The 68,764-nt window shown below is 43.5% G+C and overlaps 9 protein-coding genes across 19 annotated transcripts in view; 4 read left to right on the top strand and 5 right to left on the bottom strand.

Moving 5' to 3' along the window:
* The window catches only part of LOC131879904 (zinc finger protein 687a-like), a 3,287-nt gene extending 1,191 nt beyond the window's left edge, over window positions 1–2,096 (bottom strand). Inside the window, exon 1 of the mRNA XM_059226398.1 lies at window positions 1–2,096. This exon is cut by the window's left edge and continues 1,191 nt beyond it. Within this exon, the coding sequence (XP_059082381.1) occupies window positions 1–1,985 (1,985 nt within the window). The 5' untranslated portion in view covers window positions 1,986–2,096.
* Window positions 2,097–2,421: 325 nt separating this feature from the next.
* On the top strand, window positions 2,422–4,586 carry LOC131886444 (uncharacterized). Its single transcript, XM_059234822.1, has 3 exons — window positions 2,422–2,482; window positions 2,557–2,708; window positions 3,921–4,586. The coding sequence occupies exons 1-3, from the start codon at window positions 2,422–2,424 to the stop codon at window positions 4,584–4,586; spliced, it is 879 nt and encodes a 292-aa protein (XP_059090805.1).
* LOC131879924 (uncharacterized) lies at window positions 3,745–9,350 on the top strand. Of its 3 annotated transcripts, none has more exons than XM_059226428.1 (5): window positions 3,745–3,791; window positions 3,921–5,387; window positions 7,880–8,026; window positions 8,280–8,485; window positions 8,646–9,350. In XM_059226428.1, the coding sequence occupies exons 2-5, from the start codon at window positions 5,175–5,177 to the stop codon at window positions 9,232–9,234; spliced, it is 1,155 nt and encodes a 384-aa protein (XP_059082411.1). In that variant the 5' UTR covers window positions 3,745–3,791; window positions 3,921–5,174; the 3' UTR covers window positions 9,235–9,350. The 3 variants fall into 3 exon arrangements, with proteins under 3 accessions (XP_059082411.1, XP_059082403.1, XP_059082412.1); XM_059226420.1 differs by having other exon boundaries at window positions 7,880–8,053; XM_059226429.1 differs by lacking the exon at window positions 7,880–8,026.
* A 12,890-nt stretch (window positions 9,351–22,240) lies between these two features.
* LOC131883238 (uncharacterized) lies at window positions 22,241–42,587 on the bottom strand. 2 transcript variants are annotated; one of them, XM_059230668.1, is made up of 11 exons: window positions 41,995–42,587; window positions 36,910–37,201; window positions 33,081–33,430; window positions 32,484–32,546; window positions 30,686–31,008; window positions 30,388–30,606; window positions 27,987–28,274; window positions 26,754–27,079; window positions 25,070–25,702; window positions 24,486–24,925; window positions 22,241–22,967 (listed from the first exon to the last, which is right to left on the bottom strand). In XM_059230668.1, the coding sequence occupies exons 1-11, from the start codon at window positions 42,004–42,006 to the stop codon at window positions 22,356–22,358; spliced, it is 3,558 nt and encodes a 1,185-aa protein (XP_059086651.1). In that variant the 5' UTR covers window positions 42,007–42,587; the 3' UTR covers window positions 22,241–22,355. The 2 variants fall into 2 exon arrangements, with proteins under 2 accessions (XP_059086651.1, XP_059086659.1); XM_059230676.1 differs by having other exon boundaries at window positions 42,250–42,587.
* A 1,526-nt stretch (window positions 42,588–44,113) lies between these two features.
* Window positions 44,114–45,985, bottom strand: LOC131879355 (Y+L amino acid transporter 2-like). Its single transcript, XM_059225658.1, has one exon. It carries the CDS (start codon window positions 45,870–45,872, stop codon window positions 44,349–44,351), a length of 1,524 nt encoding a protein of 507 aa, XP_059081641.1. The 5' UTR covers window positions 45,873–45,985; the 3' UTR covers window positions 44,114–44,348.
* Window positions 45,986–47,779: 1,794 nt separating this feature from the next.
* LOC131877387 (uncharacterized) lies at window positions 47,780–50,759 on the bottom strand. 2 transcript variants are annotated; one of them, XM_059223046.1, is made up of 7 exons: window positions 50,055–50,759; window positions 49,147–49,396; window positions 48,672–49,082; window positions 48,509–48,611; window positions 48,248–48,452; window positions 48,110–48,183; window positions 47,780–48,042 (listed from the first exon to the last, which is right to left on the bottom strand). In XM_059223046.1, the coding sequence occupies exons 1-7, from the start codon at window positions 50,623–50,625 to the stop codon at window positions 47,884–47,886; spliced, it is 1,773 nt and encodes a 590-aa protein (XP_059079029.1). In that variant the 5' UTR covers window positions 50,626–50,759; the 3' UTR covers window positions 47,780–47,883. The 2 variants fall into 2 exon arrangements, with proteins under 2 accessions (XP_059079029.1, XP_059079020.1); XM_059223037.1 differs by having other exon boundaries at window positions 48,110–48,452.
* Window positions 50,760–50,845: 86 nt separating this feature from the next.
* On the bottom strand, window positions 50,846–52,347 carry LOC131877416 (pyrroline-5-carboxylate reductase 1, mitochondrial-like). Its single transcript, XM_059223076.1, has 3 exons — window positions 51,683–52,347; window positions 51,396–51,603; window positions 50,846–51,315 (listed from the first exon to the last, which is right to left on the bottom strand). The coding sequence occupies exons 1-3, from the start codon at window positions 52,031–52,033 to the stop codon at window positions 51,062–51,064; spliced, it is 813 nt and encodes a 270-aa protein (XP_059079059.1). The 5' UTR covers window positions 52,034–52,347; the 3' UTR covers window positions 50,846–51,061.
* Window positions 52,348–52,739: 392 nt separating this feature from the next.
* LOC131877405 (uncharacterized) lies at window positions 52,740–58,344 on the top strand. 2 transcript variants are annotated; one of them, XM_059223055.1, is made up of 5 exons: window positions 52,740–53,088; window positions 53,167–53,212; window positions 53,804–54,075; window positions 54,674–55,215; window positions 57,116–58,344. In XM_059223055.1, the coding sequence occupies exons 3-5, from the start codon at window positions 53,814–53,816 to the stop codon at window positions 57,935–57,937; spliced, it is 1,626 nt and encodes a 541-aa protein (XP_059079038.1). In that variant the 5' UTR covers window positions 52,740–53,088; window positions 53,167–53,212; window positions 53,804–53,813; the 3' UTR covers window positions 57,938–58,344. The 2 variants fall into 2 exon arrangements, with proteins under 2 accessions (XP_059079038.1, XP_059079047.1); XM_059223064.1 differs by lacking the exons at window positions 52,740–53,088; window positions 53,167–53,212 and adding an exon at window positions 53,405–53,667.
* A 4,429-nt stretch (window positions 58,345–62,773) lies between these two features.
* Window positions 62,774–68,764, top strand: part of LOC131881992 (uncharacterized) — a 17,278-nt gene continuing 11,287 nt past the window's right edge. For 3 of the 6 annotated variants that reach the window (XM_059229044.1, XM_059229036.1, XM_059229005.1), the window contains exon 1: window positions 64,935–65,815. The gene's annotated coding sequence lies outside the window, so the exon portion shown is untranslated. Of the gene's footprint in view, window positions 62,848–64,934; window positions 65,816–68,764 lie in introns of those variants that run through there. The other 3 variants (XM_059229021.1, XM_059229028.1, XM_059229013.1) reach the window with 3 other exon arrangements.

The following is a 68,764-nucleotide window of genomic DNA, read 5'->3' as shown; positions in this document are numbered from 1 at the left end:
AATTTGGAACGACACCAGTTTTCGTTCTCTTTGAACTGTTGCATCTGACACCATTGAGCGTTGTGCTCATCTAAGGCTGGGCCGTCTTCAAAGAATTCGCAGCAGGAAGGGCACTGGAACACAAAATCCTTGAACCAATCTCGGCTCAAGGTCTCCATTTTTCGTTCAAGAGCGTCGATGGACATGAAAATGTTGTTTTTCCGCAAGAAATTGGCTTTGTAAAGGATCGAGAAATCCGCTTGATGATTTGTACTGGCCCCATGAACTTCATCTCGATGTTTGTAAATGGCATCTTTCGAATCAAATGCTTTGGAGCAACTGGTGCACTTGTAATACAGCTTGATATGATGATCAATCACGTGTCCTACGAGATTTTGGGCCTTGATCAAGGCCTCAGAGGGTCCAACGCCCTTTTGGACGCAGAGCTTGCACTCAAAAGTCCACACTTTGTATTCATGAAGACAAGATTTTTGCACATGGTGTTGAAAGGTGTTCCACGTTTGAAAATCAGTTCCACACTCTGGACAAGAATACGGTTTCTCACGGCGATGAATCCGCTCGTGAGCGGAAAGTGAGCATTGGTTGGGTAACACTTGAGAACATTCTCCACATTCTTTGAAGAAATTGACGTTTCCCAGCAGAAAATGAGCTTGAAGTTGGTTCTTTTCGATGGACAGTCTGCACTCTGAACACTGATCCATGTTCGGGTCGTTCCGGAAGGTCTCTCTATAGACATTGTCCAACTCTGATGAGCAATTATCGTCAAAAAAACCCACTTGTAGCTCTTTCGATCCCAATGGGACAATATTCACGCCTTCAGAGGCCACCACAGACACGCCATCATTCTCCAAATGACTCATCACGTGCATCTTCAAATGACAATGATTATTGAAAGACAGCCTCTTTTGACACAACTGACAATTGAAACTGATGCCAATGCTCTTTCTGTAGACATGCTGGAAGAACGTGTGAGGAAGTAGGAATCTGTCTTTGCAACCAGGGCAACAGAGCTGCTCCACATCCTTGGCACTCAAAGTGGCAATGAGTCGTTGTGACGTTCCCTTTGGAACACACGGAATATAAGTAGGCAATGGACTCTTGAACAATTGCTCATGGATTTGGCGCTCTTGTGTGGATTGAGGGAATTTGATCACTTTCCGCCAGTTTTGAATGGGCTTCACTTGCACCCCACGCTTCTTTTGGAAATCCACATTCTGCAATGGTTTTGCCACCTTTTTAGACTTTGACTGTCGATTGCCCGTTTTCTTTAATTTCAATGGTTTCTTCTTCTCTGGTTGAGTATCTTTAATAAATTGGGCGATCACCTCTACATTCTCGTTGTTCAATTTTGATGGACCTGTGTCATGGTCGGGTATGATGCTGGCTACTTCCTTACAAAGACCGGTTCGTTCCAGGTCAGAGGCTTGACTGTGTTTTGTAACAAGTTCATTTTGATTTTGTTCATTCCTCACTTTTGCTTTTGTCACATCACCCAGTTCTACGGGAACATGCGATGATTCAGATTGACACTCCATTTCTTGCTCTGGGACCGATTCTTTAGCCATGGGAACATCCTGATCTCCAAATGTCTCTTCTGGGGTGTCGCTTGGACCGGCATCTAACTTCCAATCCTCACTCATATCGTGCTCAGTGGCTCTTGGATCGATATCTAATATCAAGGGCTGCTCAATCTTGTTCTCAAGCGTGGGTCTAAATTCGGAGTCTTGGGCTGGTAATTCATCGGTCCCATTGTCCTCATCCTCCAGAGAGGCGATGACATTGGCCACCACTTTGCTCTGGATTTGGTCGTCATCCTCTGGTTCGCCCGATTTGCGCTCTGGATCCATCTTAGAAGGACGGGACACGTCATCCAAGGTATGGATCAATTTCATCAATTCAGGGAACGTCTTCTCAGGTTGTTGGAGATTGGGAGTCTTGGGCGGCGTGATTTTTCCCAAGTCATCACCCTCCCTGGTCGGTTCCATTTCTTGAGCCAGCTAGAAGGGGATCACCACAGAGACTTGGACGGGCATTTCAAGATCCGAAGGAGTCCGATTTGCAATTTGCCAATCTTGACTTGATCACACAGAGAGAAAGTCTGCACTCCGCATCCTTTGAAAGCCATGAGAAAACAAACTTAAAGCCATTAAGGGAAATATTGTCTCATGATCCAGTGCTAAATAGATGACAATCACGTAAAATGGCAATGAAGAACGTATCTAGGTAGGAAGGAAGGCGGAAACAAATATGATTTGAAGTCAAGCTTATTTCTCATGGTGTACATGTTTTGTGAAAAGTGAAGTCTACGTCGCACAGAACAGAGAGGAGAACACATTTCAGGTTATAACCTTTAATCCATTCATAATGTGGGTAAGAATGTGCTGACCAGTGTTCCCTGGCCTGTTCATATCAAATCTGACCATGTCTTCGGGAGGAGCCCATCATAATAACTCTGGGGGAGGATCATCGCATGCCAACTCAGGTACATGTTGAATATTAAGTCATCTGAATGGACATCCTCTAACATACAGTATTATACAACTGTGGATGTTTTAGGACATTCCGGATGCCATGGCGGACCCATTGAAAAATTGCCTTCGCTGTTTATCGAGAGACCCAAGATGCCTAGAGCCACGTGGGACGCCCTGCGGAATCATATCTTGAGAGAAAGACAGAGGAAGAAACAGGAACAAGACAAAACCCAAGAGGTAAAGTGAGAACATTTCCGGTTAACGCTATGGCAACTCAATTGAGCTAAATCAAATTTCAAGTAAAAAACGAAGTTGAATTCTTTTCAAAATTCAAAAAAAAAAGTTACAACCTGCGATGGAGTATGATTTGATGATTGGGCAGGAATATGATTATTAGGTCTCGGGGAAAAAGTTAAAACCTGAAGAAAACAAAAATGGGGGGAACTTTCTTGGCCTTTTCGACCGGCAAAAAAAAATTGAGCTTAATTTCCACTTGTTTTCTATTTCAAGGCCATTTTTCCACTTTCTCGACTCTTTTTCGACCGTTGTTTTCTCACTATTTCTCCCATTTTACGACATAGTTTTGGCCTTTTACTAACATTTGGGTCCTTATCTGCTACCTTCCTAACTTGCTCCTTGTTTTTGGACCTTTATATATACTTCTCTGCAGCATGATCAGATGAAAGATTAAATCCTCGGCCAGAACACTTCAGCATTTTTTTTTTTGGTTTGGGTTTTCTCTGGCTTTACTAATCGCTGCAAAGAATGTAATCCCCGACATAATCAAAACAAAAGATTATGACTTGTCCAGTTGCGATCACTTGAACTCTTTACATTATTAGGTCTACGAACGAATTGAAATATATCAAATTCAAATCCCATTTTTCGGTTTGTGAAAGTCTGTAAAAATAAAAGCCTGCAGTTTAGCTAGAACTGCTGTCATGGGTTTGTGAACAAAAGCACCCTCAGCACCAAAACAATAGGTTCCAAAAATGTAAAACAATAAATGTGTTTGGCATGACATCACCATCAATTGAAAACGTGCCCTAATGCCGAACATTGCAAGAAAAAATTCTTGCGAACTCTTGTGGGTTGATAGCCTAGTAAATACAGTTGGGTGCCTAGATTTTGTAACAGATAAAAATACAGCAAAGAGTCTAAAACGGCCTCTTCTCCGTTGTAATAATTCTTTTTGCATTATTGCAACTTGTTTTTGCATATTTCCACTTTTTTTGCACACTTTAACAAGTTTTTTTTTCAAGTTTTGACAATTTGAAAAACAAAGAGGAGAAACTCCAGCTGTTCCACGCGCTGAAAAAGGTATTAGTAATTTTAATTGATCTTTATGCAATCGCCTTATGGGGTTGCCTTGGGATTATGGGTCTAAAGCTGAACCATTTACCATCCTGCTTCAAAGTAGTTTAACTACACCAACATTTCTTCCGTTAGGTCCTCTATGAGGATGATCGACGTCGTATCAAAGACGTAAGCCAACCTCAGATGTATCTCCAACCAAGCGCGAGGCCCAGTCCCAACCAGCAATACATGAAACCCCATCCTCACATGCTTCTCGCGCAAGGAACGCCTTCGTCACAACAACAGCAAGTGTCGAATTATCAGAAACGAGCTCGTTCACCCTCTCCACCTCGAGCTGGAATCTCATCGGCCTATTACCGCACCCCTATTACTGTGGCCACTCAGGGAGGACCTGCCAAATTCAATTCAGCCGTGGCCTCGGCGATGTATGGCAATCATGCCAATTTTCAAATGTATCCCAGTATTTCCAGGGAGGAGGCTGATCGAAACAAGCACCCTTATCTATCTCAGACCACGGCATCGCGGGTCAGTTACACCAATGTGGTGCCCAGAAATGCGCCGATGAACTTGGGGGTATCTCACGGTGTGGCACCCCAATCGGCCGATAATTTCCGCGGTTCAATCATGGCCGGTTATCCTCGCTCGACAGCGTTGAGGTACCCTAATGCTTCAACCACTACTTCGGTGGGAGTGCTGCATGGCGTGCCAAGATTGGCCAATGTTCCCCCGCAAACAGGACCGCCTCAAGGTGGGCCACCTCCTCAGGGCATGCCAAGACTATACCAGCGAGAAGTGTGAAGATTTGAGTTATGTCACAATGGACTTAATCAGTTAATGTTTGAATGTAATATGAATACGTTCATGCCGTTTTTGAAGACACATGAGCTGTGCGAGATCACTTTTGAATGTCATATTTTACCCCAAGTGAAATGATTTTTTTTAGTGAGCTGTTAAGGTCGTCGAGTGTTTATTGTGGCGCCCCAATAAGAGATGACGCCCTTATTCATACCATATTTTTAGTGCTATGTTCCATTGTTCACCTATCCCGCGTTGAGCGTCCCGCCTTGTATACATCTCAATACAACATGGTAAATTTTAAATTGCCGCTCTTTTCACGTTGCCAGTATTCGCCATCCCGATTGGTCGATGGGGCGCAATGGCCTCGCTCATTGGTGGGCTTTCCTTTGTTGGATTGTTTGCTTCGCCCCCTTCTTTCTTTCTCTCTTCATTCCTTTGGGTTGGGTATTAGATGCGGATTTGTGGGGGTAGCTGTTGTAGAACTAGTAGTAGAGGATGGCATGAATGAACCTGTGAGGAACCTACAGAAGGATCCCCCAGAATAGTGCATGTCTTGTTCGGACGAGGAATTTCTTGGGTGCCTTGAACATGTCTTCAGGTGGGGTCAGCCACTCCAATACGGGGACTAGTTCCTCCCATGGGCCCTCGGGGCATCCGATAGCCCTGGGGGGACCCACGGAAAAGGTGCCGTCCTTGTTCATTGAACGCCCCAAGATGCCTAGGGCCACTTGGGAAGCCTTGAGAGCACATGTGATCAAAGAAAGACAGAAAAAGAAGCAAATGCTGGACAAAACGCAAGAGGTGAGAGCATTGAACACCTTGAATCGTGCAAATGTAGTTTATTACAGACCACCAGACCTTTTATCAGCTAGATGGGGCTTCATGCATTTACCTCTCAGCCTTGAAATATACTAGCCAATTAAAATCTCAGTACTAAGTGGTCCTTTTACCTTGATCCATTTTACAGGGCTAGTCAAGTAAACGCGTTCATGGACAACTGACGTTATTCCATGGAGTAAAATCAAAGACAACATGCCCAGCCAAACCGCACTGTGCATGCATTGGATTTTGACATTTTTTTCCATTTTATCCATTTTACATGCTTGTCTGGCCAATTAGCATTGTGGTGTTGAGCCAATTTTTGATAGTGGGTTCACTGCTTAACACCAACCATGCCCATTTAGTAGGGTTTTGTAATAAAACTCGCTCAAAATCAATCGATTATTGAAAATTCAATGGGCGAATGGTGCGAGTTGACTGTGATGTTTGTCTTAGTTCTCTCTCCCCAAAATGCCNTGAAAATTCAATGGGCGAATGGTGCGAGTTGACTGTGATGTTTGTCTTAGTTCTCTCTCCCCAAAATGCCCAAAATCAGGGTGCCGGATCACATTTATCCTTGAATTTCCTTTACTTGACATCCCCTATTTGTACCTACTAAAACTGGTAAGCCTTTTCCAAAAAGTTCAACTTTCCAGTGTCTTGGCCCCTTTTTTGGCCTCATTTTGTATCTAACCTTGTTAATGCTCACACAGAGTGGCCAGGTAGCATTTTTTGATGCTAATTTTTGAAAATTGAGCATTATTTCATAGCAGCTAGCATTGGATTTTGTTGTTAGTGTTGGTCAGTTTTTTAGCAGTAAACTAGCATTATTTGCATGGTCCAAGCATTATGAAATCTTGGCTGCATTTTCCTAGCATCATTTCACTGAAAAAAGCCCAAAAGGGAAAAAAAGCAAAATAAAAAATTACAAAAACGAACCAAAATTGACGGTGATAGCAATGTTTTATTCATTGGATCTAGAGGGCTTGTCAGAGAAAAGTCACTCCAACCAAGCCACTTGAGGCTTTGCTTTGAACACATTTTGGTAGTCGGGCAGCAGGGTGTCGGGCTGATCGGTTTCTCTTGCGTTACTCAGTTTTAACCAAAGCAAGCAAACGAGAAATCAACTAACTGGCTGCTTGAATTCGGAACTTGATTTTCAGAATCACGTAACTAAATGTGTTAAAAGCCGGTCCCCATCGCACACACCAGGCAGCCGCGAGGGAGCCAAAAAAATCTCAGAAATCTCGTGAGTGTCGTTTCTCTGACTAGCCCTCTAATTGGATCCATTCGCCATTCCATGAAATTGATATATTGTAGCCACAAAGTGATTATCATTGAAATGTTTATTACATCAGCAAGCAAAAGGATTTATTATAGTTGCTTCTTCATTTAAAGGGCGATTTAGCCAAATCTCCGTATATACCCAGACTTTTGGCATATCGAAAGATTGTTTACTACTGTGGATTGGCTAACACAAATTAAGAAATTCATTGAAAGGGTCAATGCGTGTATAAAGACCAAGTCGCAATCTTTAAGTAAAAGTATTCCGCTCACACATTTGCGGTAAATACTGATGGGATCAAATAAATAATCACCGGAGGTTGCAACTAAGGCTACCAATCTACACTTTCAGTGGCATATGGCATTACTGGGTGAATATCGGAAACCTGTTAGTCATAAAAAGTAACCTTGGTTTTTCTTCTATCGAACCGGGGTTACCTTTTTGGTCAAACCCAACCTTTTAGGATACGTTGGAAACGGCGGTGCTTTGAGTTTCCGAGCTTTCAGGCGATCCTGATTTTGAAAATTTATTTGATCCCGTCACTAGTGATAGGTTAAAGCTAGGACTATCTTATTTTCTATCTAAATCATGATTGTATTTATCGAAATCTATGAATGCCTGAAGAGTGCATCCTTGATCTATCCCCAGTAAATTTTCTTTGGCGGCCTCTTCATCACTGAGCCCTTTATTGTCAACCTTACATACCAACATGGCAAGGTAGCATCTATATTAGGGCTTTGTATGGGATCTGACTCTCTGGTTCGGATCAAATTTGCATCGGATTGAGCGAAAACATACGGATCTAATTTCAAGAATTCAGTTCGGGTTACAGTGCGAGACCCTGTCAAACATCCGTTGCAAAGCTCTAGTTTTTCTCTTAAAGCAAAAAATGTTACTTATCAAACGTATCGGACGAAGGTTCTGATACATTGTTATATATTTTGATTGATTACCTTGCAAATTGGTGGGCGTTAACCAATCGTGATCCACTAGGTTTGCGGCAACTCAAGTCAAATACCAGCAAGAACTCATTTGCTTACTGTTCTTGTTTTGGATCCATTTTTCATGATTCATTTGAAAACCATCTAGAAAAGCTAGATCCCTGTCAGGAATATGATTTGGCAGTGGAATTGAGCGGCGATCCTGGTAAATCGGATCAGAACGTGATGATATTTTAAATACATTTCAGGTGGAGCGTCAGAAGATCCAAAGGGAGACCAAGAAGAAACAAGAGGCCAAAACTTTAGTGGACACTCGAAATGAGATCAGTTCACTAGAGATAAAGTTGGCTCAACTCAAAGAAGAGAAACATCAACTTTTTCACACCCTGAAAAAGGTCATAGCCGGAACTAATGCGGATGCTGTAATTGCTTTTATTTGAGTTATTCTAGTATTAATTGCTTCTCCTACAGTACTAGACTAGTCTCCTCATTGCCATTTCTTCCAATGCTTTCCCATCACTTGATGGCTCACCTAACTACAATCCTGGTTTGACATTTGCATGCCTATCATATTTCATTTTATTTGTTTCAAGCTAATCTTCACTCTTATAAGGGGTGATCAAAATGTAAATTTCATCTCCATTTTAGGTACTCTATGAGGACGACCGCCGTCGAAGCAAGGACGTGTCTCACAGTAATATATACATGCAACAACCAATTCAAAGACCCACTACAGGAATCCAATACATGAAACCACATCATCCCCACATGCTCTTGGCACCGACTATTTCCCAGGTCAATGCGGCATCGGCCATGAACCAACCTCAAAATCTAGCCACTTTAAAACGCCAAAGGTGAGTCGCCAAAAGCTAACACAAACCCCCACTTAGAACGTCGAAAAAGGCACAAGATTCGGATGGGAATTTTTGATCTATCATCAAAGAATATTGCAATCAAATCATAACTCACCATCGCATACCATGAAAATATGTATGATGAAGATCAATGTTCCAGATCTCCGTCGCCGCCACGTAGCACCATTTCCACTGCCTACTACCGTACTCCAGCCTTGTCCAGCACTGCTAATAAGCACAATTTACACGCATCTGCTGTGAACTCGCTCTCAGCCGCTTCGATCTACGGCTCTTCACCTTCCTACCCGTCGGGCTGTACCAGGGACGACTCGGAGCGAACCCGTCCCCAACAAACATTGTACCTATCCGCGGCTGATTTGTCCCATCGAAATGCTTGCACCACGGCGGGAATGACTGTGGCTCGCTCCGAACCCAATTTGAGCACGGTGCACTTGTTGGCGGCCTCAGACAGAGGCGTTCGTGAAGCACAGCCGCTCCAGCTAACACGGGCTGGTCCCGGGCATTCCGTAGGCGGGATCAATAGTTCAAACATTGAAACTTACCGCAGTAGTCTCTTGGCCGGGCTTCACCAGAGGCAAGCTCCCGCAGGAGTCAGATACTCCATCACCTCTGCTTCAAACGTTCCGGCCGCGACTTTACTTACAACATCGACTGGTCAGCGGTTATCTAGCATACCCCCTCAAAACGGTGTGGCTGCCGAGATCACACGGGTGTATCGGGACGTTTAAGTGGAGCTATTAAAGAAGAAATGTTTTCGTACACGCCTTCGGTTTTTTATTGGAACGTCTGATCTCATTCAACAATATTTACAAAGTATTGAATAAAATTTAATATGTGATGAAAATATGATGATTTTATTCCCATGCTTATCCTCATCGTTGAAACCACATTGATTAGTCAATTTTCTGGTAAAAAAACATGGCCTGCCATATGTAACTAAACGGATGGAGGTCAATACCAATTTAAAAAAGTTTTATTAAAAAAGTCTTTACAAAGATTCATGTTATCTCATTCAAAATTGCTCCATTGCTTCTTTACTAATCTGGCCAAGCCTATATTTTCTTGTTAGTCCTGATTATCCACCACTTGATTGTTTTTAATCACTCTGAACCAAATGGCACATTCGGCATCAAGCAGCAGATCAAGTGAATTACAGCCCATTGCTGCATATGCTTTGCTTCTCTATAAGTAGCTTAACCATTAAAGCTTAAAAAACAAATGCGTTTTCTTTGCTCTTTGCTCCTTTCTCCCTTTTTCTGTTTTCTACTTTTTCCAAGTCACTTATTATTATCAATTTTCATCACATCAAGAAAGCGTAAAGGCAGATTGCTAGGAAAATTCCGGAAAAACACTTACCCTTACACCAAATCCCAATATGAGAAATGGGGCACCCCTGCATGCTTTCGTGAGTGCATATTTTGAGATACGATTTGTACCCAGTTGCGCCTACTGCGAGCATCAGAAAGTTTCGTGAACGCACATTTTGAAATGCGACTGGGTAAAATTTAGTACTGTCGCATTTCAAAATTTTCGTTCACGAAACCACGTGGGGTACCCCATTCCCCAAGGCATATTACAATGTTATGAAAGAAGCCAAAGGATTTCATTGGAGATGATTTCTTTAACGCTAGCAAAACAGACCTGAGAAAGATTTGGAATGACACAAACGAGCCAATGGAAAATAAGCCTAAATCAAAATAGATCAAATACGGGTTGTTAAAGACTTTTTGATTCTCAAGAGGAATAAGGAACGTCTAGAGGGAAATTCAGAATAGCCCCCTTAAGTTGCGCAAAATATTTTACATTCTGCACTCCAGAGGGCGCTTTGTCATTCAGCCTCTAGCAAATAAAGGACCGATTGGGCCAATTCCTTGTTATTGAATTATAATGCGTTTGTGTTGTTTTTGACTAATTCTATCAAATACTAATTTTCAATTAGTGCCTCGGGTCACATAATGTCCGCAAAAGAAATTGCGTTCAAGGCAAGGCAAGAGCAGTTTATGTAGCAATCTACCGTGCCTCTTCCCGTTTTCTTTGGGCCGTGTGACGTTACAAATAAGGGCCCTAATTAGATCTATGGGCTACTATTAAAATGAAAGGTTATAATTCGTCTATTTATTACCTTTCAATCTTTAAAGAATATTTGGTCTACCAACGAATTTGAGTCGCCAGACCGAGCTAGAGACCCTAGTCAGAGACGCGCGAGGTTTGACAAGTGGCTCCACTTCGAAAAAGTAAGCAATCAGATGAACTAAAAAGTTTCCAAACAGATTTCGAACTGATGCGCTTTGTAAGAAAGAGTACTGTCATGACAAGCAGCAGTGAATATTTCTTTCAAGGACTCTGCGAAATTTTACTCAAAGACAAGCTGATGCATGGATATGGCATTTTAGATTATCAAAAATAGTTTTGTTACTTTCTAAATGATTTCTGAACCCATTTTTTGATAAGATTAGATTGCAACATATTTCATTCTATTATTCAAATCAACATTATGGCTTGTGAACTTTCTGAGTCTCTCAAGAAGCAAATCCCTTATACTTTACAATTTAATTTGTTTAATATGGTTGTACTTTCTATTTGAAGGGCTTTAGTACAAATTGACACTGGCAACATGCGAGAAATCAGCGTGACAGCTATATTTTATTGAGAAATACTGTACTGATGCAATTCTAATGGCAAAGACACTTTAATGCTGTAGAATATGTTGGTTGAACCCAAGGTGAATCAGATTTGTCATAAATCATTCAAAGCTTTGCCTTCTTATGCCATGCAAACACGTTAGGTCTTTTTGGAAGTGACCGACTCCCTGTTGAGAAAGTTTCCAAACAAAGCCCATGTTCGTTGACAATTGGCAGCCAATCAGATCGCTCGGAATTTGATGACGTATACTCAACCTCGCGGGTCTCTGCATCCAGGGTCCCTAGACCAAGCTAGTCCTTGAATGTAGGGTTGCTCTGGAATGCTATCTAAAAAATTGTCCAAGTCTGACTTGAGAGATGCAACCGGATCAACAAGGCCTACGTATTCCCTACAAATATTAGAGGGCAGCAAATTAAACAATGAAGGAGCCCGGAAAGAAGAGAGTGGACTTCATTGTTTGAACTAGCCTGGATTCTCGAGGACTTGAAGGTGCTCTCAAGACGCACATTAAGCCTCGACGGTCACTAGAATTGACGCGGAATCCTGGGTTGGGACAAAGCTCATGGATGCTTTTGAAGGCGTACAGTATCAGATACCTTTCGTACCTTCTCTGAACACTGCACAGTCCCAACTTTTTTAGTCTCTCCCAAAACGAAGAGCTCTCTCATTCCTGTGATGTTCCTAGTGAAACATCTTTGGACTTGTTCAACCTTTTGCAACACTGCTCAACTCATTGGAGCCCAAAGGGTGATGCATATTCAAGATGTGGTTGAACGATTGACTTGTACAGAGTTAGCATCGTGATGCTGTCTCTGAACTTAAATGTGCGATATATCCAACCACACATTTGAAAAGCTTTACCCACCTTCAACTGGATATGCTCATCGAATTTTTCATTATTTTGGAGGACTACACCTAAATCCTTCATAGATGAGACCTGCTCAATATCTTTACCTCCATTATCTACAAGTGGAGTATTCAAAGGAGTTAACCGAAAGGTCATTGAGAGGAATTTCATTCCGTTCAGGGCCATATTACTCTTAGTAACCCAAGAATAGATTATTTCTAGGTACTTTACAAGACTAGTGGAATCTTGGCCATTCCCACCAGAAACTAACTTTGCATCCTCAGCATAAGAAGAGAGACTGGCATACTAAGCTTTTGAAGGGGGGCAACAAATATTACAAAAAGGAGGGGGCCTAAGATGGAGCCCTGGGGAACACCTGACTTGACATCATGTATGCCACTAAGGGATCCCTCAACCTTAACAATTTGCTTCCTATCATGAATGCAGCTTCTTATCCAATTGAGAACCTTGCCTTGGATCCCAATGTCATGAAGTCTATTCAACAAAAGTCCATGATCTACTTTATCAAAGGCCTTGGTAAAATCAAGATAGACAACATCAACTAACTCATGCCTTTCCAGTCTCTCAATGACCTGCTCTAAATGCTCAATCAGTTGGGTAACCATGCTAAAATGTGCTCTGAACCCATGCTGGCTAGGAGGAAGGACTTCATTGACTTCAAGAATTTCAACAAGTTTTCTTACGTGGATATGATGACAAGTAGAATCCTTACTTGGACACTAAAAGTGGCTGGAGTATTTAATGATTAAAGGACTCTCCGACCGTCCCACATTCTATGAACTGGCAGCTGCATAGCGCGTCACTTTGGATTCGAGATCTTACGAATATATTTGTCGCGCCTTCTCTGTTCGCCATCACTTACATATATTACATGGCGCAGTGAGTGAACTCCGAGCCACGCCCCTGTAATCCCACACTGCAAGCTTTGATACGCCACTTTACACACCCTCTTGATAAAAAAGCGCGTCGTCTCAACCTGTGGTCTAGGTCACGTCCAGGGTATTTTCCTAGATGGGTCTGAAAGAGCGAGCTGCAAATCAGAAAGCGCAGATCACAAAGAACCTGAACCTAAAACGTGATCTTGACAGACCAGGGCGTCGACATCAACCGGATGTGGTCCATACTTGGTGAGGCGGAGGACAAAATGTACGACCTGTATGACGAGATGGCTGCAATGCAGGCAACATCAAGGCAATTTTTGAGGAAAAAACGAAGGCCACCCACAGGTACACTGCCAAATGTGCCGAGATCTCAAAATCATTAATGGCCAGGGAAACATCCACATCCACATCCACATCTGCAACCAATATCCTATCACGGTACGATGCCAAATTTCCTCAATTTAGGCCAATTTTGGATATGAAGCTGTTCATGTTAAGTGCTGAGTCAGAACCGTTCGAAATGAGAAATTGTATTGAGAAGTTCCAGGCCTATGTCAAAGCCTCTAACGCTAAGGCATTGGATCTTAAAGGCCGGATCTCCCTTTGTAAAAACTTCCTTACCTCGGATCTTTCCGTACTTTTTGAAAACTTGCTCGACAAGGCCGCGTCAGTTGAAGCATGTTTCATGATCCTGGAGAAACATTTCCCCCAGATCCGCCCACTCTTCCCCAGACGCCTCGCCCTTTTCCGAATTTTGAAGCAGAAGGGACCATTCAAAGATTTCGTTGCTGATATCCGAAGAAAAGCAAGTGAGGCCGAACTATCCTCCATGACGGTCGACCAACTGCTCGTCTTCCTAGTAATGGCAGGTATCTGCGAAGAAAAAGCCCTTTTCGCGAAACTACAAGAATTGAAAACACCCGTCCTGAACAATTTAATCGAAGAGGCTGTAGAATTTGAGGGCATCATTAAAGACGCAAACTCACCTGTCACGACACCTACATCTTTATGCGGACGAGCACTTTCCGCAGAAGACATTCTCGCCGTTGTTGCAACAAGCTGTGGTGGATGCGGTCAACCACACACCCGTGACGTATCCCCATGCCCCATGCCCCATGCCATAACCGTTCTTGTTTTGCATTTGGCAAAGTGGGCCACATTAAACATCTTTGTCAGAAATGCAGCCCCTCCGGAAGCCCGACCAATTGTGGACGTCCAAAGGAACGGGGCCGTCAAGGGTCACCTGGTGTACGCTATAATGGTGAGAGTAGCCAATTTCCCTCCACCACCCGCCTCAACACCATTCGATCACGACCCTCTGAAATGGATATTATCCAGGTCAGAGGAACTGACCAAACTGAATTTGATTTCAATATTGAAGCTTTACCCGACTCAGGTGCGGCTAAGACCGTGATCCCACTTAAAGCGTGTCCCAAAGGTACAAAATTGGGGCTCTCCAACACAAAACTGAGCGCGGCTAATGATACATCCCTCCAAAATTTGGGCAAGTTTTAATTTGATTGCCAGGCAGAGGGTGGCCCAGTTGCCAAAATATCTGCCACATTGTAGACGCCTTGATTGGAAGGATAGATCTGGTATCCCTGGGTATTCTTCCCCATGACTTTCTTGCCGTCCACCACTGCACATCCAATACCATCCCTATTAGTTCTGTAAAGGCTGATAATGTTAAGAAGAAAACACTCACCATCAACCAGTTCACTGCAATTGAGAAGGTGATTGTAAGGCTTGAAGGGGACATTCATGACAACGAGAGGGTTATCCTATCCAGCTCCGTCAATGTTATGGTGACCTTGTTGGGCGATGCTGCCGGCTCAATGACTGGTGGTCCTATGAAAATCAAACTCAACGAGAATAAAGATTTTTAACCGTATCTCATGAGTTTAAGGACATTGAGGGTCCTCAGATCAATTACTTTGAGGATTATTCATTAAAAAAGTGGTTCGGTGTGGGACAACTAGTTAATATTGTGTATCCAACGAATGGCTCTTTTTGTAGAATATTTGCTTTTTTTACTTAACTTATACAACTCAAGTCCATATTCTAGTGTACTTCGAACTAAACCATAATAAATTTGCTTTTTTTACTGTAGTGTAACTCGATTCAAGCTAAAAGTGTCTGTCGAAGCTTGCTTGCAATGTAATATACATGTGAATGCCAGCCTAATTTATTGTCTATTTTCATACCTAGAAATTTGATTGACTTTTCCTTCGTTTTTAGGCTGCCTACTTCAGCTAATTTACAACCTTCTATTTCAATATTCTAATCATAATTTCAATTTCCATAATTTTTGTTTAAAAGAATTCAGTTTTCCCCACATTTAAGGTAAGTTCATTTCTTTGAAGCCAATGGTGCAGTTTTTTTAGTTCATGGTTAATTTCTTCTAGTCTGACTGGTTGATTTCCAAAATACTTTAGAGTGCTATCCTCAGCAAGCACAATATTATGGAAGGCACTCACCTCTGGCATATCGTTGATATACCCCGTGCATTCGGATTTGGTGGAGGAGTCAGCGGGTGTGTGGCTGGGCGGAGAAAGCGCCAGTTTCGCACATATTGACCCACCGGGGTTTCCACGGTGTGTGACCGGCCTGAGGTTGAAATGGCCACCACCTTACTGGCCTCGAAGGACCACTCTTTATCGACCGGGTGTTGAACATGGACCTGATCACCCACTGTCAGGGGTGGCAAGGCGTGACCGCCTCTCCTTAGATACCCGATTAACGAATTTCTGACAAAATTGTGGGCCCCCATCCGTCTTGATTTGGCGAGGAAAGCCGAAATCGTGGAACCACGTCCTCATTTTCCTCCGAGCCGCATCCGTGGTTAGGGAGGTCATCAATGTCACAGAGGGGAACCCGCTGAACCGGTCAACCATGACCAAACAGGTTTTCCCCTCCAATTCAAAAAGGTCGGCCGAAACGGCCTCCATTGGAGCTGAGGCGGTCTCAAAGGCGGACAATACCGGCTCCCTGGTTTGACTAAGTAAGAACTGAACACAAACAGGGCATCTGCGGATCCAGAACTCAATTTCGTTCCGTATTGCCGGCCAATAATTAAGTTGTTTGGCCAACTGGATTGTCTTTGTTATTCCAGAATGCAGAATGATCATCCGCCTTGCGGGTCTGGGAACGCTCCTACCCCCCCCCCCCCCCCCCCCCGTCCCCCCCCCCCGCAATATTATTGTGCAACTTCAAGCGACGGATCTGGGGCAACATGGGAAAACGGCTCAGCGCATTGGCAATGAAGTGATTTTTGCCTGGCATCCAGGTAACCGAGAAAGAAAAGTGATAGAGATTTTCTCGAAGTCTTTGTAGACAGGTATTATTGAGGGCTTCCAACGGCTTTTCGAATAGTCCGAGCAATGGTCGATGGTCCGTTATTTCGAATTGTGGCATTCCTCAAAGGTAATACACACACTTTTGAACTGCGAACCAGACAGCGCTCAATCGTGGCATAGTTTTTCTGGGCTGGGATCAACGAGCAAGATCCACATTGGACTAGATGAATTTTCCCCTTGTCGTCAATGGAACGCTCACGTTGGATCAAAGCGAACCCAAACCCTCGCAGCCATGATAGATCAGTCAGCAGCTGTGTTTGAAGTAACAGGTCAAAGGGTTGAACAAGGGCAGCGGAAGTTAGCAAATTTTTGCTTGACGGAACTCAGTCTCGTGTTCTGGGAGCCAGAGCCATGCCGATGATTTTTTTAGCAATTCCCCATCTTGACAGTAGAGTGTTGAAGGTTGAGTATAAATTCTCCCAACTGATTGGCCAGTCCAAGAAAAGAGCGCAGATCAGAAACTGACTTGGGTGTAGGGAATGAGCCCAGAGCTGATAGCTTGGCAGGGTCCAGGTTTAATCCTGAGGAGGACATGACAAATCTGCAAACTTTACACTGACCGATCTCGAATTTGCCAATGGATAGCTTGATGCCGTGTTCAGGGCATTTTTGAACAATGATCTTTAAGTCTATTGAGCAGTTCTGGGAGAGTGACGGCCTGTACACATATATCGTCAATTATTTTTAGGATCCATTTCTTTCTTTTCAGTTCCTCAACGGCGAGATGTGTGTGGAGGCTGAAAACATTGCCGCTCCCTTTCCAGCCCATGGGAGCTACAAGCGGTTTAAATTTGCCGTCTGGTAAAAGTTTAATGGAAGTAAGGTTGGAGACGTCCACACGTGGTTCGATCTAGTATGCAACTGTTTATTCGTCTTCATTCAGGGTGATACCCTACATTACTCCCCCCAGTTCCAGCAAAGAACTATATACAAAAAAGAAACACGAAAAGAAAAGCAACCAAAAGCGGTTAAAGGAGAAAGGCTGACCAAATGTGCTAAGAGTGCTAATGTTGGGTCAGGGAGGTACTGACGTCAGATTCTTGTTAGGGTGTACCATGGCGAGGGGCCCAAATGCAGGTTTCAGTCGTTTGATGGAGACAGTGTCTTCAGTTCCATTCTTGTCGAGAGTAAAGAAATTTAGTGTGCGGGCAAGGACTCTATAGGGGCCCTTGTACTGCCTTGCGGGTGGCCGCTTGGTGGAATCAACTCTTTCCCAGACATGTGTTGCAGTTTGCATGCCTTTGAGCAAAAGGGGTCTCTGTCAAAGTCTCGGTGCCAAGCTGCAGGGCTAAAGACATGGTCATCAATAGCTTTCCTGAGTTGTCGAACAAATTCGTCCGTCCCCGTAAAATGGGGCGTTGGCGGGCAAGAAATGTATGCTCCAGGGAGAGAAACAGGAACACCAAAGACTAATTGAGCAGGGCTGAACCCCAGATCTGACCTTACCGCGTTGCAAAGGCCCAACAGAATAGGGGGTAAGAGGGCTGTCCAGTCCCCAATGGGGGAGGCAAGTTTGGCTTTAAGCACAACCATCCCATTACAAGCCGGATGATCAGCAATGGTTTGGCGCACGTTGTACCCAAGGTAGACGGCCATAGCTATCCATAAATTGGAGGTGAATTGGCGGGCAAGATCACTAACAATTGCCAATGGCAGACCACAACGGGCAATACAGAGCACCTAGCACAAGTTGGAGCACTAGCATCTGGGAGAGGAATGGCCACTGGCCAACGTGTTAACCGATCAATCATTGTAAAAATATAGACCATTCCATTTGTTGGGCTAAGCGGGCCGACCAAGTCCACATGGATGTCGGCAAACCTGGCAGTGTATGCGAGAAAAACTTGCAGTTGGGGTTTGTTATGCCGCTGAACCTTGAAGGAAGGCAATCCTGACAGTTGGCAACCATCCAAGCAACATCTGCTTCTAGACTGGGCCATGAATAATTGGTTGCAACCAGGGCTTTTGTTGCAAGCCCATGGAATGTGTAATCCACCACCTGACGGCGAAGTGGTTCTGGGACTAAGGGCCGGCGGAGACCAAACCGGGTGTCAACAAGGATCGGAGTACCGTTGTCTATTATATCTTGCTCAGCAAAAGGGAGGTGAATAGAGACCCACACCGGGTTGGTTGATTGAGCCGCTGCCATGGCATCCATTACCGGTGAGTAGGCAACACTTACAATGCCGTAGTATTGCAGAGGCGGGTTCCAACTGAGGGCAATGGCAACAACATTGTGGCCTGCCACTAAATGACGGATATCAGAGACCCCTTTGCTGATTTCAATTAGCGTACGGCCCATACGATCAGACTCATGAGCTGCCGAGGCCCCGACGGAAGGCAAATCTGATGGCTTTGTGGTCGGTCAAGACGTGACGTGATGCTGGTGGAATGCCGTTGCGGAGATGCCTGAATTTCCGTACGGCTTGCTTGATGGCCAGCAATTCACGATCAAATGTTGAGTAGCGTCTCTCAGTGTCAGACAAGTCCTTACTAAAAAATTCAATTGGTCTCCAAAGTCCATTGGGCTGGACTTGTTCAAGAGCTGTGCCAACAGCCACATCAGACGCATCTGTGATGAGGCGGGTGTCATATGTTGGATCAGGGAAAGCAACGTGAGTGGCATTGCTAATAGCATCTTTGAGCTTCTCAAATGCATCATGCTCAACTTCTGTCCACTGCCGGATGGCAGTGACCGAGCCTAGAGGATATTTGGTGCCACTGCTGGGATCTTTCTTGAGGAGTTTATAAAGTGGGCGGGTGATGGCAGCGAAATTTGGGACAAAGCCTTGATAAAAGTTGGTCAATCCTAAAAAATCCTGAAGGTGCCCAACAGTGATCAGTTGAGGGAAATTTTGGACAGCCGACACATTGCCTGGCTTGGGTTGGATACCGGTCGAGGAAATGACATGGCCCAGGCATTCCACGCTACCCTGGGCAGCCGACACATTGCCTGGCTTGGGTTGGATACCGGTCGAGGAAATGACATGGCCCAGGCATTCCACGCTACCCTGGGCAGTTGAAGGTGAGGCCCGCATCATTCAGGCGACATAAAATAGCACACATTGTTGAGATGCGATCAGGCATGGACGAGTTGCGAACTAAAATGTTGTCCACATAGACTGCTATACCCTCAACGCCACGAAAAACCACTGCTACTAGCCGCTTTAACGTCTGAACAACATTACACAAGCCAAATGGCATGGCAATGAATTCAAAAACTCCCCATGGCGTCGTGATGACAGAGTGCTGAATTGAGTCTGGGTCCATAGGCACTTGGTGAAAGCTTTGACTAAGTCAAGCCTACTAAACACAGTGAAAGAGCCCATACTGTCCAGCAAGTTATCCAGACGGGGCAGGGGATAGCTATCTTTGATTGTGTAGTAATTGAGCTGACGATAATCACCACAGGGCCTGAATGTACCATCCAATGTGACCACATGCAGGGCAGAGGACACAAGGCTGTCTGATGGCCATGCCACTCCAGATTCCAGCAACTTGTCCAAGGCAGACCTTGCGGCCACCTCCTTAGGACCGAAAAGTTGGCGGGGCTTAGCATATATCTTGTCACAAGGAGTATTATCTTTGAGATGAATAGTGCAATGCGCTCCATGTTTAGCAGGTGTGAGGGGTTCACGTTTCCCAGACAGAAGTTGGGGGAAATCCGTTAAACAAGGTCTCAAAAAGGGGAGGCAGGGGTTGGGATTGGGTGCTGTGGGTGACGGACCGGATGGAAATTGCGGCTGCGTTGGCCCCAGCAACAAAGAGTCCTGTGTCAGGGTTAACTAGTTGCTGAATGTGGCAATCAATCAAAAGCCGAGATGGATAAAGGAAATCAAATCCCAAACTATGCTCGTCAACGTCAGCCGCAAAGAACATATGGGTGAAAACATCCAACTGCCCAAGGTCCACCTTCACTTTTTTCATATCATGAGCTGTGCATGGTGAGCCATCGCCAGTCTTGAAGAGGCGCGTGTTTGGGGCTAGGCTGCCATTGATATCTGTGTGGGAGGCAGGTAGGAACGACCGCGCAGCCCCGAGTCAGCAAATCAAACTACCTTGGTTGTGTAATCTTGGACCCTGATGGCTGCTTTAGCAGCCTCGGGCGGACAGCAGGCAGGGGATATGAGTAATAAGGGCTCTGAGATGGAGGTGTAATTCTGAACTGAAGTGAGAGCAGGGGCAGGTGCTAGGCGGTGAACCCCAAGCAGAATCAAAAAAGAATTAAAAACGCAAATGGAACAAAAATGTAACTCTGAATCCTGCAAACTTACCAATGGCTTCGCTTGAAGGCCCATAATTTGATATCGATTGTATCCTCTTCCATTATATCTGCCCATCTCTCTCTACAGCTTCTTAATCCCTTGCCCAGTTTCAGGCGAAAACAAGCTTTTGCTTAGCCAGAACCTAAGAAATATATATGCTCAAGAATATATGCGCTATAGGTAGATACATTAATTGCTTTAAATTTAAATACACCACTTGCTTAGTTACTGTTATTGGTTCTTGAAATATTATTCCTTAAATAATGTCATTCAATCAACCAATTAAACATTCCCTCCAAATCTGCATATCTGTACATTCTTTCGTCTTATGATTGACATTACAGGGTTGAAGCTGTCTCAACGTGCTTGTACTTAATGTAATCCCCAGCAGTACTAGATGGAAAATTCACTATTGTTATTTCGCTCCATATTAACATAATATATCAGTTCCACCAACGACTTGGAGTTGGCGGATCTGGCCTGCCTTGAGAATAGGTTTTGACCGAAAATTTTGAGCACAAACTTGTCCAAGTCCGACCTAAAAAGGATCCTCTTCACTATAAACTTCAACGTTAGCAAAGAGGAACACGAAAAAATACGCTCATGCACCATGACACCATCGTCACTATCAAGCCAAAATGCCAAAATGAAAACAAACAGTAAACAAGGCTAAGAAAGTGCTTTGAGAGCAAGCCAGGCAGACCAGTTTTAGAACAAATGGCTGACCGCTGAAAGACTTTTAGGGCATGGTTTCCAATTGTAGAGGCGCTGTTTTCAATCGGCTGGCGTAGCACTGTTCCGTAGTTACTGATTCTGCTGAACTAAAAAATCACAACCCCTCTTCGTTTTCTTTTCAGTGGTGAAAATGAACTTTTGCTTACCCAGAACTGAAGAATCACATGTTAACGAAAAAGAAGTTGTGCTCGAATAAACCTGAAAACTAGTTAGTCTGATCATGACAAAACAGTTCCTGAAAAAGTAAATGTGTCATATTATATAAAAACGGGCAGCGCTTTGCCACAGGAATTGTTGGATTTTAGTCCCCCCAAGCATTGTAAAGGTGTTAGACCTACATCAGAGCTTTAGTTCAACCCGAGAGAAAAGTAAAAACGGATGGCATTTGAAACATGAGGATACTAGTTACATTCTAGTCCAGATATACGAGTATAATCACCATCCCGGTATGATCTTTATTCAAGTCCATTGCTCAGCCACATATCAAATATGCTACAATCATTTGGGCACCAAATTTCAACTTCCAACTTGAGATCTGTCACATGGATTAAATGAATCATGAACACCAAAACATGAACGGAACTAGAATGGATGACAGCATGAAATGAGACTTTTCCCTTCCGTTTCCTTGAAGGTTTTCCCCTATCTGAACGAATAACATACTTAGATCCCCATCATATTCGCTTAAACGATATGTTATGGCACCCTTCAAAATATGTTTTTTTGCCCTACCTTTACAGTCTTGACAGTTTCACTTCTGGTAGCATTGTCATTCTGTATTTTGGTAACATCGCTCAGCCTCGACACTCCTACATTCATCTAGACCTAAAAACATTGGACCAATTATCTAAATCCACTCAAATGGGACCGAAAAAATTGATCATGTCAGAAATTAGTTCATGGCTGCCATCTCCATTTCCATTTCCACCATTTAGAGAAATTAACCACATGCGCAAATAGGGAATTTCTAATAAAACTTCCCCATTACAAATGATGTCATATATTTTCGATTTATTATAATTGGCCTCTAAATATCAACAACCAAAATGAATAACACGTGTAAGAAGGAATGAATTGAAAGCGAGGATTGCAGAATGGTTGTTAGACTTGGGCACTTCGCATGGTGACCACAATGTCGTCCCGAGATATCCTCGTATTCGGGATTCGTTTATTCTTAGAGTCAGACAATCTTGACCTCTCATCCCCTCCGCCACCAATTGGCTTAAAGTTGGTGGAAGCAAAGATCTCAGGGATATTTTGCTCTGGTCTCAAGTAAACACAATCAGGCATGACTTGCTTCACTGGCGTGTGATTGGCTGAGTTAGGTACAGATCTGGCCACCCTGGTGAAACCACTTGGTTGGTGGACGACTCTTAAAGGATGGCGGGAGACAGCCGTTTGCAAGTCCACCTTCTGAGCGATCTTCGGGTCGGATTTCGATATGTTGTCGTTGAGGTCGTACCTATTTTGAGGTTGGAAGCACCATTTGATTTCCTGGAGTTTGAGCAAGTTCTGGTTGTTCAGTTGGATTGCACTCTGCGAAACCTGCTTCAACAAATTCTGTCCAGGGTGAGAGTTCCCTTGGGCTAAGTCATTCGTGGCCAGTCGAGACTCCGAGGAGGCAGTAACCAAATGAGTGTTGGTGGCCTTCATGGCCAAAGGGCTTTGATTTCGGTTTTGAAGGTTGTGCAAGACATCCTGACGATGTAGCTCCTAGAGAAGAAAGAGAAGACAAGAAATGATTTTACAATCTGTGCTACGGTAAGAATAGTTTCGATAGAGAAATGTGGAGGTGTTATTCTTGCATGTTGGCTTTGACAAATAGGTTTTCTCAGATGTTGCCCTAATGATCTTGAAAGTTTTTGTTATCCCCACTGACTCCTTGATCCGCATTTTCCCTTCCTCTCTGGCTTGGTCGAGCGAGCAAACTTGATCCGTTTCCAGAGTTTTTCGTTCCCAACTACGAGAACTAATACCAGAGGGCCATAAAAGAAGTTGAGGGCATTACTTCTGAGCTAGGAATCCCCCCATCATTACCACTTACGCAGCTGCCAAAGCCCTTCCTACATAGCAGACCGTCAAGGGTGGTTTTCAATATGAAAGGAATGGATTCACTCACCAATCTTAACCTCTCCCAGAATCAAACACTTGGTTTATAGGCGTTTGCGGCGTGTGCTGATAGCATGAATTTACCCAGAATGCACTATTTACTCTGCAAATATTATTGCCACGGAGAAGGGTGAAAGTTCTAAACCGATGTATGTAGTGGTCCGAAAAACTCCTTGAGTGGTTCGTCCCTCCATTCCCCAATCTTGCAATTTAAGAATGACTCACCACCCCTGTCTCCGAATTCCATCATGGATTGTGTGGCCCACGGGGAGGGGATCCCAAGTTAGGCGCAAGTGTTGAGGCCATTGCAAACCGACAAAAGGAGAGATACTCAGAGTCCCTTAATACCAATTTATCGTGTCTTGTATGAAATTGCCCTAGACACCCTCGTCTCATTGGACCACTGTTCCCCTCCCTTCCTTCCTCACATTCTGTTCTGTTGGTTGGAGTTGGGGAAATATTTGGAGAAATGCTAAGCCCCCATGATTACAAAGAGGATCATAACGTTCCAAGAAAATGTCCCACTTACAAAGTTTGGGATGAATCATGCCTTTCAACGGAACCACGTGTGTGCCCATTAATTATATTTTTATTTGACAGTGGGGTCTTTTTGTGGACCTGAAATAGGATGTGACCTAAATTGTACTTCTTTAGAATGCCTAGAAAAAGTAAGTAACCGCCAAAAAACCTTTGGAAAGTAAGGGAGACAGGGTGCAACATTTTGTCAACTGGGATTCCTCCCCTCTTTTGAGGATCCTCATAACGACAATCTCCCCACCCCCCCACCCCCCATTCCTAAGCTTGAGCTCCCCAATTCTCATTAACCATTCGACCAATGACCGACCTATTTTCCATCATCTCAGATACAAAAATGGGTCTCAAAATCGAGATGAAGGGGGTGTTCTGAAAGAGGGGAGCAACAACTTCCCATCTTATCTACGTGAATGTTCAGGCACAGGATCTTGGTACATGTTTCATCATCTTTCTTTCCCTCTGAATTTTGATTTCTCTACTCCAGCGGTCCCCAAAACCATCTCTATGCAGGGTAATTCTAAATTTCCAAGTCAAGACAAAGATTAGAAGACCTGTCAAAGGGGAAAAGGAGGGATGAAAAGAAAGTACCTGGAAGTAAGTCGGCGTCATCCTTGGCATACCAATTCCCCTCAAAGGCGATATCTGAGCGTAATGAGAAGACGAAGATGCGGGCGATGACAAAGCAGAGAAGCGGCCTCCGAAGCCCCCCAATTCACCCTCCCGCTGATATAGCGCTAGATCCCTGGGGAGTGGAGATCCCGAGGAGGCTGGAGAGGAGGCTGCCAATTGGAGAAGTTTCTGAAGAGTCAGCTTTGACGGAGACTCCATAGGAGGACTTTGACATGCCGAACCATTATGATTCAATTGGAGTTGCTTTCGGATCGAAATGTTCACATTAGGAGGATGAGGCGCCACTGATGGCGAATGATGGGTCGGCTCAGGATTGTTATTCAGGGCATTGTTACTTATTTTGTACGGACTCAGGCTTTTCTCGATGGTCTCATACTTGTTCTCCACCGAGCTTGTACCTGCAAAAGAAACCGTGTTTTGAAGGTCTATTCCAAATGGAAATATAATGCAAAGCAAATCTTGCTCTAGATACTGGCATGAGCACGAATTGAACAGCGTAGTGAATGGTGTTTGTACAAGCGTTCCCTTTTTCCATATCTTACCCGAAGACGTTGAGTTTCTGTTCCTGCTTGTACTTCCGACTGGATGAGCAACTCCTTTGTTTCGCACTAAACTGGACATGCCAAGGTTGGGAAAGCTATGTTTCCGAGCCTCTGAGAACGGAATTTTCCCGTAAATATTTCGATTTCCTCCCGTTTGAAGGCTCTGAAGTGCTTGCCTGACCTCGGCCAGGTCCTTGGTGGTCTTGGAATGTTGATATTTGTAGAGAAGCAAGGCATTCAGTTTTTGCCTCACTTCCTGCACCAGAACCTCCTCTTCATTCAAACTGGAAGGGGTTGCCAAATCGGTCACTGATTTTGTGAAATCACTGGCAGCTGGCTTCCGTTTCTTGATCCGGCGACTGGGCAGGCTGTACGTTCCATTGCCGGCCTTCTCATAGAGATGCATTCCACTGTGAATAGTGAGGTCCTCTGTGATCCCATCCGTGTTTTGAGGCGGAGCTGGAAGAGACGGAAGCAATCCAGACTTGGAAGTCCGCGGAGTGGACGAAGAGGGACTACTGGCGGTTGAAGTCGTAGTGGGCATTATGCTCATTGAGCCTTGAGCTTGTTGATGATGATCTTGTAAAAGGTTGCTCTGTCCAATATTAGGGCATGGGTTGGTCCCTGTGAGTCCTGAAAGACAAAATTGAATGGTTGTAATATACAATATGTTTGGCATTGACAAGCCGCCTCAAATGAAGATATCCTTCCAAAATGAACGGCTTCCCTTAAATCTCCATGGGATGATCCATGGAAGCCTACTTGAATATGAAATTGGAAATCTTGTCAAGAATATTCATGAAAACTGTATTCAGAACTGATCCTAGAAAATGGGTCCAAGGTGCTTTGATGGTGGTCCGCTCACCGGAAAGAGCCCTTCAAATTTATGCATCGAAAATTCCTGCCTCTCTTTGGACTGTCAATGGTTCCCGAGACTATTGTCGAGCATTTCAAGTCACCATACTTTATCCTGAACCTCTCTTTTGGTCCAAGTTAAGAGGCTCGTTGGCGTGGCGAAATTGTTTCCTTGCCAACTTTAGATTGCCATCCTGTGCATATTAATAGGGTCCCTGCTACAAGAATGGCTTTCCTCGAACAAAAAGTTTTCAGCACATCCGCTTGGATCGGCATCAAGTAAATTGTCCTCTAATGCCATAATGCACAATGAGAGAGCTCGAAGCAATATATTGGAAATTTGATGAAGACTACGCCATGATCTCCAATGGTTCCGCGCCTTGCTTTTTGGTGATCGCAGCGTGATTTTACGATAATGGCCCTCTGTAGGTTGTCAGCTGCTCTCGCAGGTTTGCTTGGCTTTAGGACTCGAGAGCCAAATAACCATTGGCTGGAATCCCATATTTGGATTTTATGGTGATACCGGAGACGAACCGTTTTCCATTCTCTTAACACTAAACCTAAACCTTCTTTCTGATGGGGATTTCTTCCCTCTTATGGGATCAAGGGGTAGAAGAGGCACGTAAGGTTTTTATCAAAAGAATCCCCCCTCTTTTACCCGGTTTTCAAAGAGGGACAAGGAATACCTGGTGTGACTCACAATAGAAAATGGAACGGTTCCATTGCGAAAAAAAGGGAGGGAGGACCTTTGCAGTTTTGACGCATCTTGCACACAATTCCAAGGAGAGACGGGTCCATGGTGTTATTAACAGAACCTGAGACAACTCACCTCCTTGGCCATTATGGTTGGATGTCAGATTGGCGCTCCTGGGCTCAGTTGAGATTTGATTCGCAGATTGGCCTGTCCCATTGGGATTTGGAACACTAGGAGCGGCTCCTCCACTCGTGCATTGATCTTCATGAGGATTGGGGTTGGAATAGGGTGGAGGCGGATCCCAAACATATTGTGGAAGGGTCAGCCCATGAGTAGGATTAAGGAGCGACGAAAGATAATGACACGAGGCTGGATAGACCCGCTGATGAAATCCATAAGTAGCTTCCGCCGGCATTTGGATGGATCGCCTCCAAGGGTGATTGCTTCCCTGGCCAGGATTTCTGAGAAAGTACCAAAAGAACAGGAGATGAATGGGTGCCGTAATGGGATTGTACAAGGCAATTTGAGAAATGGACTACAAAGCCCGCTCGGAATCATGATGTCCATCCCCTGCCGTCGGTCCTCTTGGGTCAAAGAGGTGAGAAATTGTCGTTGGAACCAGACTTGATGGCACAACTGGATCCAGGACAGACGAAGAGAACTGCCTCCATTTTGGGCCAATGACATACTTCTTGAAGTTATCATAAGTACTCTATGTACTACTACAAGAAGTCGGCTTGATCTCACTGGCACCAAATGACGGAAGTTTGGCCGAAAGTTAGAGACTTATGAGGGCCTCCTCCGTTCTTCTCGATCAGCATTCCACACCACAGCCGGGGACTGCGGAACATCTACAAAAGGCTGTTGGATTATCACCCCTCCATCCTAATCCCAATCCGCCCAAATGTGTTGTTGACAGAGCTTGAACGAACACGAACAGCAAAATGGGTGGGGGAAGCTGCAGAAGCTAGTCGCTACATACTACTGTATACGCTCATACAGAGAGAGAGGACGAAAGGAAAGGGATTGCCTTTTTCTGGGTCACATATTGACACTTCTCTCATGGCGACCGACTTCTTGGCGTTGTTTCTTCGCGCAGATTGGTCCTCAGATTCCCCTTGTTTCCACCACTCCTTCTCCTATACAGTCAGCACAAATATTTGCCGGGAATGTTTCCCCGAGTGTCGCAGAATATACCCGACCTGATCGGCCTTAATCCTTAATCAGGAGTTAATCCACTTACCAACCAAGACTTGACACTGTCTAATGAAGTCTTCTTACCGAGTCAAAAGAGCCCAAGCTCTCGAATTTCGTTCGTAGAGGGATTTAAAGGGAGAAAGATGAAAATTAATGGAGAGATTCACTCACCCATTATTGGGATCCTCATTGGTCTGAGTTGGACCGGAGTTGCCGGGAACCCTGTTGGATGAGGACGAAACGGGATTGGCAGCCCTGCCAAAAGACGGCAACCAATTCCGGAATGAGCGTAATGAAGAGAAAGACTGACTCTGGACCACGTTGGAAGTGGTTGTTTGTGGGCCTGAGTTGGAGGATGGCTCGCCGCTATTGCCTTGAATGTGGCTTTGAGGTGGGGCGAGCACTGGATTGGGTGAATAGAGATTGGCACCCCTGGATGATTGAGTGGTCCAAAGGTTCCTAGAGGATAGGGAAAAAGAAGACGTAATCTCATTACCATAAGAGAACGATATATGTACTGTGCGTGGTCCAACTTGATATCGTGGACAATGCTTTTTCCTAAGCGATTTGTTACCTCCATCAACTAATTGGGAAGGGCTCGAAATAATGTGCATAAGTAAGGCCTTTATTATTCGTGCAATCCCTAAACGTTAACATACACCTAGTCATAAATTGAGAGTCAGAAGCTAAAACATGTAGTATTTATAACCCACTCCGTTCAAGACACGTACCCCCATCGCCTTTCAAGTTGTATCTTTCATATAGCGGGATTATGTGATCTTTACTCATACGCCACAAGTTGAGACTTGTGGTAATGGGCGAGAAATAGCCTTCCCAAGGTGGATAAAGTCTAGGGGAAGTATTGCCATGTAATCAAAACCCTTCTCCTTAAGATAAAAGCCAAAGGGGGAAATTCTAGCCCATAAATTTTCTCTTCTCTCGAGAACACAATAGCAATACCACTACCACCATCAACGGCGACAAGGCCAGCAGAAACTTTAGGGAGCAGAAAAGGCCACGGTCGTCTTGAATTAAGTCGTACTTGCTTCGCTTTGGGCTGCGGGCATGAGTGAACTACAAAAACTATTCTTGTTGGGTTAAGAAAGAGACCCGGGGAGAAAGTTTGTTCCAAGTTTTTCCACAAGAAAATGATCTGCCGAGCGTTGTTCTTCTATTACCCACTCAAACTTCCGCTCCAAACTACCCTCATTTCTTTACTCGATTCCTGCGTTTCTCCTGGGCGGACCTTCGATAGGAATTAATATTAAGGGAATAACTTGTTTTCTTCCTACTGTTTTTGTGATGATTAAAACAGATGAGTGTTGCGAAGCTCGCTCAACTTGATCCCGAAAGCAACATACGAGGAGAGTAGGAGGACCCAATCTCAATTTCCTTCAAATTTCACTCGAGATCAAATGTTCTCGAGTTGGTCGTGGTTCGAGAGTCTGGTGGAAGAAGTCATTTCTTCCCTCTATCTTCTTGTTCATTCGCTGCTCATGGAATATGCAAATGACGCAGTGGATTCAACTTGAACGAGAGAAAGACGACAGTTATATGAGCAAGCATATGAGCCTTTGTACGACGGTTATATGTTCGTACTTGCAATGGGGGTCTGAACCGAGTATAGCGTCGATATCTGCATTGGGGGCCCGGTTCGACCACATCCATCTCTGTACATGTCGGCCATTTCTTTCCGAGCCATCAACCTTCCGAAATAGAATCATTCTGGCAGTTGTCCAGCTTTTCTGGGTTTCCATTTCCCGTGACTTCATTACTGACGTCCACGCACGCACGCACATACTTACGCACCCACACGAACAACCATTGTCTTGTGAATACACTTGTAAGCATGGTCAGAAGGGCTTATAGCATCTAACCATTCTGGGAAGCTTTGTTCGTTGAGGTACTCACGGCCAAGTGGCCCCTTGCATTATTCGAGATATTAAATGGAGCACGCCAGTTATTATGGCCTAGCCAAGAGGCAGTGGATATTCAAGGGAGCTTATTCCAATTTGGGCTGTCAAAGTTTCAAAATTATGAGCGAAAGGAATTTCCTAATGGCACGCCAAATGGTTGCCAAGCTACCTTCTCCAACTACTTTTGCAAAGAGTCCCTCTGAAGGAACAGAACAGGGTAGATTGAGGTCCTAAGGAAAAGGCAGGGATGTGGAAAAAATTGGTGTTTGATCCAAAGGATTTGAGCGCAGGAAATGGAGGACTTATGGTCGAATAACTCGTCAGAGCCACTTCAGTTTAGCCCTAGGGTAGATTGCTTCTCCCAGAGATGTATGACAAGTTCTTTTCGGAAAAACGGACCCAAAAGTTTTGTTCCAACTCCATATCAGGACAAGCTAGAGAGGAACGTTGTCCGTGAGACACCCTAAAACAATACCCAACAACACACACTGCCAACCAATCCACTTGCTAGCTACTAGCTCTAAGGAACCCGAGAATCAAGCAAAACCAGGGAGGCGTGACCGTCTCGTCTGGTAAAGCCTTTGGATGATTGTCCTCCATATTAGAAAGAAAACGCGAAGAGATGGAACATGGAAAAAAGAGACAGAGATACTCACTCATCCTCGTGTGGACTGCAGCATTCACACATGGAGTTGGGAGTGTGGATCATATTCCCCGATATTGAATTGGGAACCAGAGTGGCATGAGGAGGAAATCTGGATCCAGCGTTTGCTCCAGCTCCAGTTCCTCGCATTTGATGTAGATGTTGTGAATGGGAATGGAGGAAACGGCATCGGTGTTCCAATTGGGCCCAGTATTCCTTCTTCTTCTCATGACTAAAGAGTCAGGGAATAGGGAAAAAAGACCCGATGGTTACTTCCGTTTCATGGACTGGTCCCTTTTTTTTCACCTTACCTTGATATTTGATATACCAACATACACGAGAAAATGCAGACCAAAATCCCGATCACCGAGATCCCGAACAAGGCTCGAAGACAAGAGTATAAAATGCCATGGATGACGTCGCAGTTCTGGGTGCCGCCAAACACATAATGCATTCCGGGATCCCGAGATAACGGGTCCAAAATTCCGGCGAAGCAGGTGCACGTTTTGGTCACGGATTGGTAGACACACTCCCGAAGGGTTTGGAGTCGATTCATGTGGATTACGGTCGTGGTCACCGTGATAATGACACATAACACGGCACAAATGAGGCAAAGTAGGCCGCAGATTTTGACCTAAAATAGAGCAAAAGATTCATGCATTGGAGTACAAATAGCTCAGAACGCTTGCATCGTGGTTCCTTGGGGGGGGGGGAGGTCCAATGACATTGACACATGTGTTGTGTACTCAATTACGTACGACCCTTTTTTGTGTCACTGACCGCATTTAGATTGATGCCTCTTGGCTGGATGTTTTACTCACGCACTGAGAATGCGAAAGGCAAAACTGAATGAGAACCCCAAAAAACGAAAAGGCTATTAAGGGCAATCCTCATTGCAGTGTGAGCCGGTCCGAAAAGATAGCTTGGGGAAATGGCACATTGCCATATTTAGCCATAACCCATTGAAAATAGTTTACGGGCCAGTCCTCAGAGCCGAAACTGGTGCAATGTCAGTCATAAACATTTGCATGCATTGACAACCTAACGATACACCTAGTAGCACAATAGGCAAGGATGAATGGATAAGCTTGGAAGTCTCTCTTTCGTTTCGATTGCAATTTGCTTCCAACTTTGCATTAGCTTGGCAATATCAACACATGTCAGAGATACAGTGCTGCACGTTCTAACCAACCATGGTCGTAGCAGTGTTTATCTAAGTTCTTGGGACTCGACACTCATGCCCTTATCCGATGCAACGGACATATTTGTGCGCGTGCCAGTTGTCCAACAAGCTTATCAGGCACTGAAATCGGCTGGAAACGTTGCTCGGATTGGAATGGATCCGACAGTATGGAAGTGCATTCGGCTCCACTTCATGCATAAACTGTACAATTCAATTTGGGCCCATTCATTTGCAGCGTGTGATCTTTTACGACAGTCTTGCACAGAGAAGGGGCGTACGTGAAGCCCCATTCCATTAACTACACATACTTTAATTCAAGGTAGACATGGCGGTGTGCTTAATTTGCATGATATGTCTTCCACTTGCCAAGTTGAGGGAGGCCTAATTTCCCCGGAGATTAAGCCAACTCCTCCTCCTCCATCTTTTCTCGAACCCAAGGCTAAAGTGCCCCACCTACCCACCTACCTACCTATCTACCTACCTACACTGAGTCTCATTTCCAAGATTTATTTCCACCGTCTTATTGGCCCTTTAAAATGCGAATTTCCCGCCCCAAATTAAGAGATTCCAACCAGTAACGAACGGCATAAGCAGCTCAGGAATCTGATTACTTGAGCATTACCAAACAGAATACAACTTCTTTGTGGAGCCATTCAAAAACGATTCGGTTGCTTCTTAGTCCATTCACCCTTCTTATTTTCCCCTCTCTCTCAATGGAAGTAGGCAAAAAAAGCAGCCCCTGAAAGCGCAAATGGGCATCATTTATTTGCCCTCCGTCTACTTATCCATGGATTTATTCAGTCCAAAGCGAGGGAAATCCTTGAAAATGGGTCGGGGATGAACATCCAGAGTATTGGAAAAGAAATCAGTACAATAATATATGGGCTATGGGTGGATATTTTTGGTGGAGGGGGAGCAAGACGTACCAAATAGTTGTTCCGGTTTCCTCTGCGAGCGAATGAAGAAATGAGGGTCCCGGTGACAATCAGCTGAAATTGAAGCGCAAACTATTTAATTCCTTTGGCGTCATTTAGGGGGAACACGATGAGGTTGTGGCCTTCAATATCGTCTCTCCGAGAAAGTGGAACAATTTGCTTTTCAAGCCTGAATGACTTTCCAGCACGTTGATGACACAACGTGCCGTTCCATGGTGAATGGAAAGTTGCTGGAGCCTCCTCTTTTGTTCCCTTTTAATGGAACTACCCATGAAAAAAGTGGGCTACATCAGTGCTTGGCAAACTATTAATGGCAAGAAGCCCTCTCCGACTACGTAGATCTGGTCCAATTACTTTTTTTCTGCTCTCCCAAGACAACTCATCCATCGTGGCAACAGCCTTCGACATCAAAGGCCGAAATGGGACCATAATCCCTACTTGTCAGAGGAACACCCGAAGCAAAAAGAGACAAAGGCACAGTCTCTACTATACGTTTTAAAAATGACCAAGGCTCAAGTATGGGAATTTACGTGGCCAAAGGCCAAGATCTATCGAGTGTCTGTTGGAAACAAAGTCGAATGTCCGTACCGGGATCGATGGCACCCACGTGGGCATGGTTTGGAAGTAATGAAGCGACGTGGTGTAACGATCCAGAAGGAAGAAGATCACAATGTACATGATGCCCAAGGCCAAGCACAGGCCCCCGCAAAGGCCACACATGAGCACGTACTTCTTGCCCATATTGTGGCAAAGTGACCTCGGTGGTTGGCCTCCATTCATTCTGACCGAGGATACTACACCATGGTTTTGATTGGAACAGTTGAGTGGTTCAGGACCAGGAGGAGCTGGCGAAGAATGAGGATGATGGTGGTGGTGATGATGAGGCGTTGGGAGGTTAGGACTGGATGAGGGCGGCCTTTGAAGCGAAGATATCGAGGCTGGAACAAGAGTACGAGAACAATGGATTAGGCTTTAGTAGAGCATTACTACCCCTACTTGGGTAGTGAATAAATTATGTGGAACACTATGGTAAGATTCTGATAAAGATCTATCTTCGAGTGAATGCTGGATGAAATACATTAATGGCCACCGCTCTCAATGAGACGGCAAGAACGGGCATAGTTGTTCACAAGCCCTCAATATAAAGTGTAAGATTATGAGGGGGTTTTAACGTACTGTCTGCTACCCTCAAATATGACCCGCTGGCATTGCCATCTTCCCTACGCCAAGCTAATAAGACGGATGATATGTGCATCGCAGGAAATGATGCGCCTAAACACATCTAATGTGCTTTATGACACCCAAACGGCCTTTGAAAAGAGAACTAGAGACCCCTTAATGGAACCAGATTGTCTCTCCAGCTCTATCAAAAGATCATATGAAGGCTAAACCTCGTGGTCTGCTGCTCTCACTGATGAGATCTATGTTGCTCCTAACTCTTCATAACCCGCAAGTCTTGTTATGACAGATAACCAGAGCAGGTCGTCCTAACCTTGAACCATAGCTCTTCACACATGGCACTGGGCGAAAAATGTGAAAATTCAATCTGCATAATCATTGCAATTTCATGCATTAAAACTGGCCATGCGAGGTGAAAAAGAATCCCGAGCCCAGCCCTGAAATTCCATAGATTCACACACCCTCTCTCCTTCTTTCCCTCCCTCTTTGTCGACTTGAAAGGAGTTCGTGATCCAATTAATCTCGTTCTTCATCTACAAGTAGGCACTACCAAGCTGCGCTGCTTGAGTTGCAGCCTCAAGGCGAATCAACATATGACATTCGAGCTCCAAATTTGGAATTCAAGGCGTTTATTATGTTGGCCAAAGAGGCCATCTCATCTCCTTCCAGAACCCCGATGGAAAACGAGGTATAATTTTCGTCTGAACAAGCGAAGGCGAGTCGTCTCTCAAGAGTTCAAACCGGTTCTCGCTCTATCGAACCTTCCGAGTCCAAAGATCATGATCATAAAAGTGAAAGGGTTCTTCCAGTGTGACTTACTTGATCACCATCTTTCTGTGAGTGAGTATATGAGTATAACATGCTCGCTCGTATGAAGGAGTTACTGACTAGTGAGTGGTGCCAGTGGTTGTATATCGGACTAGCCAAAAGATGAATGGAAATGACTTCTAACAAGTTTATGACCCCTGTCAAACGAAAGAATGAAACAGGGAGAAATCTTTGGCAAAGACCCGTAACACATGAAGTGAACACATTGAATTGAAGCCTCAGCCCCGTTGAGCTCCGGAAATTAGAGTGGGTGTTACTCTTTTTTACACTCCTCACTGAATTATGGCCAAATAAAATGCCGAACTTATCGCTCGAGAACAAAAGAGAGGTGGTCGGGCGAACTTTTTCCCCTTCAAGTGTCAGGTACGAGCCTGAACTTGATATTTGTCGTGGTGGAGATGAATAGGGACAAGAAAAAGAAGTTCACAGCCCATTCCCCAAGATGATCTAGATGGAACGTGCTCGAGCGCAGATTCTCGTCGACACGGAGTTGGCAAAAACGGTGATGAAAAGCTCAAGGATTTTTCCGACATTTGTGTGATTGATGCCCTGCTGCTGCTGCTCATGCTAGCCGTGCCTTTTCCACTTGGAACTGAACTGGACGGGTCGCCTTGAATTCAGTTTCCAAGAGGAAGGAATATCCGGCCAAAAAAGGGGGAATCCGAGAAAGGAAGTTTTGCACTCTTGGCAAAGGTTAATCCGGAGCAAACCCATGTCTCAAGACGAGGAAGGGTCACTACTAAGTAGTCGTACTACGAGGGATTAGAATCAAAGAACCTTCCCTTAATGGCCTTTCCAAGGTCTGCAGGTGGTCACGCTCCGGACTTAAAACTTGTTCTTGAAAGTAATGGGTAGAGGGATTTGCAGGCTTGCAGGTTTTGTGGGGCCCCATTGCTGTTTAGTTCATTCCCTCCGTGGTTCTCATTTTCAGCTCATTAACCAAATTAAAAACCAACCTCCAAAGGTTCATATCTCCGAGAGTATCAGGCAATTAATTTCATGGAATATGAGAGCTTTAATTAGTATTATGAAGTTGGTAGCTCTTTGTCTTCGGCTCGTCCGAGCATGTAATTCAGATGCTGGCGGACCACTTTCAAAAGAGAAGAAGGAGAAGAAGTTTCATCATCCCCCGTCCAAAAAGAGGGGCCCTCCCAAATCAAAACTTTACGTCCTCATCCTCTTCCCTTGTGTTTCGAGAGCATTGCAATTAAAATATCGGATTTCATCTCCATCTCACAAGTACGATCTCTGATTGGGCCCTTTTCCTGATGAAAAGGTCATAGGAGCATCTCGGTTTGAAACTTGACCAGATTCCTAATAGCTTAAACTCCCACGGACGGGAACTCTCGAATCGGCCTGGATTAGAAGACCTACACTCCAGTGGTATGTGATGTTAATTCGATGTGAAGCGAAGGAATACATTTCCTGGAGAATAGTACAATGAGCGAAGACTGGACCTCACCAAACATATTTTGCTTCGAAACTTCTTGCCATGGTCCCGATGCGTGTATTTGGGGCATAGCCAAAAAAGAGAACATCGTGAGCACCACAATAGCCAACCAATGTAAGCAAGTCTAATGCATGTAAAAAGCATCTCGACGTGGAACCCTGGATGAATTATTAAGATCGATTTTATTCCAATGTGCAGTCGACTAAAGTGCTAATGCACGTTTGGGTTCACTGCCAGGTCCCAATTCAGAATTCCGCACTCACGAATCCAAACCTCGACCCAGGTATGCCAAGCTATCCGCCAAGCTGTGGATGGAGTGAAACTCGTGAACAAAAAAGCATGAAAGGAATTCAGAAACAGCGAGAGAATGTCCAGAATAAATTCCTACCCATGCATACCATCCGCGGAGCTGCCGGATACTTTTACATTTCTCCACTCTCAGATTGGCTCTTGACGAAGGGCCATTGGTCTTTTTGACCATGACATGCCAACTCAATTTCAGTCTGATGCTCTTCTGGATTTGGGAATGCTCAACCAGGGTCTTGAGAGTATCCCTTGTAGGAACGCGAAGTTGGAGATGTGTTTCACTTTGAATGCCCCATGGACAGTAAGTTAGCAAGGCAGGCTCACCCTCTCTTAACTTTTCTCCTAAAAACAGCGCAGGATGTTCCGGAGAACTGAGATTGAGACACTCATCTTGGTTTTCTCCCCCTGTAAATGGGCCCATGATCTCTCAGAGAAGACGTAGTAAAAATAGACTTCTCAGTGGGAGAGGAAATCTATTGGTCGAGTGGCGGTTCATGCTCATTCCTAATTTTGAAGTCATTCTTGAAGCCTATTGTGCTTAACATGAGGCTGAAAAACTACCCATGAAGACATCAAGTTACACAAAGACTTGAAAATCCCCCATTTTATGACCAGAAAGTCGGGCCAGACACACGAAAAGCATCATTGACTTACAATTTGATTGTCGACTCAGTTGAGCATCTCGAGTGTAGCTGTTGGCAATGTGTCGCTGAATGGGTGTGGTTCTTTCCCGTGGAATAGGCAGATTTGGTGGGCGTGGAGGTAAGGCTGGAGGTGTCCCAGACACAGTCTCGGGTAAGGGGGAATAGCTCTTGTTCAAATCCGAACTGGTTGTGCTTTGACCACTGGAAGAGGCTGAAGAGGCCAGAGGTGCATCCTCGGAGGATGGCGAGTTCCCACTGTTTGGCGGCATGATGTGAATTTCAAAGGCCGCTAAAGGGTCATTCTGAAAATATTAAAATTAACATTTTCATTCATTGCTCAAATTCGATAAAATCGGCGGTGAAATAATTGCCAAAGAGGTGTGTTGGGATAATTATTGAACTTGAGTGGTGAAGTGTCAGTATTCATTTTCTTTCAAGCGCAGACCTTTAATCAGTTTAGTTCGATGATATCTCATTCTGTCTCGCCCACGAAAACTTCTCCATCATTGGAACACAGTTGTCAAACGTGTTCGTCAAACACTCACATCCTGATCTCAATCAAACCCGTATGAGGAGTACATACACCGCCAAGGTAAACAAATTCTTGAAATCTGGCTCCATTTCACGATGGAAACCTGGCCAAAGAACTTCACATCCTGAGAGCTTCCAATCCTTTCATCAAGATAAAGCCAGGAAAAATGACGTCTTTCCTCCATCTGGAGTCTGGTCTCTTCGTTGCAGAGGAAGAATGAATTGGAGCAGAATTACCACTCTTAAAGACATGTACTGCAGAGTTGGTTGAATTTGACTGTGAAGAGAAAATCGGGCAAACAACTTCATTTGTCCATGGGATGGGCCGAAAGGGACGAAAGAGGAAAGAGAATGAATCATTGGCAGGTTTTTTTGCCTACTCTACATCCATCTTGCCACGAAATTTGGATCCTGCAGATGTTATTAGCGATACGTTTTCTGTTCTTCTCTGCGGTTTTCCGGGGGAAGGTGCAAAAAGAGTTCAAAGCTTTACATGGAATGGTCAGAATGGTTGGAATGGCAGAGTCCATTCTTCTCCAAAAGAGTGATTTAAGTCTAGGGCATTGGACAAGTCTGAGTCACGACAGTTGGCTCAAAGTGGAGTTAGCGAGCGAGCGAGCGAGCGAGCTACTAGATAAGATTGCGCTTTATCTCAATTGTAAGCCTTTATTCGGCTTGAAATGTCCAACATCCAGCAGGGCTTTGGGCACCATTCATGATTGGGTGGTACTGTGAGTAGAAAGTTACAGACACACTTAGAGCTCAAGTCTCCAATCATCTCATCCGTCCAATATCTTTCAGGTGTCTGTTTCAGGAATGCCAAGACCTGTCTGCCACTTGCCAATCTCAGAATTTCACTCTCAAGTTCACGCCCTTTAAGCTCACTTCTCTGGCTTTAAAGTCAAATTCAAGGCGTTTCAAAATTGGTCTTGGAAGCTCTATCTTTTACTTTCCTCTGTCAAATAGAACTAATACCGTCTTAGTTTCCAGTTCTCCCTCAGCATCAACAACAGCATCAACCAACAACAGCAGTCCAAAACTCCCAAATCTCTCTTCTTCCCCTTTTGAAAATTGATCACGACATTTTCTGTGGAAAAATGAAAATCTCATTCTTGGCCGGATTCGGTGTTGGCCGATCGTGATCTCTTGCCTGAGATCAGACGGACGATAATGAGAAAACATGGCTGTCTTCGAAGCAATTCATCGAACCATCCCGAGATCTTCACCTAAGGCCGCAAGAAGTGGTTTTGGAATGAGCAAGGCAGCGAGAGCTCTTGAAACCCAATCCCTTGCATGGAATCATCACTCCCCACTGTTTCTGATAATCACAAGAAGTCAAGAAATTTGCATCATCATGCTTCTCAATGTCATAAATATCTATAAAAGAGGCGGTGGGCCCGTGTTCTTCCCTCCTTTCCTCCCTTCCCGTCTCTCTTTATGCACTGAAGTCGTTGGTTTTTCCGCTTCACCGACTGGGAAGGCCAAAATTTGCATATGGTCATCTATTAACGCATGGCAGGGAAACCAGGCTCTGATAAATCGCCGGAGGAATAGCTTCCGCTGGTCGGGTGTTCATTATCTAGAAATCATCATCATCATAGTCTCAACGATCACCGAGTAAGCAAGAAGATGCTCTTGCAAAGGAATGCATCGGAGAGAATTAGATATTATTTTGGTCGTGCTACACCCACAAGCAATGAATGAGACTCTGTCATTGGGTGGGTAAATGAATGCGAGTGGGAAATGGGCTGCTGGTGCTTGAGTTGATAGTCTCAAGCCTTGCATCGATTTTGATTGATTGATTGATCGGGTTTTCTGGTTGTCAGGATCCGGGCAGTCCTTGCCGAAGGAAGGTACATCGGGCCATGATTCTGACTGACTGGAAAGTGAAATAATCCGCGCAAGTGTGACCTAGGGTATGATTTACTCGAGCTCTTCCTGATTTATGGAGAGGCAGAGAGTGAGAATGGAGTCAGATCTCGGCCAACGATTTACCTCGCTAACGCTAAGCGGCAAGGCAAGAGGAGCTTGTGAATAGGTGCCAGAACGTTAACGAATTTCGAAAGATTGAAAGTGATTTCAAGTGCCGCGTTTCTTTTGGAGCAAGTCTCTTTCTCTCTGTTCAGATAAGCCGGAAGATTCAAGCGAAATCTGGCAACCGTTGGTGAATGATGACCCGAGGAGGGGCTCTATCCTACCTCAAGCATGTTTGACTCAAACTCTTAACGGCAATGTTTCTCATTCAGATTTGTACTTTTGGCTCGAGTTTCAAGTCCGAGGGTCCGACAGAGTCAAGGTATGGAGAAGGAGCCTGTCAGACACTCCCATTTCTCACCATGGATCATCATCTCTTGCTTCAAAATCAAATGTCCCCTCAAGAGACAAACTGCTCCCAGTGCTTGGTCCCCCCATTCTTTCGAGGTTTTTAAAAGCGGATGAACAGAAAGGAAATCGTGAAATTGCTCATTTTAAGGGCATAAAGTAAGTTCCTCTTCATTTTGGGGGGTCCTAAGGCTGAATTCCCTGTCAAATGGACGATGGACGTCCGACACATTGAAAGAGAAAATCCTCTCTCTCTCTCCTCTCCTTCTCTCTTTCTCTCTTTCTTTTTCGCTCTCTCTACTCGATGAAAGAGCCCTTTTGGGAATGGTTTTGAAAAAGGATGGATAAGAACTTTTTGATGGGTTTCCGACTAAGTGACCAGGAAGAACAAGGTTTGCACAGAATTCTCATAACGAGCCAACTGTGGAGGAGCAGATCCATCCGTCCAACGGGTTTCAATTGCGCTTACTACAGTAGCGGTAGGCGCGTAAGTACTAGTAGATGTGTTCCAACGTCAGAAATGAAGCATTACTCTGGATTAGGCCGGAGGATTGCAATATCATCTAGATTCTATGGCATCAAATGGTGCCATTGTATATGCTCTCTTCCCTCATATCGTGGTCGTCCAAGTGGTCTCCTTGTGTGTGAGAACGAGAACCAATGTGGTTGGAGAGGAAAAAAAAAGTGGGAGTCATTTGCCAAACGGACTATCACAATGATGCTTTCCGAGGACTACTATTATTTGCCCGAGCTTGAACTCTGGGAAGGAATGCGGACCCAGAGAAAAAGAGTCTTCTCCAAGGTATCTTTTGCACTTGGTCGTGACAAAACCGTGCTCATGCAGTTCCTGGTTCTTTCGAGTCAACCACAAAACGCTTCGAGTAGAGGGGCTTTGAATCATATTGTCCCCAGTTTTAGCACCGTCACATCACGATTTCTTCACTATCAGAGTGTTTACCTTTTCCACAGAGTTTCGCATGGGTCAAAAAACTTGATCGTGGATGAAAATGTCGCCAGTGAAACGCTTTCAGACGAACAAGCATTCTCTAAACTGATCGAAAAAAAACGGATCAATTTCATTGCTTGAGACTAGAAACTTTTCCAAAAAGGCGAAAGACTTTGCAGAATTTTAGTTTCAATGAATTTTATATGTTTCAGTACATTGGTTAGTGCATCTAGGAAAGAGATGACAATTACTGGTTGCACCAAAATTAGTTTAGTTTTACACGATGACGAGAAGTCATATTGGCATAAAACATCATATGAATTATTATTTAGTGTTTGCAATCGAAATAGTGAAAAAATCTGGTCGAATGGTAAAACTGACAATTTGAAATAAAAGCAAGCGGAGCTTTTGCACTTTTTGTCTTGAATCCAGTTAAGATTGCGCTTCCTTCGATTGAAAATGGGAAAAAAAGCGAATCGTGTCTTATGAAGTAGAAGACAGGAAACGCCCCTTTCGAAATCTCCCACTTCCACCGTCATAAATAAAAACGATTCCCAACTTGAGTGCATTAAAGGTCAAATGATCACCTCCTTAGGTTTTTCAATGACTTTGCCTAACATTCTTTGCATTGAAGCCTTTCAGTCTAAATTGTACGAGCCAAATGCCAAAGCAACACTTGTGACTAAGCCTTTAAAGTCTATCAGGAATAAATGAAGTAGTTTTTCAGAACGTATTTTAAGACTCCACTACATTGATTAATTGTCCCTTTTTGGCTGGATTGTGTCACAACCCTTTCTTCGAGAACGGAACATAAAAGAGACTTGACATTACCTATGCATTACTTTCAAGATCATGAACGAGCGAGGGATCCTTGGGAATTGGGACCTCTTGACCTGGCACTCTAGGAGGTTAAAGCAGTGATAGAGTAAACTTTGGGGATTTTGCAACCTCAGCATAGGCTCTTAAATATCTCTGGAAATTCCCTGAAGGAGCGATTCGACTGAAATTCATGCCCTAACATGATTTCTCGAGCCATAGAGACCTCTCATTTCCTGAGATGAGAAGACAAGACGTCGTCGTCCCCTTGGAGTTGAGTTCTCGGAGGAGAAGGAGAAGAAGCAATGACCTCTCATCCCTCTTCTTCTAGCTTGCTCTATGTTCAGATCGTCTCTCTGGGTTCTGTGGGCTCCTTCGTTCAGTCGGTTATGTACGTACAGCAAAGTAATCTTGGCGAGGGCCCTTCCAAAGAGATCGAGTGAGGGAAACTGTTTTGATCATGCCATTCCAATTTCTTACTTCTTGATGCATCTCTCCGGCGCCTACGATGAAGGTATTTTCTGATTGGATTTTTATGAGCGTGCTCTTATTGAAAGACGGACGTATTGGTGGTTAAATTGTACATTGAATCCAGATCGAATCTTGAGACAGATGGAGCACGCAATTCGCTTCTGGAGTCTGGACCCGACCGATATGCATGAAGCATGTCTTATTGGCCAATATGTCAGCTGACTCTAATTACAACAGCTGATTTGGCAATGTGAATGAACTTACCTATGGAAATGCCCAAGGTGTCACTGCACAATGAATCGTCAAGCCAGGATGCAATACCATAAGGGAGCTCTGATCAAGCCGACACAATGAAAAAAAAATCACTTCCTTTGGCCTACATATCTCACACACTTTCAAACTCCACTGGGCACTTGGCACAATCTATGGAGACAATGTTCACTCCAGGTCCAACGAAGTGGGAAACTCAAGAACAACTGCTGTACATAGCACTCTCCCATCCTCAAAGCAAATCGAAAACCATTCTGGTTCTTCCTCTCATCGTCCGTCTCTTTTCTCCTCTCGCTCGACTCGTTCCACTCTTTCGTTCATTGGCACATGGCTAATGCATACAGTACACTGGCAATGGTTTTTGGGTGGCTGTGACCAGCAAAATGCCCACGAATGCACCCCAAAATACCCGGGGCCTTACTAAATGCTGAGTCTTATCACCTCACTTTGCACATGTCACAAGCATTTGGAAACATTTCCATCAAGTGGGAATTCCATGACCCACGTTCCTTTAGTGGAGCTACGGATTTCATTTCTAATCTGGTCACTCAACTTGACCCAAAGAAACATGCCCAAAAATGTCTTCTTGTACACTCGAGTACTGCATGGCCTGAGAGAAACCAGAACCATTGGATCTCCTGTTTGTACGAGTAGTATGCTTGCTTTGCTTGGATGAGAGGACGGGTGCGTCGAGCGGGCGAGGAGAATCCGCATGCGCAAGAACATCATCCAATTCGGGGCTAAGAAAACTTTAAAAGACGCGAACCACGATTATCATGACGGCATGGGGGAGTGAACGGCCAAACCACCGTTGGTTGACGGTCCTATGTATGTATGGGTGGGTGGGGGATTTTTGGTGGTACACTCTCGACGTCGCGGGGCTTTGGAGGTCCCCCGGCAGCAAATATGTCAGTCTCATGCTTAAATTCAACTTTCACGATTAGAGTCGGGTTCTTTATCGAAAACGAAAGAGTCAATGCCTCTTGAGGAAACGTGTTGGATCTGTGTGAGAGCCATTGATGAAGGATTTAGTCTTCATTTGATTGCGACTCATGATTCACTGGCGTTCGAGTCAGGGCAGAATGTAGAAATGGCTTTTGAGAGGTTTCTTCTTAAAACGATGATCTTATTGTTGGGAAATGTCAATATATGACCTCACTGTGATTTCAGAATTTAGAGCCAATAGACCTGTTCGTGGTATAGAACATTTTTCAATGATTTTCATGAACGATGCATACGGTGAATGATCAATCGGTCATGACAAGCACTAATTTTCAATGTCTAGCTTCCCACTGGCCTCGACAATTATTCGACCAGTCTCGTTAGACACGTTTCACTCAGAATTGAATGAACCGGGCCCTGTTGGAAATGAAATGTTTATCCAATGGAGGTATGTGGGTATTTTCAAGTTTTTGTAGTCGATCCCAGCGAATCGTATATGTCATGAATGCCTGGAATCCTCTCAGGTATGAGCACTTACTGCCAAGTGGCTGGCTGAACTACTTGTACGGCGAGACTCTTCAACAACTCCTCCTCCATCCACTCACCAAGGGCAATACGCACTTACTGAGAACGACGTTCGATGAAGAACCAACATACTGAGTGTATGTACGTATGTGTACATGTATTGCTGAGGGATGGTGGTTTCGGGCAGGAAGGAAACCACAGCTTAAGCACTGGCAACTCAAGACAAATGGGCTCAACACCCCAAGTTCAATCTGTGTGCAGTAATTTTCAAAACAGTCGACAAAGGCTAACAAATAAAAGTTAAGAGCCGCACCTTGAAGCACTTAGGGGCCTAAAAAAGGTAATTGACTACCCTATCTTGAGAGCAGGCTAAATAGGATAGGTCAAGGTAATTTAATAGCTGATAAGTTTATTTTGCGAATGTTAGATTATTAAAAGCAAGAAAACCAGCTTATTTTTTGTTTGGTATTTCTGGTTGAATTCCACGATGAGATATAGCTCAATTCAAATGGAGGTTGATGGGGTTCATTTCTGGTCAGAAAAATATCTTCGCCATGGAGACATATCACTTGCATGGAAAATGAAATGGCTGTTGCAAATGGATGAATCAACAAATTCAATTGTTCCTATTTGCCTTCGAGTCCTTCGGGCAAAGAGTTCAGAGCCCTTTGAAAGAAACATGTGACACGTTCGTCCATTGAGACCAACAGTCTGGGTAAATCTCTATCAACAAATATAAAGTATACTGGGATTCCGGAGAGAACAAGACATAAAGCGAGGGCAAAAGTGTAAGGTCGGCAATAAACGGAATAACTCAGTATGAGAGAGTACACAAAAAACTGGAAGATCGGCACTATCAATGGCAATTGAAAGGTCTTTAGTTTGCATGGCTGGGTCACTCTCAGTTTGATCAAAGAAAATATGGCACATGCTCCAAACAGAATGGACATGAAGCCCGCAAATTGAATCAGCTGGTTGATACCGCCAACCAGAAGCAAAGGAATGGTCAAAAACAATGACATCAATAGGTTGAATATTGGAGTGTTTCTGGACACGTTCAACAACGAACAAGCTTTTGGTAAATGTCCTTTGCGGGCACCAGCCAAGAGTAATCTTGCCACGGATAAAATGGTGTTATTCAACGTTCCCAAAGTGGAGCAAATAACGAAAAATATCATGACGGGAGCCAAAGTTGGAAGGGCCTTGTTCATGTAAGACACTGCCACAGCAGATGAACTCAATAACTCCGGAGGAGACAAGACCAAGAAATAGGCAAAATTGGTTACAACATACACCATGGTGACCAAAGTCATGCTCAACCCCACTGCCAAGAGAAGATTAGTTTTTACGGGTTGTTCCAGCTCTTCAACAATGGTCACACTGGGGGCGATTCCAGAGTAAGCCCAGTAGGTGGCATAAAAGGCTTGAACGTAGCCATCCAAACTCTGGGTTGTGTTTTGGAACCAATCTTCAACGGGGAGTCCATGATAAACATCAAATATTTGGTAAAGGCCAGTCCCAATGATGACGGCTACTCCCACCAATTTAGAGTAAGTGAGCAGGCACGACACCCAGACGGCCTCAAACGTTCCACGGCAATGAATGAAGGTCAAAACACCAAGAGTAAGAATGGCAATGACCACTTGGGCCTCCCACATAAAGTCGACATTATTCCAAAACAGGGAACACGTATAAAGTCCCACAGTGAGCGAGGTGACACAACGGCTTGAGGTACTTTCAAAAACCAGGCAGGTCCACATAAAAATAAAGGCTGGCAAGTCTCCAAGGCCGTGGTAAAGAAAGACATAATCGGAGCCCATTTCGGGAAACGTCAAGGCCAGTTCCGCATAGATGAAAGCATTCAGAGTGAATACAAATCCCCCTAGGGCCCAAAATATGAGTGCCATTCCGGGCGATCCCGTGCCAGCCAAAACGGCTGTGGGCGATATGAAAATCCCTGATCCGATTGTGCTGCACATAATGAACATACCCGCATTCCAACCCGAGATGACCCTCTCCATCTGAGGTTTTTCAACCACTTTGGGACAGAGGGGGATCCTATCGGATTTGCCATGGCTGTTTGGCGAGGTCATGGTTCCAAATTGAACTGAAATAAAGAAAGATCGGATGCACTGCTTATTCATACACATGTGGAATACCACCTGAGCTTTACATCAATTTTGCTTTACTACAAAAAAAACACTTTTCTTTCGTTTCAGAGAGCATACACTTAATTTCGTTCTCGTCTTTACAGATGCAATTTTAGCATCGTAGCCATATTGAGCCACCTTTTTGTTATTGTAAGTTATAGCACTCATGAAACTAAAGCATTGTAATGCACTGAAAATGAATGCAAGTACTTTCTCTGTGTTTTTTTTTCAATTGCTTCAATCTAAAGTCTGTCAAGGTGTTTGGTTCTCGATAAACTCCTCAGGTTTGATAAAATGAAATCATTTACAGGCCAATGCGCTTTGAAAATTCAAAGCCTACCTTAGGTGAAATTGTGATAGTAGAACTCACCTGGGGGCAAAATTACAAGACGCAATTCTATTTCCAGGTTCATCGTTTAGATATTCGTTCATATTTTGACACGGTTCAACTATTTAGGATTAAGACTGCTTTTTTCCAATCATATTGGTTAATACAATTCTAAAGATTAGCTCAAGTTTTGATGTAGCGATAATGTCGATTCGGCCTTGGCTGTGCGACAAAGAAAAAATCATTATCTACTGAAATATTCGCTTGTTCAGGGATACAAGACTTTTCAAATGTGACTGAATTAACACCAATGTCACCAAAGTTACTATTCATTTTCGTGCGGAAGAATAAGTGGTCCATATGAAAAAACAGATGATTATAGTGATACCATTGCGATTCTTTAAAGCCGCCACGTCCTCGTTTCAATCATGCCAAACAAAAAGCTTCTTAAATATCTTCGTTCTCACATATTTTGGAAGCTATTGAATTGGTTACGCATTAACTACTACTTTGCTTCGTTCAGTGCTTTATGAGTATGCAGTGTCTGTTCTTTCAATTCTGAGATCATGCTTCTCTCTAAACATGGTGAGTAGGTCGTTAGTCACAGTTGCTATATTCAGTTGACAAGAGTCATAAACGGGCCAAGTTTTTAAGGCTCTTACCTCGGAGTTAGGATATAGACGTTTCATAGTAAGCAAATTCACTAACAACTTTTGCCAGTGTATTTTCATACTAGATGAAATCCATGCGCAATGTTGACGATAACAGTTTAAGAAAACTGGCCTTTGGCCTCGTAAATTTTGATTCAGTTTCATTTTGCGAGAACGATAATTATCAGGAATGATTTGCAGTGGTGCATGTTAAAATTTATCCATGTTAATACTGAAATCCAATAGTCTCATTGAAGCAAAAAAGATGTTATATGAACGATTTCCTTTGTCCGTACAGTTGCCAATGAAATTCATTACAAGTAGGAATGATCAAGATTCCAATAGTCTGGTGGAGATCATAGTAGATCAAATCAACTCTTGGGTTGCTGAGAGTAATATGGCCTTGAAAAGAATGAAAATCTGTTCAATGACCTTTTGGTCGATGCCATTGAACACTCCATCCGTAGATAATGTGGGCAAATATTTTTAGCGGATCTAGACAATGGCGAATTCGAATAGCATATCCAGTTGAAGGTGGATAAAGCTTCTGAAACGGACGTTTAAGTCCAGGGATAATATCACGATGCTAGCTCTACATGCAAGTCAATCTTACAACCGCATCCTGAATATGCTTCGCTTATTGATTGAGCTCCATTTTGTTTAGCAGTTTTGCAAAAGGTCGAATAAGTCCAAATATGATTCGCAAAATAAACTGATTCATAAAAACGCAACTTGAACTTACAAACAGAATGCCAATAACTTTTCAAGGCGATTTTCTTTGTAAAATCCGCTTCACTTATTCACTCCTATTTCGGAACTGTCTTCACTTTTGCCGTTATAGCAGGGACGCAAACCGTGCAAGAACTCCGCCAATCATTCTTGAGTCCATCTTGCACAGTGTTACGAAGCAATTTAAGGAAAGCAGCATATTTATAGAGCGATGAAAAAATGCTTTATTTTTTTGGAGACAGAGATACAAAAGTATGATTCGACCCCAATGTGGTGTTATTTTTATCCCAAGAAACAATAATCACTATGGAGAAATGAACTTGTTAAGCCCTGGCCAAGGGCGGAATAAATCTGTTGATCTTGGGTAACTTTGTTGTCGGATTTGAAGAGGTGCTCCCATCATAGACCGACACCCAATCATACTCATAAATCCATTCTGGACCATCGGTTGTTGCACTAAACCCTGGAAGATATTCATTTTCATGAGTTCAGTACATACCAGGCTTATGAATTAAAAATATCTGACTAACCAGCCAATTTCGCGTTGATTTTTGCCTTTGACAATCTGCCATCGATCTCGTTCTTGGTGCTCTCTGTTGAGGATCTATGATCAAATGCACTGTCAGTATTCGTATGGGGAAAGCCATGGTCCAGGGCGCTTTCAATACCCATTTTGGAAGATCTTTCGTCGATGTCACTTTTGGCATCCATTTTGAAGGATCTGTCGTGGGTCATGTCGGCAGACATTTTGAAATTGGAACTGACAAATCGGTCTGGAGGTTTTGTAGAGTCGTGAGACTGTTGTTCCGCTTGGACACCGTGGGTTACGAAGGTTTGACTGGTTGTTCCCCCGGTTGACTTTGGAGTGATGATCTATTGGAATATGGAACATTGTTAGAGGTGGTATGACGAGTACATATGGAAATTACCTCAATCGAGCTCACGCCATCAATTGGGGTCTGATTTGGCGAACTCGATAGACATTCGGAATACAACTTATTTGGCTGGGAGCAGTTGCTGGGATCAAATGCACTAGAATGTTCCAACACTAATTAGCAAAGTTCCATGCAATACGACTTTAGATGTTACAACCTAAATTGATCATCAAGGCAAACTTTGGGCCCTGAAACAATGTCTAACACCACAGTGTCGCGCCTTCCACACAGGGCCTGATCATTTTTGACGAAACACACCCGATTTTGAGGGTTCCACGTCCAAAAGGAACAGCCGTCGTAAACTTGGCAAACCTGTCGACAGTGTTCAAAAGTTTGCACATTCGCTAAAATGGCCAAATTGTAACCACACAGAGCAGTGGACCATAAATTGCAATCGGCCTGAGGAGATCTGTTGGGCGGTGTTTGAACTGGGTTTTTATCCCACAACTGTCGCAATGCACCAACTTTATCCGAGTCATAACCGGAGAACCTGGGCGGATTCGGCCAGGCACCAATGGGCACGTCCAAAGGTGTAAATTGGCACGAAGTAAAGTTGAAATGGAACCAGCTAACAGGGGGAGAGGGTAAAGTTTGATAATGTTTAAACGCCTTAATTTAGCTTATCTCTATACTGCTCTGAACACTCCCGTGGTCCGGATAAGGTGTTTAAATCCGAGGATTTCATCGTGCATGGAGCCTTGGCATCGTAAAGGGAGCATGTTCCCCTATGAGAACCGTAATGAAAGCGCCAGGTGAAATAAGAACATCTGGCCGATAGAGCACATTTCCTTTGGCAAGAGCGTGGATTGGCGGTGGGTTTCGATTCGAAGGCAGTTTGTCCACAAAATTCAACGTTGTCGAAGCAATCCAATGGGCAAAAACCTAACCAAGGGAAAGTGATTATTTTGAACGTACTCTTTGAGCCGTGTCATTAAACAGAGTTCTTGATAAAATATGGTAGTAAAACTAATTACGTGTCTTTATTTGCCAGAATTTTGAAACAAAAACACATAATGCTTGTGCTACGACCTAAGCCGATGAAACTGTAATGAATGTTTTTTCTCTAAAATGTTGGCCTCAATCGCTGATCACTCAGACGTGAGAATGTATAATCTTGCATAGGTGTACGTTAGTTCTGGTAACTTATCATCGTTCAAAAAATTACACACGCTCAGAATTAAGTTTTGCTTAATGATGGCTACGTTGGCAATTTGACGGATACCACCAAGTCACAAAAAGCCTTAATTAACAATAGTTAGGTCAGGGCCGAATCATTTGTATGACGTAGATTAAAGCACTATTGTTGGTTTATATTTATATTCCTTTACCGAACAACCCATAAAAGTTTGAGATACAACTAAATTCCTAATAATAGGGTAAGATTGATTCGATCAATTTAGATAAAAAGTCACTCAACCAATATTTAATCATAAATGGCAATTTGAAACATTTTTTCATTTCCTAAAAACTAAATCATTTAAACAAGTGCCTAAAGATTGAATGTCACACTGATTAGATCTGAATTGCGTTAAAATCATACTCGCACTTGATGAGTTGGAAGGCCCAATATGCAGAGGGAAGTAAAATACGGGCAGAATTCCACGCGTTTCATGTTCTGCTGTTCGTTTGTTCCGGTGGAATGCATACTGAAAGGTCATTTGAGATGGAAAGGGAAGGGCATGAAGTGAAATCGACGACCCTCCTTGAACCATGTCCGTGTGAAGAAAGTCCACCAATAGTATGGGCCCTTGAGATCTTGCCTTTGTCCTTGAGGGGAGGCCCATCTTCCAAAAAGGATCAAATTCCAACACTTGAGTCAAGTTCTGAAACCGGACCCAATCGAGTTTTTGCCAATAATCCTCGGAGAGTTGATAGTGAACAAGTTGTTTTAGGATTGACTGATATGACCACGCTGATTCTTCACAATTTGACAACATAGGGGCAGATCTCCGGATCATTTCTTGGTGAATGAAATTCGTCCGGACCTCAAGCCATTTGGCATTCATCATTTTGTGTCGTCTCTCTTGAATCAATGTAGAACTCCATCCAAATTGAATTATAGTTAGAAGAACGAGACAGCGAGCCCATGGAACTAGTCTCGCTCCGCACATGTCGAAATATGACAATTGTTACGGTTTAAATTTGTATAAAATGTTATTGTTCCCGTTGCATTTCTCTTTTTCCGAGCTCAAATTTCTACGTGGCAAAGAAGCCAAAACACGAAATTTATGCCCTCATAAATCATTCAGGCCTAGACAAGTAAGCCCCCCTCCCAGATCTTTGGGGACACATTATTCCTCGCCATAAAGACACAAAAGGACGTACGCGTACTTAGTTGGAAAAATAGGAAATGTAATGCTCTAGCAGATCTGGCATCCGCTTTCAAGTTCCAAGTACATACAGACGATGACACACCACAATACACGAAAACCTTTGTCAATTTTACATGCATTCCTCATCCGTATCTAAATCGATCATATATAACAGCACCAAGGATGAGATAAGGATCACAGTTAAAAATCTCCAAACTCTGTCGAGTAATTTAGATCATGAGATCTGAGTACATCGTTTGGTGGCGGCCTCCACAGCCTGCATGATACTGGTCCTAAGGCCGCTCTTTTCCAACATGTCCAAAGCCGTGATCGTGGTACCCCCGGGGGAGCAGACCTCGTCCTTCAATACAGCAGGATGAGTATGTGTGTCTAAAACCATACGACCAGCACCGACCATCGTCTGAGCTGCCAACTTGTAGGCCAGATCTCTTGGGAGTCCTTGCTTGACCCCACCGTCTGCCATCGCCTCTGAAAGAACAACCCAATCCCATTGGATATTTGTAGGTTGCGAGAATAGAATTGTCAAAAAGTCGGAGGCCTATGCTTACCAATGATTAAGTACATGTAGGCAGGGCCAGATCCTGACACGCCCGTGACTGCATCAATCATCGATTCTTTAACCTCATCGATTTGTCCAACCGTTCCAAAGAGTTGTTTTACCGTTGCGTTGTCTTGTGGTGTAACTTGAGGCCCTGAGCAAAAGACTGACACCCCTTCCCGCACGATACACGGGGTGTTGGGCATTAATCGGACAATCTAAATAACAGAACGGACCCCTCTTTAGACTCCTTTTAAATGTCAATTTAAATTTGGTTTTGCAGTCGATTATGCTTACCTTGGAGTCGGGATTAAGATCTGCTTGGAGCTGGGCAAGCTGGACTCCTGCCGCAATCGACACCATGAGTTTAGAGGCTACCAATGATTTGATATCGGGGAGAACCAATGGCATGATTTGAGGTTTGACGGCCAGAATGACCACATCAGAGCAATCCATGAGCTCTTTATTGCAATGGAATGTCTGACAACCCATTTGTTTCATGTGTTCCAAAAGATGCTTGTCAGCGATTGGACAACTGGCAGACACGTGCGAAGCACATTTGACGGCCTGACCTTTAATGAAGCCTTGAGCTAAGGCCGAGGCCATTTTACCCGCTCCGATGAAACCAACTCTCAGGTTGGCACTCATGTTCACTGAAATCTTTACACAATTGGATGACGACCCTTTAAGGTGTTTTTGTGACTGTTGGGGTCAACGCTTTCAGACCAAAGAAGGTTTATTTTTCTCCGGATGCGCGTCAAAAGAAGTTGAAAGAGAAGTAGGTAGCCTCTTTAATGTTCATTCAGGATCACAAAGTCCATGCAACTAACAACAACGTCTTCTTGTTATCCACCAACCTGTTCACCGACCATTGATCATGGATAAGGTACATGCAGGACCAGAATCAGATGAACTTGCTGCTATGCTAGCTAAACACCTCCACCATGAGGCTGGACAGGTTGAAATCAAACTGGTTCTGGCCAGATTCACTAGGCATACTATCGCCAGATCAGAAAAGGGCTAAAAAGTTTCGCCCCTTATCTAGTCCACAAATAGTATGTTCAAAGGTCGGGAAAGGTTTATAGCTTTATAGGCTGTAATCTAGAATACTAATCACCATCCTCATCTACTAAAGTCCGCATCATATGCGTACTTAGTCGAACAGTAGTACCTTGAAAAATGCTCGCTCCATCAACCTTGGTGGAAGCTCGTGGACAGTCTTCTTGTCCAAAGTAGGAAAAATCCTGCCCAAGCATTACCGTATTCTTAGTACATTCCTCTCCACGTTTTTTTCAACTGTCTGTGGGCATTTGCGAGAAGGCGTACTCGCCTTCAATGGGCCAGGCCCATAGACTTAGTCTAAAAGGATCATCGCGAGCGATCGTTCGTTCGTTCACATCCATCGACCTGCAGGTCCGCTAACAAAAACAAGGAGTGAGTTGGGGCCGGTCTTCCCAGTTCAAAGGCGATATCCCCCAAAACATGGTACACCATTTGGGAGAGGAGAATCGAGGCAGTTGGTAGTTATCTGACCAAGAAGACCTTACTAAAGCGGGGTGCCAGTTCACCTCTCTGGTGGCAATAGGCCGTGTACATTGATAGGAGATGTCAGACAACCAACAAGCGTCCACGTGAAGATACATATAGAGAAGTGTATGCCAAGGGGCCCTACGCTATATTTCTGCCTCATGAGTTGACCTGTGGTGAGCCTGGTCCATCCATTCCACTTACGTACATACACCCACAAGCCAGTGAACACCAAGTACTTTACTACCACACAGGTCCATCTAGGAAAGCCCGTGTTAATCATCAATAGCTCCATTCTGGGTATGTTGATTCATCTTATTATAGGACCCGAGTCAGGATTATTCCGGAATCTGTCATTGCTCATTAACGTACAAGTAAGGGGTTCGTGTGAGTGTTTTGGCTCTTTAAAGCCTGAGGGGTGCCCGAGAGCTCAAATTAGAGTTACCCAAAGACATGTCTCTGTCTGCATATTCCGCAGTGTGTTGTAGTTGGGACAATAATCAAACGTTGTTGTAATGATATTCCAAGGACTTGTACTTCCCCTTACCGTTCGGAACAACTTGTGAAAAGGAATCATGACCAACTCATTTCCCCAATGAACATCAAGAATTAAATCTGCCCATAGTTGCTATGTCTTCAACAAGCTATTGCGTCTTGAATGCTGCCTAACTCCGAGAGTTCAGGGGATTCAAATTAGTTTCTTGATTTGTAGTGATAGTCTGAAGTTGTCTTCTTTCAGCTTCTGTCTTTGAGAAGTAAGCTGAATTTGGACAGTGGCAATGGGTGAATTGATCCAAAATATTCAATGACGGGGATCGCCTTTCCTTTCCCCAACCCAATTGAACAACGAACAAATGCATCAGCTTGACATTAGCTTCTTTCATCTTTCAGGATAAAAAAGATGGGAAATCAGCAGAGCGGATCTTCGCCTTCAGGCGGGGCCACGCCCACGCGTGACCGCAAAGACCCTAATCAACGAAGTAGTTCCGAGAACCCATTCAAAAAGCTACCCGTTCACCTTCCAGTGGCGAGAGCTTATTCAACGGATGAACGCGGTAAACTCACCAATGGAATAGGCTCTGGACCAGGTGCGGCTTTTAAAGCCGCAGCTGCTAAGCTGGCCCCCGCTTCGCCTAAGGGGTCAAAATTCGCCAAGAATTCACGTGAGTCAACATGATTGGTGGACGGTGTTTAACCGCTTGTGACAGGATAAAATTCCAGTCTCGGGTTGCAGATCATGGCAAGAATTTGGGAAATGAGACCTATGTGATTAATTCCCTATTTTATGTGCTGTCACTAGGCGATTTGTTCTTTGTCCGGCGGCGCGTGAGCGAGCGAGTGTCTTCCTTCCTTGCACCGTCAAAAACATCCGGAACAATCCGCTTTTTCTGTTCGCTTTCCTATGTCCCATATTCCTCATGCGCGTTGCTTCCTTCTCTACCTCCTCCCTTCCCTTCGTTCCTTCGTTTATTCGTTCCTCCGTCCGTTGTTCCGTCGGTGTTGCATCGACCGGCCCCGGTTAACCCTCCCTAGAGCTCCATTCGCCTCTCCGTGATGGCATGAGTATAAATGCTCCTGCCAATTGAGGTTACTCGGCCCATGTATTCCTTGAGAGGTTATCCGACCCATAAAGGAGATAAATTTTGTTTGCTCCATTCAAAGGGATCTCTTGAATGATAACCGAACTTGTGTGTTTGTGTACCAGAAACATCTCAGATTGAAGCAATGAGCTAATGAATTTGTGGTCCATTCTCGTTATAGCTCTCCCTCCCAGTACGCACGCTTCCGCGCAATCATCCGCCTCATCTTCCCTGGCCCCCATTCCGCACCGACCCCCGATCTTTTCACAGTTCTCCACGCAATCCCAACCCTCCCAAGCCAGTTCGGCGGCACCCACACCGACCCTCGAGAAGCCAGCGCCTGCCTTACTCAGTGGAGGTGGTGGAGGAGGACCGGCGGGCGGACCTCGATCGAATCAGGCGAGCGCACAGCAGTCAGATCCTCAACAACGCCGGGCCGTGATCAGTTCAAGCATGGACGTGGAGAAGGGCTCGGATCCATTGAATGACAATTCGAGCGGGTCAGGCAGTGCGGGCCGAAGATCCTCCATTGAGAATGGAGCTCAAGTGGTCAAGGATGTGATCGAAGTGGTGCAGCATGCCCTGACGAAGAGCCCCCACCTGCCTCGGATTCGTCGTCCTTCCATGGACATGAGCTTCCTGCCCGGTCGACGGTCTAGACGAAGCAGTGGGGAACAGGAAGGTCCCATTCATCTGAAAGTGGAACCAGCAGGACCTCCTTCGGTAAGGCCCCCAAAAATGTGTCTTTGAAAGCCGGTGAATCCCAAGTAGGTCAGGTCTTCGACCTTAGTTCTTATTTTTGCCATCAACGTTTAGCACTGGAAGGCCAAGATGGCTCGTTAGCTGCCAAGGAAAGTGCATTGGTTCTGCCACCTGAACACCAACATTCATCCTTTCAAGTTCTTGGAGGAGGTGGGCGTGCGTTTGTGTGTAATGTGTTGGTTGGCGTTTACTCTGGCAGGGCTGGCAGACTTCCGAGCTAGCGCCATTATTTTTGAAGCTGATACGGATGATGCCTTGAGAATGGTTGAGTGCAAGACGTCCAATTAGACCTACTGGCTTTCCAAACCCAAGTGGTTGATAAGATTTATTTCCCCGACTGTAAGACACTTCCACGCCTCCTCAGTTGTTATCTTCTTTACGAACTAGTCATAAGCTTGGACAAATGCTAACATCTATGAGCCATTCTCCGATCGTCTCAAGAAGCTACCGACATAAACGAATGCGTTTTTCGTGGATGAGAGGATATGAGTATGGTAGTTCTGTCGGGGTTGATTGAAATGTTGTTGTGATGGAGTAAGTGAGCAATCCGATTTAATTAGGGAGCAAATAGAAACCTTCTTGTCTGTCTCGTTTTACGCAGTCTTCCGAGACACTCCAAAAATGGGAATGGTGAGTGTGTAGAAGTGTGGTAGCGTGTGTTGTGTGTTCTATCTAAAGAGAGCGCTTTGCGTGGGAATGTACTTTTCTTCCTTCTTTTTTCATCTATGTTTTATCCAGGCGAGGTTCATCAGCCAACATGAACCCACAAAAACTTCCCAGAAAATGGTCGAACTCCACTTACAAAAAAAAGACACAAAAAAACTCAAGCATGGCCTCATTTTACCCTGGAGATGTCGTATACCAGAAATCTAGAAGCCAAGATTTAGAGCAAGTCTCCCAAAGGACCACGAACCCCGTGAAAATTCGTTCCAAATCCTGCACATTTGAGGGCGAGAAATTGCAATTTCCTTGGCATCAATAACAAAATGGATTTGCAGTTCTTTTTAGAAGAGAGAGCCTTCAAGCATGAGACAAGTTCGTGTTTGTGAGATGAGTTTGAAAGTTTGGAATCAAAGCAAAGTTAGACTGTCTAAGCCTAGGTTGTTTTGAACCTAAATTGAAAGTAAGCCGTCATCAGGGGAAATTCTCTTTGTTTTGGAGCGCTTTCGGCCTTAATGGATCAGGACTGGGCTGATCCATTCGACAAGTGCATTTCCATTGACTTGTTTTCGCTGGAAGCAAACGTCGAAAACTTGTGCCATGACACGGCCACCTTGATTCGTGTCGATTTAGGACCTTTCCCACTTCAGATTGGTGAATACTAAAGGGGGTCTCCTATCCGCAGATACTGATTTACAACACGTTCATTTGGTCTCGCTAGCATGTTTGTGTTCTGAAAGCACATCTTGACATGCATGCCGAAAATAGACCATGCCCGATGCAGAATTCCGCCATCCAATTTTCCCACTGAATGTGATGTCTGTCAACAGGCTTCAAAGTCGACCTCAAACGTATGCGTCTACGCCTGTTTGGCTGTCTGTTCGACATAGTCAGACCCTCTCCATGTGTAGCAATGGCAAAGAAAGCCTTTCTTGTGTTCGATTCGGCCTTGAAAAGCAAAATACACACACCTCGATTCCTACAATACACATCGATTCATTCTCGGCGGACATGATTCATTGTTACGACGTTCGCATATCATTACTCACCGTCTCCAATCAAGTAATGTAGACGGAGGCGCACCTGGTTATCGGTATTCCATGAGGAAATAGAAAAGAGGGAACCCTTAAGGCAATCAATATTATTAGCTCGTCATTCCCAAAAGTAAAGCTGACGCCAACATTCCTTGTTCTGCTTCCAGATCCCTTCCGAGGAGGTCTATGTGCCGACCCACGAAAAAAGAAGCGACGATTCCGACGATGTTCATCCTCAAGCTCGAGTTCGAGCATCCACCATTGGCAGCGGTCAAGTGGCCCGTTCCCGGCATTTGGCTTTCTTGGCCCGACGGCAAAAAGAGCAGCTAAAGGAGATCAAACGACTCATCCCTACGGTGTTCCGTTATGCCGGACATCAGATACCCAAGTCGTCGGATGAGAAAATGTTTGTGAGTGGAACCATGACCAATTGGAAGACCAAGACCATGAGTCGACCCGAGGGCGAGCAAGATTTCATCATCATCTTGGATTGCCCAGAGGGCGAGGTCTATTTCAAGTTCCATCTCCACGATAAGTGGCTCCACGACCCGAAACAGCCCACGATCAAGCGGGAAAGCGATGGCCGCATTTGGAATGTGATCACGGTCGAACGGACAGATAACGATGTGTTTGAAGCCTTGGCTTGTGACAGCTTCTCGCTCAAAGACAATCGTTGCACATCCGGACTGGAAAGTGACCTGGACCGACTCCAAGGCGACTCTTGGAGTCAGGAGAAGCCGTCGGAAAATATCTTGCAGCTCCATAAGAGTAAAGGCCCGCCTATTCTTCCACCTCACTTGCTGCAAATCCTGCTGAATAAGGAGTTCTCGGATATGGGGGATCCGGTGCTTTTGCCCGAGCCCAGTCACGTGTCCCTCCACCATTTGTACGCCCAGTCCATTCGAGATAAGATGCTCGTGCTGAGTACAACTACCCGTTATCGGAAGAAATGTGTGACCGTGGTGCTTTACAAGCCATTGGAAGCCTAGATAAGGCGGCCGATAGGCAGTGGACTACCAAGATATCATTCATGAATTCATTCTTCTTGCTGCTACTCTTCACCGCCGAGAGTTATCGACTCAAGTTGAAGAACAGCAACATCATCATCATCGTCATCGACATTAATGCGCAATTACTTCTGGGATCATCATCAGTTTTGCCGACGATTTAGATCGTGTATTGTTCGTGTCAATATTGCTCTTACAGTCTTCAACTCCGGTCTCCTGGGGGAACCAAGTTATCATGGGAGTGCCGCCGTTTTTGTCATCGTATACCTCTTATTTATGAATCCTCCGGCAGAACATAACTTGGAAATCATGTGTTTATATGCAGTGTGAGAAATCTCCTAATACTGTGCCACGCGACAGTATTAAAATATAAATAACCACGTATTGTACCAGACTCTAAATTCAGAGAGAAAAAGCCCATGTTTTGTAGAAAACTAAGCTGATTTGGCTTTTGAAGGAGCATTATTCTTTTTTCTGAAACTCAGAAAAAGCATGGAATGCATTTGCTGATTGCGTCTGATAAAATGCTGATAGGCTCTTTTAAACTGTCGGTCGTGTTTTCCGGGATAAAAAAACTTGCTAAATTTAGCTTTGCCACGTGGAATTAGAATTAAGCCTAGATCTAATCGGAGGCGCCTAAAAGATTACAAGGAATTCCAACCATAATCCATTTACCGATATTTTACAACAGTCTTTATTACCACCAGTTTCAAGCTAATTGAAATTGATTCTCAAGTATCGGGGCAGTTGTTCAACTCTGAGATGGACAAATGAGTTCAGAATGTGTTAGTTAACAATTTTATTGGAAATCTATATCGAGCACTTGAATGCTCCTACCACATAAAATAAGACCATTCCGAACGGTTATACATTTCTAGTAAAAGGATCATGGAGAACAGTCCATTCAATAAATTTGAAAGCCCTCTGAACTACATCAAAAAACACGAAAATGAAAAATTACTAATAAATCATTCCTGAAATTTGATATCAATGATTGATGACACACCATCTAATTGAGGCACTTGTTGCACTCGGGAAATGTCTTCTTACGCAGTTTGTTGTTCATAAACACGAAACCTATTTAAACCAAAAAAGACAAAGTATTGCCACCTGCACCGCATACAGCAAGAACCATAACATTATTCGTCGTTAAGAACATTTGAATGCACAATTAAAAAATCCCATTCCTATTTCTTTTGATTCATTTGTGAGCATAGCGAATCACCAATCATGAAAAAATATCATTTTCAAATTTCAAACGCTTTTCTTGTTTTTGTAATGATTGCAACAACATGACTTAAGCTTGATTTGTTTCTCAAGACGAGGAAAACTACAACGTTAGTTTTGTTACAAGTATGTGAACTCTTTCATTTGAATACATTTACCTGACGAGCTATGTACTTGTTTCCTGATCTCAACTTCTTGCAATCCTTCGAAATAATTAGCTTATCAATTTTGCTTATTAGATTAGCACAATATTTATTCCATTCTTGACTAAGTTTATGTGGCAAGATACTTGCAAAGCAAATTGAAATGCAACATTGAAAAAGTTTATTCTTTCCAAGTTTGTAACACCTAATGTCTAGAATGGAATCAATCAAAGAAAAAGACCAAGGGACAGAATGGAATGTACGTCAGGAGGTAATATTCTCAAAGGCACTTAGGCACTAAATATCATGAAAGAGTCTAAAAGGGTTGTTATGTGATTTGACATTATAATCTTTTAGAGGAGGAGGACATCCTTTAAAAAGTTCAGATGATCATGTTTGGTAATTCAACAAATTTGCGTATTGAGCAATGCAATATGTTGTGTGTTCTGGGTTGATACAAAAGTGCAAAAGAATATTTACTTAATGAAGCCCCTATTTAATTTTGACCTACATATACTTCGGTAACACTTCAGTCATTGCAACAGAAAAAGTAAATATTTTAAACAATTGATTCAGAGTTGATAAGACAACCTTAGTTTATTATCTAAGGTATCGCAAATTTGATTTCGTTGTTTGTGCTAATCTGAAAAAAAGAACTATCTGAAGAACTGATTGGTTTGTAAGGTTTTATCGTTTGCCAGTTATTTGAATATTTCTTTGAAAACGTTTCAGAAATTGAAATAGTCGATTTTTTACTTTTTTATTTTTTTTTCTACTAGACTTGGCTGGAAAGTTATTCAATAATCATAGTGGGAAATTTGAATTTGAAGATCGCTGGAATACCCGCTATTCGATGGAACGTTTTAATTCCGGCTTCGGTTGGTTCGAAAGTTCCGCCTCTAACAAGATAAAGAAAAATCGTATTTTTGTCTATTTTACAATGTTAACTCCATCAAATCCCTTTCTTGTTCGGCTCATTCATTAATACAACACTTAACAGTTGCTCCCACTAAGAAGGGAAGATGGGACCCGAATATTAATGCTACTTCGTATATTGTAATTTCAATATCAAGATTAGTCTGGGAACAATATGCAGGCATCTAAATAATTTCTGATATTGAAATTGACTATGAATCATGGGAATAGCATTGATCTATTTGAGAATCCCAGGATGTTGATTATTTACAGCAATGTTTATCCATGTCCACGTTTAGCCTTCACATTTGTGCATCTTCGTTCCATTCTCACTCGTCATATAAGTGCATATTGTCTGTTCTGCTCGTGATTGATGGGGAATCACAAAAACTGTTTTACTTCTGCATACCGTACTGTGTGTGCATGATAACCTTCAATAATATTAGAGATGTCTCCTCAAATGAATTCGAAATGCTGTCTAGCAGTCGTACCTATATCAATTTTGCTTCATTCAAAGACGAATCTAGAAAAAGTTACACTATCCCATTGAATGGGATGATTTTGGGCCTTGAGTTGAAACATATCACAATATCCCGACGACAACAAAACATCTCCGAGAGTTGGGTCCATCGGAAGGGGAACAATTGTATATTTTTCAGTTCATGTACACTTGTATAATATGTGTCTGGGGGACCTTGAACGCTGTGTTAATGACAATTTCAACATTCCGAAACAAAGATAAAGTGATGGCATCGAGTAGAAAATTGAAAGATTATTCAAATTCTAGTCTCCAAGAGCGTCCACACCCTACCGGTAGCAACAAAAAAACGAGGAGCAATTACTTCAGGTAAAACAAACATTAAAATGAGGACACGTGCCAGACATCAATTACGAAGAAGGAAGCGAGTACTTGTACTGTACCATTCTTAGGTGTCAATTTGCCTCTTCATTCAAAGAACCAACTTGTAGAGCGCTCTCATAACAGCCTATTTAGTATTTTTTCATTCCTTCTTTGAGGACTTCCTCACCGCTATTGGGAATGGAATCCCCAGCACTTCGAAATAAAAAACTTTTATCTCGGACTTAACTTTAACCTTATAAAATATTTGTTCCAGCGACGACTTTCATCCTGCTATAGGATCGACACCTACATTTTGAGGGAAGTAAATTGTAGCATGAAGGAGCCTGAGAAAGAAGAGAAGTGGACAATGTTGTTCGAACTAGCAAGGATTCTGCTCTCAAAACGCACATTAGGCCTTTGCGGTCGTTAGAATTGACACTAAACCCTGGATTGAGACAAAGCTCATGAATGCTTTTGAAAACATACAATATCAGATATCTTTCGTATCTCCTCTAAACATTGTGCAGTCCCAATATATATAGCCTCTCCTAATAAAAGAGCTCTCTCATACCTTCGATGTTCCTGTTAACACATCTTTGGACCTGCTCGACCTTTGGCTTGTTCAACATGTGGCTGAACAATCGGCTTGTCCAGAGTTAACATCCTGATACTGTATCTGGACCTAAACGTGCGATAAATCCAACCAAAAGTTTGAAAAGCTGTACCCACTTTCAACTGGATATATTCAACGAACTTTCCATTTTACCTTTTAGTTATCAGTAGTGAGCAAAAAGATATTACATTTTTGAGAACTGGATATTGAATTTCTATATTCTAAATGAAGGCCCAATGAGTACGTAAAACATCAAACTAGTTATCACTCGAAAAACTGAAATAGCGAGAATGATAATTTCGTACGTTCGATTTTCGTTCGTTGAATTTTCCGTTGTATTGATCGAGTTACCCTGGAACGCCAGTTTTTACTCGTTGGCTACGAAGAGAATATTTTGAATTAACGCGTCCATCTTGTAAGGGATGCTCGCAGAGAAGTGTTAAATTAAAGTGCCCCAAGTTACGTCCTCGTCAATAAAGTTTTTTATCGGAAATACCATCTCATCAAAACGTCTGTTGCCTCACAAAGTCGTGTCCCATAAATGTAATGCCTTTAAGTGGGCTCACAAAAAGGGACACTTCTTGTCTACGTAAGTTGACATTACCCAAGTAAGTGCCAGACAACACAACACATTATGCAAGCTCTGGTACCAACCACGGACATCTAAAGAAAGAGATAGACTCCACTCAGTCACAGATTCCCTTTCTTGGGTGACCCACAAGGGAGAAACGACAAAGTAACAACGCCAATTCAGCCTTTATTATGTCTTCAGGCTGGCTTAGTCTTGGCCAGATCGGCTGGGTCAACAGTTTGGCATTAAGTGGTGAAATGGGCTGGAATTTTCGACTCGTCCTACTTGCGTTGAAATTGCTTATTCAGGGCTTCTCTTTTCAAATGAGGAGGCTAATGATAAGGTTTAATATATGCACTTCATTGAAGGAAAGTTACCATATGTCAAACATTTTGAACTGCATTATTGTGGAAATGCTTGTAATTATTTTCAACTTCAATTCATGGTTAAACCATGTTCATGCCCAATAACTAAATACCAATAAAAAGTCAAGCTGGCTTTGGCTATCATATCTGTTTGAACCCTGGTTGCGCTCGGGTCAAGAAGTGGCCATGACGGGCAAAAATATTCGCCGGAACTCAGGTATTTCACCAATCTATGTTAATTGAGTGTCAAAATAACATCATTGTTGACCATATTTTGTCTAGGGCACCCTAGGCATGATTATCTATGATTAAGGGAAACTGTTCTTTCAGTGTTTTCAACACGAGGATATTTTCCATTGCATTGTGGTCAAATGTGAATTTCACCTTCAACTGCCCAATACTAATATGGCGAAATCACCAATATTTTGTCCATAGGGAAATTCTGAAGGCAAAAATCACAATGAAGAGATAAGAAAGACTGAGCAAGTAGTGACACTTCTGGTACTTAATGTTCTAAACTCTCATTTAAGTCTAATTGAAAGGGGCAGAAACACGTGCATATCTCTTGTTTTTGACCAAAGTTTCTGTTTGTCAATGCATAACTAATAGAGTGACGTGAAGCCAAAGCAAAAACCTTTGACAAAATTTGGAATTCCTCAAAAATCAGTTCGTTTTGAAAATCAGTTCATTTTGAAATTCAGCAAGAGCTATCATACTAATCCAAAATTTGATATGCTCACTTCTTAGTCTTGGGTTTGAGGCGTAGTCACCCAAATATCTGATTAGAGATCCTTGCAATAATTAAAGTCTAAACATATGTCATAGTTAACTATCACCTCTATTAACTCTAAACAACTATAGTAAACCAATTGACCTAGTCCTTTACATTATGTTCTGCAGGAATCACTGTCTCATCCTAGAATAACAATAAGAATAACTTTTTAGTACTCTCTTTAACACCACTAAAGTGAATGCCTAAAATCAGAAGTATGAAGAATTGGGCCTCAAATTGCCTCGACCATTGAAACTCACTATGAATTGCACAATACCAAAAAAAGGAAATTGTCTTTCAGTAAAAGTTATTAAAGCAGATTTCCCTAACTGTTTGAAGTCCTAGTTGTTTCAAAAGATATAAAAATTGGTTTTAACATGCCACTCATACTTTGGGAAGTACATGGTGGGAATTAAGTTCTTCAATCCAACTCTCAACTCTTATTTATTCAAATTGCAGCTATTCAATTTTTGAATCTTTAAGTTGCTCCCAGACCTCTCAACAAGCCTGGAAGATTTACGTACTTGTTTTTGTTAAAATATATCAGTGTATGTGTTAATGTTTGTTTAGGAAAATTGCAACAATGAGCTGAAAGGTCTTGGAAAATCCCTATGATCAAGAAATTTCCAAGGACAAAGTAAACAAATTTTTAAGTAGCATTCCAGATCAACCCTACATTCCAGGCCTAGCTCGGTCTGCCAACTCAAACTTGTTGGTAGACCAAACAGCATGCAAAGATTGAAAGGTAATGAATAGACAACTTATAACCTTTCATTTCAATAGCACTGGGGATTACATTCCTTGTAGTAGTTAGAAAAGCCCGTGAAAAACCAAACAAAAAACCCGAAGAAATCACATTGAAGGAGCTCCTTTAAATTGAAAAAATGTTCTTTTAACCTCAATTACTTGTAAAAAAAACGAGCACATAATACCTTCCCCGCCCTAACTATTACATACTTTTTGGATTGTAGGAGTTATAACGCACCTCATGAACTTGCTGTCATAGTTTAACATCATGCTGTTTCCAATTCAACTCAACATTAAATGTTTTCTACTGAAGACTTCATGAGGAAACTGAGAAGCTCATGTTCAATTCATTTACAATTTTGTATGACAGAGTTGCTTTGGATCATTTAGATTTGATTGTAATATCCAAGTGGAAGGGAGAATGCCATGTGGTCATGGAAACATCTAATGCTGGGCCGACGCTTTTAAAGAGTGCTTCGAATCAGAGAGTAGAAAAGTTGGGAAACATATGGAGTCCTGTTTAAAAAAATAGGACTCCCTCAAAAAGTTTTGCTTGGCAAATACAATTAGTCGATTGTTTTTTACTTTCTATGAACCCCTCGTTTTAAAGATATAAAACAATCAGTACGCATACTGTAGATTCACAACGAATGAACCATACAAATTTACCAAAAACACTCGTTTCTAGAAGACATATATTTGACTCATATTTATCAACCAAAGATCATCAAATGTCTGTATTAAAGTTAAACATGTCCATTTATAAGAAGCCAGTGGATTCCAAAAAAAAAAAGACTACACCTTAATAACCGCATCCCAATGACAATGCAGTGATGTATGAACTTCATTGGGAAATCGCATTAATGATTGCACGGTCAAGCCAATCTTCTCCTCCTCAACCTCCTCCGTCGCAGTCATTGCCTGGTGCATACCTCGTCGAGAACAGTGGACAATAGTGTGCACTTCAATTGTCCCTCAGTAATTAGCAACACTTCCATGAACCCCCTAGATCAATGTGGCTTCTTGCATCAGAGTCATCGGTCTCATTATCATTGCCCAGGAGAGCTTCTCGTTCAACGCTCACATACAAATGCATACGTAGTACATCCACAGTCGTAGCTCATAAGTAAGTGTACCACACACACGCCATTGGAAGTGTAAAAAAACGAGGGTTGGGGGAGCTTCTTCTGCCAAGTTATACCATCTTTTGCAGGGGGAAATTGGAGCGCGATTTGCGCACTGACGTCATCGGCGAGTGTCGGATTCAACGCTGATTGGCGGACAACAGCGATGATTCCAAAATGAAGATGACACGATAGCCTGTCCACGAAGGTAAAGAAGAGACTAGGACTACCGCAGATACGTAAGCTAGGGGTACAGAACTTATGGAACACACCGCCGAGTTGAAAGATTCAGATACGAGGGTTAATGGTTGATTTTCCCCCTTGGTTGGAGGAGAATTGCTAGGCGAATCCTTCACTTGCCATTGTGCCTTCTATTGGTGAATGTCTCCTCTACTTCTGGACTCTACCTCTTATCGAAGTTTACAAAGTTTGCAAGTACTTTTGGCATCATTGGGTGAGAACTTGAGTTCGAACAGTGATATGCTCAGATAAGACGAGAGGTCGCGATTTCAAACTTCAACTGATCCTAGGCGAGTTGAATTGTAAGTATAAGCTCTTAATATTACGATTCACATTATATTGCATCGGGAAATTGAGTACAAGAATAACAAATCTTTTCATGACTTGTGGTAAACATGCTTGCTTATGGAAAATAATTTAGCTACTTTTTTCTGCGCACGAAAAGTCTTTACTGACCTTTAGAAAGAAAAAGTTTCCTTACAGTGAATGAGTACATTAGTACATTTGCTAATCAAAGTACATAATTTATCAGATCTTGATAGATGGCCAATTGGGATTGCTCATTTCACTTGATTACACTTCAATTGGACAATGTCGAGATTGTTGATTTTGAATCCACTAGTTGACAATTATAATAATTCGGGATTTCATTTACCCAAGTGAAATAGCCACAACCCAACTTAGGAGTAGAGAAGGGCCAAATCACCACCAAAGATTCTCTCAACCTGTTTGCCAGACTCTTTCAATTTCCTGGTTTATCGGGGTTTTTCTGCTTTACCCCCCAGGAAATTTCACATGATCAACTCGTGCAGACTTCTGAATTTGCTGTTAATGGGGTAGGAGTGTAAAGGCGTACATTTAGGAACGTTAGATGACTATACTGTACCTACTACATACCGATGCATATTTTTTACCGAATTTTGTAAAGCGATGTCTTCCAGTTTCTTTAACGAAAGCAGGGGGAAATGTAGTGGGCATGAGTATGAGAATTTGAGGTGGACAATTCCTCAAGAAGGCAATTATCATGGACCTCTATGTCGTTGGTACCGTAATTTGCCGTCAGAGTGACTTGATCTTGAAAAATGGCCACAAAAAGAGCTAGGAGTGATTCGCAAGTGGCCAGCACTATCAAGCATGGCCGTCTGGGAAATCATAATTACTGGCTTTAGGAGACTTTCCGGCATTCAATGAGGAGCATGATGATGACTTGATTGCTTTCCGAAACGAAAAGCGAAATCCAACTCATTCTGTCTAGTTATAAGAGCATATACACGAAGTCTGGGGGCCTCGGTGGCTCTCTGAATGAAACCAGTAGTCTGCAAAAGATAGCTAATATGAACCAGAAGAGCTTTCTCTGATCGTCATCATTACTTGAACTCACACCACTACTGCTTAAGAAAGATAGATCCGAACAGTGAAGACGCTGAAGGAGAAACAGTGCTGATCTTAATTGGATTTTCATGGAATTGGCACCAATTCACACCAACCAGAGCAAAGTAAAGCCAAGTCATGCCTTCTTCTCATACCGTGGAAGGAAGCATATCTAGGCCAGAACTGAATTCGACCGGAGTATGTGAGGCCCAAGTCTCGAGGTTGCCTGCATGATGCTCAAACAAACCTGAATGGCTTTGTTTCTCTTGAAGATGAAGAGTAAAGAAAGCAACACATGGCACAAATCATGTGGTGCATAACCTAGGCCTCTTTGCATGAATCGCAAAAGAGCTTGCTTATCACAACATGAATCGCTCTGTATTTACATAGTCAGAGCCATACTTGCATAGGATTAAGATGACAATCTTAAGGGCCATTTTTTTCTCGTGAAAAGAAACTCTGTGAACCTTGACCGTCACCAAATAGCAAAGTTTGGCTGGCTTTCGTTTTAGGCCTCATCGCTCCAAAACTTCCCATGCTGCGACAAGATCGCTCTGATAAGCGAGCTTGAGTCATTCTATGAGAATCATGTTGTTGATTCAACACATAAAGCATCTTAAGATAATTCAAAAAGGGGCAGACTGCTTTGTACCATTTCAAGGAGGAGATGAATTGCTTTGAGCCGTATCATCTACTTTCGATCACTCACAACACCCTCGCTAAACAACAAAATAGCAAATAACTTGACAATGGAAAGCCACCGAAAAGTGAGATGAGTGATCGAAACACTCGTCTCAAGTACTTGCACCACCACCACCACCACCACGACTATCAAAACAAATTACGGTATGTCAAGCAAGATCTGCTTCCTCCCAATCCAATGAGGAAGTCAACAGCTCTCCATCCATGATTCTCTAATGTGAACTATGGCAGCTGTGCGAACAAACCACTTATTGCTTACTTGCTTACTCACCCTTTGTTGAGGAGCGTCAGGTTCTCAGGGAATTGCTCCGAATTATACCACAGATCGATGGATGATCGTGGATGAACTGTCACACTCTCAGGGTGATCCCATTGGAATCAACCCAGTTTTAGCATCCCATCCCATCCCCAAGTCACGACCACACGACCAATGTTCTCGTATCTCAGGGGACCAATAACGGAACGGAATTGCTTGTACGTCAGCAATGACTTTTGATGACGATGCAAATTCTTTTCGTACGGGAAATCCGCCCTTTTTCGGGCATTCACGCCGCAGATTCGAGATTTGCTGAACAACTTCTCGTCGCTCCTTTTTTTGGGGGGGGGGGGGGGGGGGATTCTTGGTGTTCGGATTAGAGAGAGAGAGAGAGAAAAGCGGCAACAATGGAAAGAAAGAATCGTTGTTTGAAAGCCCGGTAGTGATTTCCCGTAATTGCCGACAACGGTAGATTTAGGTCATTCACGCACGCACACACATTAAAACTAGCCAATTCCACATGGTTCAATGTGAAAAAGAGAAAAAAATAACTAACTTGGTGGACCACGAATGCTTCTTTTTAATATCAACCACTCGATCCATTCAAAGTGGTGATTTGATCGAATTCAAAATTTGCCGTCAACCACTGGAAAGGCGTGATGACAGTGGGTGGTGGTGGTGTGTCCGGGCTCTCCGGGTTTGTTTTCTCGATCTCTGCCCTGGTTTCTGGCATATGCACAGTATCACCACCTACCCCTTTGCTCGCTTTTTTTCTTCATTCTCTGGTCGATTACCCACCCGAGCGTGACAAATACAAGGTATTGTTTGTCTTCAATTTATCAGAGCATTGTTGAGACGCGCATCACATACACTGGCGTTTCCATTCATTTCTGAGACGACCAAAGCAGCAAAAACTCCAGTG

The sequence above is a fragment of the Tigriopus californicus genome, chromosome 1 (assembly GCF_007210705.1).
Source record: "Tigriopus californicus strain San Diego chromosome 1, Tcal_SD_v2.1, whole genome shotgun sequence".
Classification (NCBI taxonomy): Eukaryota; Metazoa; Arthropoda; class Copepoda; order Harpacticoida; family Harpacticidae; genus Tigriopus; species Tigriopus californicus.
This window is presented reverse-complemented; position numbering and strand designations above follow the sequence as displayed.

Coding starts and splice junctions, on each gene's coding strand:
- LOC131883238 (XM_059230668.1), bottom strand. Junction 31,009..32,483: donor GAAACCGGAACAACTATTTG/GTACGTCTTGCT, acceptor GCTCTATTTTAG/GTCAAAATCTGCGGCCTACT. Junction 28,275..30,387: donor TGCAGTCCACACGAGGATGA/GTGAGTATCTCT, acceptor CCTATCCTCTAG/GAACCTTTGGACCACTCAAT.
- LOC131877405 (XM_059223055.1), top strand. CDS start 53,814: ATGGGAAATCAGCAGAGCGGATCTTCGCCTTCAGGCGGGGCCACGCCC. Junction 54,076..54,673: donor AAAATTCGCCAAGAATTCAC/GTGAGTCAACAT, acceptor TTCTCGTTATAG/CTCTCCCTCCCAGTACGCAC. Junction 55,216..57,115: donor AACCAGCAGGACCTCCTTCG/GTAAGGCCCCCA, acceptor TTCTGCTTCCAG/ATCCCTTCCGAGGAGGTCTA.
- LOC131877387 (XM_059223037.1), bottom strand. CDS start 50,625: ATGTGCGGAGCGAGACTAGTTCCATGGGCTCGCTGTCTCGTTCTTCTA. Junction 49,083..49,146: donor CCACGGGAGTGTTCAGAGCA/GTATAGAGATAA, acceptor TCCCCCTGTTAG/CTGGTTCCATTTCAACTTTA. Junction 48,453..48,508: donor ATGGCGTGAGCTCGATTGAG/GTAATTTCCATA, acceptor ATATTCCAATAG/ATCATCACTCCAAAGTCAAC.
- LOC131877416 (XM_059223076.1), bottom strand. CDS start 52,033: ATGAGTGCCAACCTGAGAGTTGGTTTCATCGGAGCGGGTAAAATGGCC. Junction 51,604..51,682: donor ATCTTAATCCCGACTCCAAG/GTAAGCATAATC, acceptor TCTGTTATTTAG/ATTGTCCGATTAATGCCCAA. Junction 51,316..51,395: donor CTACATGTACTTAATCATTG/GTAAGCATAGGC, acceptor TTGTTCTTTCAG/AGGCGATGGCAGACGGTGGG.
- LOC131886444 (XM_059234822.1), top strand. CDS start 2,422: ATGTCTTCGGGAGGAGCCCATCATAATAACTCTGGGGGAGGATCATCG. Junction 2,483..2,556: donor ATCATCGCATGCCAACTCAG/GTACATGTTGAA, acceptor TGGATGTTTTAG/GACATTCCGGATGCCATGGC. Junction 2,709..3,920: donor AACAAGACAAAACCCAAGAG/GTAAAGTGAGAA, acceptor TTCTTCCGTTAG/GTCCTCTATGAGGATGATCG.
- LOC131879355 (XM_059225658.1), bottom strand. CDS start 45,872: ATGTGTATGAATAAGCAGTGCATCCGATCTTTCTTTATTTCAGTTCAA.
- LOC131879924 (XM_059226420.1), top strand. CDS start 5,175: ATGTCTTCAGGTGGGGTCAGCCACTCCAATACGGGGACTAGTTCCTCC. Junction 5,388..7,879: donor TGCTGGACAAAACGCAAGAG/GTGAGAGCATTG, acceptor AATACATTTCAG/GTGGAGCGTCAGAAGATCCA. Junction 8,486..8,645: donor GCCACTTTAAAACGCCAAAG/GTGAGTCGCCAA, acceptor TCAATGTTCCAG/ATCTCCGTCGCCGCCACGTA.